The sequence below is a fragment of the Paramisgurnus dabryanus genome, chromosome 2, assembly GCF_030506205.2.
Source record: "Paramisgurnus dabryanus chromosome 2, PD_genome_1.1, whole genome shotgun sequence".
In the NCBI taxonomy this organism is placed as follows: domain Eukaryota; kingdom Metazoa; phylum Chordata; class Actinopteri; order Cypriniformes; family Cobitidae; genus Paramisgurnus; species Paramisgurnus dabryanus.
The window spans coordinates 15,036,180-15,100,945 of record NC_133338.1 but is presented as its reverse complement, the minus strand read 5'-3'; the positions used below and the strand labels follow the sequence as shown (position 1 = coordinate 15,100,945).

Sequence of the window (64,766 nt, the reverse complement as noted above, 5' to 3'; positions counted from 1 at the left end):
AAACCCGACTAAAACACACTGTAAACAGGCCTTAATGTGTAGCGGAAAAAACAACCAATCTGGCAACACCGCCACCACTCGGTGTTCACCAGTCACGCTGCATGCGTCATCACAACAACACAGGCGCTAGTGGAATTCCTGCCGTGCAACTCAAATAGTTTAACATTAAATAATATTTGTCCTAAATCGTTAACGATTAACATAGGCTGCTAACGCATATTCCGGATCTTGAAATAGACTTTGACTAAGCTCCCTATTTAACGTGCACGTGTGGTGTGCAATACCTGCGTGTCATACACGCAATGCCTCGCAGCGCTTCTCGCCCGGGGTGCGACCCCCACCCGGCTAGCCTTTCAAGGTATGTGTAAGCAAATACAAAAATTAAAAGACAGTCAACGCTAATGTAAACCCTGGTTGAATAAGGATTTAAAGTTAGACATGAAGATGAAATCTGACGCATTTAGCTTCAGTGTTAAAACTGATCAAATAATTGCTGTTTGGTGGTTCTATATGGGCTATAATGGCAATCATTTAAAAAAATAATAGGGGGAAAATAACTATAAATTAGTTCATTTTTGGAACTGTGACCTAGTTTAACATTTTCAAATATGAACTATGAACTGAACTAGTTCATTTTAAAATTTGTGATCTGTGAACTAAACTAGTTCATGTAGAAAGTGAACTTTCCCAACACTAAGAATATGTATATAAATAATTATGATATAAGGTTAAGAAACCTGTTGTACTGATGCGATGACCAGTTATAGTTTTAGTGCTAGTAAGACTATTTAGATGTGCAGATTAATTCAGGACTTTGTGTAGACATATTTTATAATAAGTATTATGAGGTGGTCCGCGAAAATTCTTGATTACAAATAGTGGTCCACACACACAAAAAGTTTGAAAACCCCTGAGCTATGCTGCAGTATTTACGACATTGGTAATGAACAATTACGCTTCTAACCTGTAGGGGGAGCAAAGAGCAATAACTCTTTAGTGTTGCTTTAACTGGAATGATGTTAGCCACATAGCATCACTCATCAGAAACTTTTAAATTTCATGTCAAAATATAGGTGATCCTATCTCTTATCAACTGAAATCATTACATTTTATATATCTCTATCTTTCATAGTTCTAAAATGTATTTAGTGTGGGGAACTGTTTTTTTGTTTTGACACTGTAAAATATAAAAGTTATCCTCACCTCAACAGTTAGTGACCACTCAATGATTTTAAATGGGTGTGTCCAGGTCAAGCGGGCAATCATTTTAATGTCAGATTTTTGTGGCAGCGCCCTTTAGTGTATTGGAATTGAACTGTGTGTCAACCAACCCTTGACCCAACAGCCCCGCTCTCCAATTTTTGTGCTAAAACTGCAGATTTGACCTACATGAGCTTTACAAAGAAATGAACTATTGAACATCATTTATTAAAAATAACCCGTCAAATTGGCTAGTGATATGACAATGTAACCAGCTGATTTTAAACCCGCATTTATTTGCGGTGGTGCGCATTATTTTTAATCCGTATTAATTTTTTAAACCCTGTTTGTAATAAGTCCCTTTAAATGAATGGATAAATGCCAAGTTCAGTTATGAAAGTCTTCTGTGCAGCTAAATGGTTTTCAAAAAGCTGGCAGCTCAGTCAATCAACCTTCCCTTACTATCAGTGTGACTTTTTAAATTTCATTCTGTCCTGGTTTATCTCAATGCAGCGTGCCACCTCCTCCCTCAGCACCACCTGCCTATATGTGTTACAGGTGATTCTCATGATTGAAATGTAAATATAAATTGTACAGTATATGCTGTAAAAGTGACAAACTGGCCATGTCAAAAAAGCAGTTTACCTAAAAAATGACAAACTCATACTGGTGGGACATGACCCCACCACTTTTTTTTAAGTATATTTAAGTAAACCTTTGCACCAGCCCAAGTGATATGCAGTCCGTATAAACTGAATGCTCTGCATATCCAAACTATTTGAAATATGAATTCGGGCATTAATATTAACATTAGTACATAAAAAGATGTTGAGAATGCATAGGCTATGTAACTATTCCCTATTATTTATGTTCCAAACAACAATCATTTTACGCTAATCTTTTTCTTTAAGAAAACAATTTTGTTCCATTGATTTTAATTTAATTATAAACATGATTATAACATTTCAAATCCCATAAAATTGGTTTCTGGATATTGTTTGACATTTAAGTTATTTTGAGCTGGCAAATCTGCCTTTTTGACCAAAAGTGTTGTTTTAGCAAAACTTAAAACATAACTTTAAAAAAAAAATCTAAAACAGAAGCCAGAAGATAGCAGCTCAAGAGCAGGTAAGTGGTTTGTTCAGATCTTGTGTTATTTTGTAGATGGAGGGTGGACAGGAAGATAGCTGTCATAGTTGTTTATGCTGTTGTTTGTCAATGTATAATTTCATTGATAACTGATAAAAGTACATGTTTGTACTGACGACGACTAAGGTCTCTTTTGGTAGTGGCATCTACAGATAACCTTGGTGCATGCCTAACTTTGTAAAATACAGTCGACCTGTAGAACTGAACTGTCAACTCAGCTGTGGAAGTGCAGGTCTACACAGACTCAGGTTCCTCCAGACTTTACCTGGCAATGATCAGGTTAGATATCCTGTGAGAAGCACTGACTGGCTCAATTACCCCCATGTCAACATCATTCGGAGCTCAGCAGAGACTTAATCCCACAGGGCTAGAGGAATCCTGTGCAGGGGCTGTACATTACCACAATCAGATGCCTGTGGGTGAAAGCTGTGAGGCAGCTTAGTCTGTTGAACTGGACTGGTTGTCCAACATCTCTGTTGTTAGGTGGAGGTGATATGGTGGATACTGCAGTGTGAAACCAAAGCCTGTTAAAAGGTTCTAGATTCCAGGAGGTTGGCTTCGTAATGTCAATGTCAAATTAATTTCAAGACCACCGTTTAAAGGAGCAGTGAATTAAGGAATCAATTTTAACTCGAGCTTTTGTTATGAGTTCATCATACTTGAACAAAGATCTTGTACGTTTCAGAACTGAAAACATTCTTGTTACTGAAATATATGTTATTGACACCAAGCCTACCTTATTATGAAGTAGTAGTCGAATTTTTTAAACAACACCTCAACTTAACGTCTACTTTGGTAGTCCCGCCCACTGGTTTATGCAAACTGGATAGCATCCAAACAACAAACATGTTGTTGAAGACTGAAAAATATTGTTTGTATCTTTGGCATATCGTTAACATGTACATACGCACACACACACATACACACACCAAAGGAAATGTGAAATTGTGAATCGGACCATAGTTGCTCTTTAACTGAAAGTGCATAATGTCTCTTTTGGTAAGGGACTGAGGAGCAGTAGCTCATTTGCATTTAAAGGGGACATTTCACAAGACTTTTTAAGGTGTCTCCAGAGTACATATGTGAAGTTCTAGCTCAAAATACCATGTAGATAATTTATAATAGCATGTTAAAATTGCCACTTTGTTGCTTTGAGCAAAAATGGCCCTTTTTGGGTGTGTCATTTTAAATGCAAATGAGCTGATCTCTGCACTGAATGGCAGTGTGGTTGGATAGGGCAGATTAAGGGGCGGTATTGTCCCCTTCTGACATCACAGGGGAGCCAAATTTCAATGACCTATTTTTTCCACATGCTCGCACAGAATGGTTTACCAAAACTAAGTAACTGGGTTGATCCTTTTTACATTTTCTAGGCTGATAGCAACACTGGGGACCCAATTATAGCACATTTTTGCTTCCAACATTAAGATGATCAAACTTTCTGTTGACCCTCACCTGTTGTTTATTTGTTAATTGTTACATTTTATTCACACTATAACCATATGATATAGGATACACAATTACTAAATTTAATGTATAATTTTATTTTAATTAATGATGTGTATACATAGATATTAAAGAGCTCTCAAAACATTCTAAGTACACATGTACAAATCATTGAGCTCAGTGCAGAACCTGTTCTGAAAGCTGGACCGCCTACACAAGACAAGATCAAGGTCAGGCTGAATAATGTGACAGCACATTCAGCTCAATACTTAGTAAAGCACTTTAAAGTAATTTCAGGATATTCAAGTGTGTTAAATGTATACCATTTGTAGGCCACAGAATGCCTAAACTTAAGTAAAATGTTTTACCTATATTTTGAACTGTCTCATCGTCTAGTCATCATACTTGAAGTTTAAAAGTCGTTGTTTGTGTTACAAAAATTTAATATATAGCTGTTTTGTGTGACATTGCAGTTTTTGCGATGAATGTTAAACACAAAACAACCCCAATTTTGAAAAAGCTAGATCCTGAATTGTTTAGCTGAAATAAATATGTCTGTTAAATCATTTATATTTCTCATTATTCAATGTGTTAGCATTTGTGGAATAGCCTCTTGATGTGCCTAAACATGATTAAAATGCTTTATGTGGAAAGCCTTTGAAGTTTATGATAGTATGTATATATTTATAGAGTATATCAACATATATTACAATACATTAACCCCTTAAGACCCTAGCTTTGGTTTGTCTTTTTTCTTCCTGCCATTTTGGGGTCATGAAGAACCAATAAATATACTAACCAAATATTTTTCTTTGAACATAAAGCATTGTTATTGTCCACGTTTGTGTACAACAGGTTCCAGTTACACAGAATTAAGTATTATGGTGCAAACAACAAAAAAAAGTCATGTCCACATACACCATGTCTTAGGAGGTTGAAACAAAGATCAAACTGTTTTTTTGTGAGAATCTCGTCTGTGAAATGCCTTTAAATACACAAACTATGTTCTACAAGGGATCACAGCTGTCTCACCACAGTTCCTGTTGTGTTGGTTTGAAGTCCACATCAATGCAATCACTTTAAAACAGAGTACCGTTTGGGACACAGTGAACTATTCAAATCCCAATCACCAAACATTATTCTTCCTTTCCTTCATCAAATAAAGGAAAGCACACAAAAAAAAAACATGGATACACAAGCCTTTTATTTCACTAAAAAAAACAGCATTCTGAAAAAGTACAATGGCCTTTATTCCTTACATTCCTGACCAGGACATATCTTAATCACTAGTTCTTAACCTGTTAGAATAAACTAGAATTACCAGTACAGTAAACTGATACTCTGGATTTAGACCCCAATCTTACAATCTACCTACAATGATGGATTATATCCTACAATGATAGATTAGATTTAATATTACTTTGTCATCTCTATTTTTTTTCTAAAACTAAAAGCTGTGCCTTGTTTAGAAGCAACTGGTTGAAATTACGCCCTAAACTATTACCAGAGATTAAACATTAATATAGGTCGTATTCCTGAAATCTGAAATTCCAGTTTCAACAAATACATACATACATACTCGCAGTAGCTTATTGTTACAAGCCAAGATGAAAGAAAGACTAAATCTTTGCCTTTGTAATTTACAGAAACACTTACTATAATCCTAGTTAAAATAATAATACTATTAATAATTACTGTAACAATAAATGACTCCAGTGGAAAAAATTCAAACTGAAACACAGCAATAAATTCAAAAAAAAAATGTTAGCAATGTTTATCCTGGCCATTGCGATGAACATGATAAACATAGCCGAAAACAGAATGAGGATCACACATTAGGATTTTTTTGCCTAATTACAGCATTGAAAACAACCAACATGCATTCTTTATTCCTTTTTGGAGAAGACATATTTAGGTTTTTATGCCTAACTTTGCACCTGACTTCTAAATTATTGAAAGAAAGATGTGGTTGAAATGCACCAAAACCTCAAACTGTTTAACTTTAACTTTTCAGCCAAAATGTAATCAGTCATTCATTATCATTCATTTATGAAATATGTAACTTGGAACTACATCCAAGAGCAAAACTGATTCTGTTTAACGTCTTTGTATCTTTCAATACCCCTAGTTATCACTTAATTACAGAGAAGAATTGAGAAAAATTTAATTTTCTTAATGATTAAAGCATCTTGCCCAAAATACATTCAGCACAAGTATTTGGATACATTTTGTAAAATAAAAAATAATGTCCGAGTCATATTTCACATACACACAAAAAACATTTTTTTTTTCTAATCGTTACTTTTCATGAGAATCAAGCACATTTAAATGCACACTCCGATTCTTAATTCAATACTACAGTAATGCACAAATAACTATGTCAAGTATCACAAGGTAAATGTACACCTACTTATTATGTTAAGTTAATAAGTAAGATTTTTTTCCAAACACGTTTAAGCAATACAAACCGCATCAATCTTAATAATCACCATTCATTTTGTATATAATCATTTGTAAGCGATATATTGTTGTTAACAAGTGGCTGGAAGTGTGAATTTGAAACACCTTATATTCAGGTGCGTATAATTATTAGTTAAGGTTTAACTTGCACTGAAAATTCATTATCAAATGTCCATGAGAAAGACGCAATGGTATAGTAATTGCAAAATTGAGGTGTGACCATCAGACAAGGAAGGCTGATTGGGGCTACATGCAGGGTCCCAAAAACAGGATGAAAAGGAAAGATATTATCTGCTAAATATTAAAATAAGATAAAGAATTAGTTGTAAAATCCTGTAGTCTCCAGTGCCACAGTTTTCCAAAACTGCAACCTACCTGGAGTTTCTAGATGTACAAGATGACCAATCAGCATAATAATTATGCACGCATAACGTGTGTTTCACTTCCAGCCATCATTACCAATAACATTTATATAATTTCTAAGTGCTTAAATCTACCACTTATTTTATATATATGTTGTTTGGAATTGGTCAAGCGTGCTTGGAAAATTGCATATTAATTATGCACACAGTGTAATTGATTAAAGTGAAATGAACGCTAAATGTTAATTTGAATGAAAAATATATTTTGTGTGTGAAATATGAAAAAGACACTTTAATGTGAGATCCACCTTTCCATTATAACTAATAACAGAATTCAACACAATTATGGTTTCTTGTTTTTCCTAAGCTGTCTAACAGAAGAAACTTTTCCATTTAGAGCAAAAAACCTTGACCTTTTTCCCCCCAATAAATGCATAGCGAGGTCATTATCGATTTGTTTTAAATATTACACATGGCTTTCATAGATGACTTGGGTTGTCTGTGTAGCACCACCCCCTTCAACTGACTCTTCCTTTTCTTTCTCATTCAACTCTGCTTCCAAAGGCACCTGAGCCAATAAGGGAGAGGTGGCCGTTTCAGGAGGCGGAGCTTCCACACTGCATCCTGTTGTAGTTAACTGTGGATGAATGGAGACCTGAATGGCTATGTGCTGAGGCTGCTCGTTAAGCGACGCGTCGTCCGAGTCCATAGCGGGCGATTCGCTCCTGTCCCTTGCTCTCTCCCTTTCTTCCAAAATGGTGAAAACGTCAGCCGAGTTTTCAGGTGCCGGCCCGGTTCCACAAGCACCTTGACTCTCGGGCGCTTGTCGGACAAAGGTGTGTCTCATTTCTTCAACCCCGACCACCTCAAGAATCTCCTCCATGAATGTGCGGCAGTTCATGATCAGCGGTGGAAGTGGAATGCTGCGTGCTAACTCCTCTATATAACGTGCAAACTCCATCGTCTTGAATTGTGTGACCTTGGCCAGTTCCAGTGTTTTTGTCGAGGTAATGATAGGAATACGCTTTGCAATTTCGAACGCCTTCTGAAGCTTTTCCGCACCTTCCGTACGGAAAAACTCATTGATGGCCTTCTCGGTTTTCTTAAGATGACTGCTCATCATGCAGAGGCGTGTGATGTTTAAAATCATTATGATAGTAAATGTCACCAGACACACCACCATGTAGTAGACACCCATATCCCCATTAGTGAAGACTACGCGGAGTGTCACGGTGCAATTCGCTTTGCCGTAATTATTGTAAGCAATACAAGTATATTTACCACGGTCTGCAAAAGTGATGCCAGTGATGTTAAGGATGCCATTGTCCAGAAGCCACCATTTACCATCTATAGAGATAAAAAAAGGACATGATTCATTTGATAGAAAAGACATAACACATTATTAAGGCACTGACAAGCTTATTCAATGCAAAACCTAGTGACTGCTTGTACTTACATTTTATTGAGGGCAGGGACTATGATTTCATTGCTGACTAGATAAGTGCATTACTGCACATAAAAAAGCTAATTTAAACAAATGTCAATAAATGCTTGTTTTAGGACAATAATAATAATAATTCTGTTAGGTGAGACGGTGGTACTTTAATCCTGCCTGGGACACATCAGCATTTACACTACAAACACAATGCCTTTTCAACAGTTTCTGTGTTCAGATTGCAAAATGCCCTCTTTTCATCTGTATTAAGTGTTGTCTACATGAATCCCCGAGATGAATGTTAAAGTAATCATTCAACCAAAAATGAAAATTCTCTTATATCCTCATACACCTGGGATGGCAAGAAAGTATGACCAAGTTTAATAATAATTTTTTTAAAGCAACACTTTGTAGTTTTCCATGTAACATTGGCTAACGGCTCCCCATGTGGTTGGTAACAGACACTTTTTTGCAGGCAGAGAATGGGCGGGGCTATGTGCGCCTACACGACCACAACATTTACAGAGTGTGGTTTTAGCTGCTAGACTGTTGCTCAGGTTGCAGCGGCAGTAAAATTTGTCCAGTTAAGAGTTGTTCTTGCACTGAAATCATTTTAGAGATATAATTTAAAGGTTTTACAGCCACTCACAGTGGCCACAGCACATGCTCCGGTCTTCCATAAAGGAAATTGGCTGGCTCTGCCTAGGTTATTTGCATAAGGCGATCTGATTAGCTGCAACACGCGTTGCTGCTTGAAAAGTTGAGAAATGATCAACTTCTGCCGCGAGCAACGGCACTGACGCGGCGCAGACGGATCCACAATTCAGTTCGGCAACGCATGACGTCGTCACCCATTAAAAGTGAATAGGAAGCATTAACGCTTACGCTCCGTGTGAATGTGCGGTTAAAAATTTGCACAAAACTTTATCGGTATTTTCTAAATGTCGAAAAAAAACAATTGAAATGACTGCGTTTCTATTAAAAGTTTTGCGACAAAAAATTTTTTTGTCGTGACAAGTCATGTCAAAAAACCACGGCGACAGGTGTGTTCAACTTCATGGTACCATGCAGACTGACATGCAGATGACATCAAAATACCACGAGAGCGCTTGTCGGACAGACCTCTTGTCCTCGAACCAAACATACCATGCCATTTTTAAAGTATGTTCATGTGACTTTAAAGCACATCAGGTGACCTGTATATGCAAATAAACTGTTTCAATTGTAGTTTTGCAATATTTTCCTTTTCGAATTGCCTGAAACATTGCCATTTTAACTCTTTCGCTGACAGTGTTTTTTTAAAACGTTTCCAGCCAGCGCTTTTTCATGATTATCACAAAAGTTTAATGCCTTCCAGAAAATGTTCTTCTTTAAATAAACTACCAAATGAAAGAGCAGACCCTCTGCTTTCAAACAAAAAAACCCGTTTCATCCTACCTTCAGTAGTTCTTTTTTAATCAGCTTTTGAATATGGGTAGGTTTCTGCAAAAACACCACATTTGGAGAAAAAGCAGAGATAATTCCATTTTTGTGACGAACTTTTCATAGAGATCACATTCAGAGCGATCTTTAAAACAGACACGGACATGCAGACGCTTGCCATAGGGCAATACTTCCGGGTTTAAAAAGTTGCGGAAAGCCATCTGGTGGATAATAGCGGTATTGCGGAAAGCCGGAAATACTCGTCATTGGCAGGGAAGCGTTTTCTCTTGATTGACGAGATATCTCGTCAATGGCGGCAAAAGAGTTAAATTGTAAAGCAATGGCAACACGGCTACTGTCTTCTGGGTAATTGTCACACACACGTTTAAGAGAGTACTGAGGTGTCACCCCTGAACCCTCGCATTTGGAAAAAGTAATGTAATAGTCATGCAAAGACTGACGCTTTGTTTGTCCGGCTGCACTTTTTCATTAATCTTCCGGGTCTATGGAGTCGAATATATTACTTATGCTGAATATATCTGCTTTTTGGAGCATCAAAAGAATGTTAAAAAAATATATTTGTGTTTAGGTGAAGAAAGTCAATCCTATACACAAGGACTGACATAAGGATGAGTAAATGATGAGAATTTTCATTTTAGGATGAACTATTCCGATTTTATACATGTATAACTTTTCCATTCAATTCGGTAGGTCAGGATTTCCAGCTTCATTTGGAACATTGTGATGGCCTTCCAACTTAAAAAACTATGAGAGAATCCACATCTCCATTTCATTAAAATGAAGGTGTATGATGTCGTACACTCCTAAACAGACTATGAATATATGAACCTGATTAATCAGCTGAGCAAACAACCCGCAGACTTTCATTATTTTAATAGCACCAATCCAAAGGTTCAGTTTTCACCCTAATCAATGTAAACTGATCCTTGATCATCAAATGCTCTGTACCTTGGCCAAAGGACACAACATACACCAAGCACAATCTGTCTGGGTAGTAAGTGCTTATGGAAATTTAAAACAAGTCTTTGAATCAATAACTCTATTTTTTTGCACCAGGCTGCCAAGGCATTACTTATTAAATGGATTGTTTGCTGCCAACATGACCTGTACAAAACAAGCTAAAGTACACAACACCACACCAATACATTATACATGTGAAGTAAAACATATTTGATCTTTGCCCTTTAGAAAGCTCATAGTCAGCAGCTAACCAGAAAACAACTTCAGGCCATCAGAATTGGTGATAGATTAAATGTAGTTTAGGCCTGAAAATGTAAAGTAATACATCCAAGAATACAGTATCTTTTTGCGGCCTCTACCGTAAAACATTTCTGAAAAATGTCACATACACATAACAGAACAGAAAGATCCACAGATGTTTACATGGATCCACAAAGAGGACCAGGCCAGTAGATCACTAAGTAAGAATTACTATGTAAAGTTACACCAAGTCTTCAGACATATGCATTCGTCTACAGAGCGATACATACAAACAATCAAGATAGCGAAAGCATCAAGTAGTTTTGTTCAGATGGACAAAGAGTTATGTTTATTACTACAACTTTGTTGGAGAAGTGTTAATAAACTTAGTATGTTGAGTAACACAGTGCTGTAGGCCACTCTGTTGTTTTGGTTATACTCACACAAGCAGTTTATAAACTAAACCTACATATAAGCATAACATCACTGTTATCACAGATTCGCCTTTACATAGTTTAACAAGAAACAACAAGGCGTTGTTTTTCAAAATCTGAACGGCAGTGTTTTTCATAAGTGCAAGATCAAGCATGTCTTTTATGTGAGATACCTGAATGATGTAACCCAACACACCAATATTAAACAAATACAAACCCAAATTCAAAACAAAAAGCACAGGATATTTCAATAGCTCAAAAAAAATTTCTATTCAACTAAATAACATTTATCCTTTTATTAAACCACATGCAATGCATTTCTTTCACACCCCATCTGTAATGTGTCACTCTCAACAGGGACTTTGAGTGTTATTACGTACAAGCTACAGCTGGGAACTACGGAGTCATGTTTTATGTCAATAGACTATTGTTCACAAATCAATGCGGATTAATGGACGAAACATCATCTTAAACATTCCTAGAGTTGTTGTCAAAAATAACAATGCAAAGTCAAAAACACTCCTTCCTAAAACAAGTAAAAGGCAGTTTAAAAATAAACTGTTCTTGAAAATTGTTTCTGTTAATTAGCTTTTTTATGCGTACCCGCCCAGTCGAACGCTTAACCTTGCAAGGCATACTTCAATTAACTCGAAGTCAGATAACAAATTTTCTAAATGTGACGCACTAAGAAGTGGATGACGGATGCTCATTACAACTGCAAACTGAAGACATGATCAATGACTTTATATGATGAAGGCATGATTTGTGTATGCATGTGCACTGGATAAGATTCAAGTCTGAGAAATCTAACTTGCACGCAAGCTATTAATAATTTTATCTGAGGGTGCTTTTTACATTTGTGTGGAGGTGTTAAGCCTTTCGGCAGAACCAGGCCAATAAGCAATAAGGTCACTAAAGTTGGGCTAATGAAGCCGTGACTATCTTTGTGTTTACAATAACAAATTAACTTTCAAATGTGTCAGTCTTATTATTGTAAACTTACCACTGTTCTCGGTGTCAAGCAGTTTTCCATGCGAGTTAAACCACTGGACCTTTGGAAAAGGCTCACCAGTGATATTACAGTCAATTAAAGCACAGTTTCCCTCCCGGACAATGATCTGGCTAACTTTTGTGTGAACCATGGGAACCAAACCACCACCATCTGAAATGGTCTCATTCAAGGTGCCGTCTTCATCCACCGCTGAGAGGTTTAAAGTGTCTGGGGCACACAACCCGATCGCGTACAATAAATAAATGATCACGTATCCGTTAACTTTGTTCATTTTCTCTGCCATCCTGTATCAACCCCCTAGATGAGATGTAATTCTCCACTGGTCCTCATGTTACATTCACAGCTTATCTGCATGCATACCAACACAGGGATGACAAGGCACTGACATGCACGGTTCTTGCTGTGGATGCATAACTGGAAGAAGGAAGAAAGAGGAAAAAATTAATCCAAAACACACACTTGATTTACCAGGGCTTGTAACTCAAGTTCAGCACACAATAACCTGTGACTCCTCCTCTTGTGTGATCTTATCAAACAAGAATAACAAGATTTGTAAACATACGAAATGACTCATGTTAAGCGAAAACATTATGGTATTACATCAAGGTTCAATATACAAATTATTAAAGCGAGATATAATATTATATATATATATGGCCTTTGTGTTGCATGCGATATATCGTGCACATCACTAACTCAATTTTAAAAACCGTGCGTTGCTAAAAATATAAGAGTATAAGTGCAATGAACGTAAGCTAAGCTACAATATACCAAACGGATCTATTTGAACGTTATTATTACTAAAAATCTGTGAAATTGTAAGTCAACCTATGAGTTATGTAGCCGACAAATTTAGCCGAGTGTTCATTTAACGTGTACATGCAAGCATATCCGCATATTTATTAACAATTAAATATATAACCAACTGTAACGAGGTGACATCTGTCTACGTTGTTTAAAGTTATAAGCATCTTTAATACATTAAATGTTTTATAAGACCTTTATATCCGTTAAAAAAAAACAATTCGAGCTAACTGCGGCTAGCCAGTCATATGACAGTCACTGTCCTTTCAGGAAGACGCTTAACGCACTTTTACACGTTTAAAATCTACCGTTTTACACTAGACGGTTAAATGGACCTTTTACCAGTTCTCATAAAATACATTTATGCAATCATACAGTAAATTCCCGGCTGTTTTCTTCGTCATTTTGCTGAACAGACAGCTAGCAAATTAGCCAAAACCAGCCACGCTTCCGTTTGTTAAACGTCAACAACAGATTCAGAATCTGCGATATTTACACGTTTAATAGCGTTAACTTACATCATGTTGCTCATTCGCTGTTACCTGTCGACGCTTGTCCTGAAATGTCAAGTATTTAACCGATCATATGTTTATGGCTTTCAGCTCGGGAGTCGCGACTCCACGGGCTCTTGAGAAATCTACTGACCACTAAATATACACGATAAAAAAACTGATGAACTGACTGAAGTGTCGCCGTGACAAAGTAAAGGCGATATTTTTGGCCTTTAACTTCTCCTACACCTACCCATCGTCGTCTTCCTCCTCCCTCTTTATTCTTTTTGACTCAAATGACCCAGTTTTCTTTGCCAGCTGGATGTGACGTAAATTGTGCTAACTTAATCCATTGTATAATGCTTTTTTTCATTGTATAATGCTTGTTTTATAGTTAGCTTGCATAAACGTTAAAGCTGTTCTAGTACTGTGGCGGTATCAGATGGCACTACAATAGTACATTCACAGAAATAATGCTATGGCACATAAAAATGCTATCATCAATGTAAACCCTTAAAAATTAACCATGCTTTTCTTTTGTTTTAACTGTAGTAAAATTTTGGTTAATTTTCGTAAGGGCCATGTCCCTTATCATAGTACTGGTTTTGTGGCATAACACATAATGCTTACACTGTACAAACACAAAGGCAAACATATCTATCTTTTTTGGAAAAATTAAAAACATTAACAAGAGGGAACCTTAAACCAAAATACTTGAGTAATATAAGTAACATGGTAAAAATGTACATTGTACATACATTTGAGAATGAGAATGGTACATTAATAATATAGTAGTCAGTAATTAAGCACAGTAACTTGTGTATATATTGTATAACCTGAAATAAAAAAAGTATGTTAATCTTCAACAGTCGGTCACGCATATTTGATTCTTACTTTAGAAAACCAGCTTAAAGATTATGTGCTTGTGTTGGTCAATGTCATAATCACTTTGCAGCACTTTGACCATTTTTTATGAGAAATATCTTTATAGCCAGTTTGCTTAACTGATATACTTACAAGAAACCTTCGTACGAGCTACTACGTATCCTGAAAAGTGGCATGAGTTTATCCATGCACAATACACCCGCTCCTTAGTTTATGCAAAAACAGATTTATCACAGCAGTCACAGTGTGTAAGTAGGCTACTCTACTTAATAAGCTCTCTGAATACTGGACACAAAGTCCTGCTGCGTGGCAGCAAGAACACACACAAGCTGGAGCACTTGTGTTCAGGTTAAGGACTTTTTGCATTGCTTAAATCTACAAAGGTTCTTCATTGCAAATTTGGGTTTTTCACAAAGAGTTTTAGATTATTTAATGTGACAAACTCTGGACAAACAACAACAGCATAACGAAATTGACAATAATATTTATTAAAATTTAAATATTTTGTCTAGTTTGCACAGGACGCACAATAATTTAAAGGTCTATCGGGCCACAACACCTAAAATGACTCAAAACACTTAAAATTCTTGCAATAATATGTCGGTCTTTATTTTACATTAAAGAGCACCTATATCATTTCTAAAAAAACAATGTTATTTTGTGTATTTGATATAATACAATGTGTTTGCATGGTTTATGGTTAAAAAATAAATTTTTCCACATACCATACATTTTTGTAGCTCCAGATTTAACTCTCTTCCTGAAACAGATTTGAAATGCTTTGGATCCTTGATTGGCCAGCTAATCTGGCCTACATACAACTGACGTCAGCCGGAAACATGACGCTCCTTGCCATGTTTGAAAGATTCGGTTGCTAACAGGAGTTAACTTACAGGCCATGAGTCCGAAACCGGAGGAATAATGATAATGTCGGTCTTGTCTACATCACCAAACCCAGGAAGTAAACTGTCACCTACAATCCGTTTGTTTGTTGTAGTCCAATAAAATAGAGTAACGTTGGAGATGTTAACTTGCGTCATCGTTTACTTTGGGGTATGTACCTTTTGCATATTGTTAACATGTAGTAATAAACACCAATGCATACCAAAGGACATTTGAAAACGTGAATCGAAAATAGGTGCTCTTTCATAAAGATGCTCTCTACAAGGGATATTTTATTTTTTAATGTAAACCAACTCCTAATGCTTAAAAACTATTTATTACTTTTAATGAAACTTATATAGTGAAGTTTTATTCATCTAATAGCTGACTGGAAACTGAAAATACGGTTTTAAAGCAGAATAAGGTAGAAAAGTATTTACTCTCATGATGTCATTATGGAGGTTTATGGAATTTCAGATTGTCCGTGTGGCATGTGGTAGCAGCATTTATTTATGTTTTTGACTGTACTTTATTAATCCTTAATTCTCCCCTTCTGTGAATGTTGCTCACATGGCATCCTTAATAAGATCAGCGAGTCTCCTAAAAGCCTGTGAAAAGAGGAATAAATTATGAAAATGGTCAAATCTGCTTCATCACAAGTGAAAGTAAATATAATAAAGTAGAGAGAAGAACAAAAATTCAAAGAGTGCTAGTGCTCTATGGGTAAGGGACAAGTCATCTCTTATACAAAAATGTTTTCAACCAAGGCACTAAATTGATGGCTTGTTAGCCACAAGGTGCCGTGTAAGTCGTTAAAACAGTTGTAACCTTGTTAGCCGGTGGTTTGGATAGTATGAGTACACCCTTAGATATGACCCCGTCTCCCATGGTTGAAGACATTTTTATATAAATAGAGAATTTTGCATTTGTGTGTAACATCGATCAGATGGATCGGTATATTAATCTGTCTTTCTGCCAACATAATCAGCTACTTTGAAAGGTAACCTAAATCTCTTAAGTGACTACAGTCAGCAACTCACACATACATCATACAAAGCAAGCTTTTCACATATGCATAAATGTGATGCTGCTTGGTGCCTAACAACAATTAATTATTTGATTTGGAGTAGCTTTCAATGTCAGGTGAGAATCCGTGATGTTAAATGGTGTTTAGTTTGTGTACCTCATCGATCTGTTGAGGTGTGGAGAGAGAAAAGGCCGCTCTAACATATGAAGATGGATCAGAGCTGTTGATGTTAAACACTCCTCCAGGTACTAGAAGAACCTATAGAGAGGGCATGAAAAAGTATATTACTGTTGCCTATAACAACAACGGGTTTAACAACATGGTTTAAAATAATTATTCAAGGCCTTCTAGAAGATATAACGTTGTAACGTTTAATCAGAACAGACTCAAGACGAGCACCTCATGTACTCATGAACCATACTAACATAGGCAACAACTAAATATATTTAGTTAAAATTTATATGAACTTCATTTCTTTTAAAAGTTTTGCATAGTTTTAAGATCAAGGGCCAGATTTACTAAGCGCTTGCCCCAGCGTAAACCATCATTTTGGCGGTAAATAGCGATGTCGGAATTTACTAAAGACGCGCAGTGGATCATTAGCGCTGAAAAGGTGTGGTCTAGTTCTTTTTGCGACTGACCTGATTGCATATGCATTTCTAGGAGTTTCCCTTTCAGACGCAAACATTTTGGGAGGAGACTATTTAAATGATTCACGCAACGCGATTTACTAATGTTTGCGCATGTGTTATGTATGGCATTTGCGCGACTATTTAACGCCGAAAAAAAGCATGTCTTAAATCATTTTGCGCTCGAAATGGCTGCAATTGTTGTTGCTAGGAGGAGACATCGCAGAAATCAGAGACTGCATGGTAGAAGGCAGAGGATTTCCAGGATCATTTTACCAGAAAAGTTCACGCGTCTCTCTGCCTTTATTTATCGGCCTGTATATCACATGCACCTGCAGGAGCATCATCTCTGCTTATTTGCAACCATGCGCTAATTTGCGCTGCTCTTAGTAGATTGGTTGGTCATTATGGAAATCAGCTGTTGCGCCTGTGTTATTTAATTAGCGCTTTTTTTAGTAAATAACCCGCAGATATCACCACTCCCATCAGCGCATTTTTGGAATTGCGCTCATGCGCTAATTTGCCCTGTTTAGTAAATCTGGCCCCAAGTATCTTAAAATAAAACTCACACATGCAATATTTAAACTCAAATATCACAAAAAAAGACATTCGAAGAAAATACTTGTAATATGTGATTCAATTGCATTTCTATATTAGATGTTTGTTATTTGAGGTGTGTATTTGTGCATTAAATAAGTCAGACCTCTTTCTCTAAAGCTCTCTCCATGATAAGCTGTTGTGTGTCTTTAATGCCCTTAAGTTTAATCCAGAGGAACATGCCAGCCATGGGAGGATGCCACTCAGCTACATCTACAAAAATACACATAACCAAAAGAAAGGGAGATTTTATATTTTTTGAAGAAACATTAAGTGGTGCTTGCATTTGCAGGCAAAAAAAGTATGGTTCCTGCAAAGTAAAGTAAATAATTTTGTAAAAAAAATGTCCTGCATTCAAATTCACTGGACGGATTCAAGCAAATACACCATGAACAATGCGATGGAGACATGGGGCAAACACACATTAGTGTGCACGGACCAAAAAGATATCATAAAATAAATTAAACAATATAAACAGTGTTAAATATACTTAAAACAGACTAAAATATTAGACAGAAAATTTCATTTAATATATTACATTTGGCAGACGCTTTAAATCCAAAGGGATGTACAGTGCATTACAAGGTAAAGATTTTATCAGTATGTGTGTTTCCTCGAACCCATGCATGACCTTTTGTGCTAGTAACACAATGCTCTACCACTGAACTATACAGAAACTGAACATGTGATGTGCAATTTAAACCTAGACACCTTTTGGCATTTGCAGATTTTCTTATAATACCAGAGGAAGAAGGACTCTTATCATGCTGCACTTAAACAGTATGAATTGTGAAAAGCACTACACAAAAAATTACAAACTCAATTGCAAAATGCAGTGCTTTGGATTGTAGGTCAGTAATACATCAGACACGGTACACTGTGTTTGCAGAAATAAACAATAAACAAAGTCGGATGAAACACGACATGGCCATTCAGACTGAAGTTGCATTGCAATACATTATATATGTATCCGATTTAGGACCACAAATGAAAGTGGCATGGGTCTGATTTCAAAACAAAAATTGGAATTATGTTGTTCAGACTGCCATAAGAAAATCAGATCACATTTGAGCAAAAGAGTTGGATTTGGGCCACTTTCGTCTGCAGTGTGAATGTAGCCTTAGATAACACATGTATAGCTCTGAAATCTGGATGTGTGAGACCACCAATTTTGCACAAATCAATGGTACCGAGTGTAATAACGGACATAGTACTTACCTTTGAGCCATTTGTCTGCCGAGGATAGCATTGCATTTCTCTGACATCTGTAAAACTCAATGACCCTGAGGAAGAGCAAAAACAAATGTTTAAATAACATCTGTTTACCTTTATCATTACCTCAGCTGTTGAGAGATTGCAAGTTATTAAAGTTTACAGCTTCCACAGTAAAAACTAATTTGTAAGATACGTTGACTTTTATTGCAATAAAGTAAACAATTTACTTAAACTATTATTTAATATTTGAAGATAAAACTCAAGACCCATTTCTGTTCGTGCATTTAAACTTTTGCTAGAGCGAAACAGATCCATGACAGACAATTTTATAGCAGATCTGTTTTTAAATAGCATTGTTATAACTGTCTATTACTATCAAATGATAGATAATTGGTACAGTTCAACCTCTTATCTACAACAACTGTGATAAAGTAGTTGTAGATAAGAAACTGTTTACATTTAACACAATCTTTTTTTTCTTACTCACCCATCAATGTGGTTAAGAAATCCATCTTTACCCCAGCTATGTAGCAGCTGAGAGATCATCAGCTGAAAACACAAAAGAAAAGACATAAAACTGTCAATTTGAAACCTCAGGAGCTTTCTTTGAGGCTGAACTGGGTGTGTATTACACTCTTTATTTCTGTGAAATGTTAAAGTAGCAAGGGTTCTCAAACGTTTTGCGGCTAGAAAAAAAAGTTGCTAATTTCTTACAGGGAAGAAAAATTTCCAGGGACCCCCTTAAAATTCCTGACAGGTTCTAAGCAAATTTTTAACTTGTTTCATAGTGATTCAACTTTTTTAAGGGGGTGTTTTGTTAGATTACATTCAATTACATTTGGACTCAACACTTCAAATTTTATTTCATGGACCCCCTGGCTATACACTGAGGACCACCAGGGGTCCCTGGACCCTACTTTGAGAACCCCTGATCTATACAATTATTTTGTGAGCCTCTCAAACCATTTAAATATCTGCTGTGTGGGATTAATTTCAGAGATTGATCTGACTGAAACATAGTTTGTATCATGGTATGTCACACTATTGACCATATGACAAAAATGTCTGTCAATCCACTCTCTCCATTGCTGCTCACTTTAGTGGTAATATATTACATTTAAATTATATTTTTATAAAAACAGTTACAAATTGTTACAAAATAAATGTTGCCCAAAAATAAAAATACAATCTTCATGCTGTTCCTTGTAAAGTGTAGTTTCTGTAGCTAAGTAAAAATTTGCTGAGCTGATAAAATGTATACCTTATATGCTCTGGCTTTATACAATGAGTTGGTGATTGTAAATTAATTGTAATTAGTATGATTTACGAACAGGTCCTACTCTAGTAGATAGTTAGATATGATTTGTTTATAACAAAAATCATTGTCATTTCCCTCATAAGCTCTAATAATGAACACATCAGGGAGTGCTTGGGTGGTTAAAGAGTAAAGAGAGACAGAAAACAATTTCTTTAAATAAAGATTAGCAATCCAAGCATCTCTAACAATAATCGTTATCACCGTGACAGAGGGAACAGAGTGACACCAAATCCTCATTAGTGTGTCATTTCACATCCTATGACAAAACGCTCTCATGCATGTTATTCTCTTTACAGTACATGTCTCTTCTACTGAGATTCATGCTGTGAGATTAATTAAAATTCAGATTCATCAGCATTGAATTGCTTACCACTGGGAGCTGATATACACTATAACACATTACAAACACATCACCAAGCTAACCTGTGTCCTTCTTTTTAATCACAAAATCCTCTTACAGTATTAAAGACTTGTGACAAGTTTGGACATTTTCTGTCAAATTGTTTCTAGTGGCAGACGTTTTGATCCAAAGCAACATACAGAGGGTTCCCACACCTTGGCTAACTTCAAATTCAAGGACCTTTCAAGGACTTTCCAGGTCCAATACCCTCAAATTCAAGGACTAAATGTTGGGACACACTTCAAGTGAGAGCAAGGTTACATTGTGTTACCTTTTAAGATACATTGTTACAGTTCCCTTTTGATGGAACTAACGCTGCGTCACAGCGGTGACACTTTGGGGACGCCTCCAGTGGTAAGTGCGCATAAATGTGTATATCAAATTTAACCAATGGTAAGGCTTAATGACAAAGACAGGGTGCAGGAAGTATATCGCTATCTGAAATATTGCCAAAGACAGCGTTACAGGGACGCAGGAAGTATGGCAAGGGAGACGTAGAGCCTTGTTCCCTTCTCAGGGAACAACAGTTACATACGTAACCCGAGACTTGTTAATGTGTCAAACACAACTATGCAAAAAAGCATTTTGGTATGAATCAACATTCGCATACAGAAGATAAAAGCAATAAAAAAATCTACAATAAAATAGATTCAAGCACTTTCAATGACCTGCATCTATGTATGTATATTTTTAAAAACTTACCAGGGCCTTGAATTTTTTCCCCCAGTTTCACAAACTTTTAAGGATTTCAAGGACCCTTGGGAACCCTGCATACAGTGCATTCAAGCTATACGTTTTATCAGTTTGTGTGTGGGAATCAAACCCTCTGTGCTGCTAACACAATGCTCCAGTAGTTACAGGAACTTATTACTTATGAATTGACAGAAATTAAAAGAGTTTTCTGTTTGTTTTTCATGCTTGTCTATAAATGTGGTAAATATTTCAAATAGACGTTTCATAAACACTTAAAGTCATGTTTGGTTGCTTTCTGATTAAATGCTTCAAAATACTTTTCCGTCTATGTTTGTTTACTGTCTGACCTGTGTGAAGGTGCTGGTGTGCATTGTGGAGGCCTGTATATGCAGTACCAATCTGTCCACCAATGGTTTAGGCCCAGTGACAAATCCTACCCTCAACCTACCGAAAGAGAAATACAAATATGTGTTACCTACTTCAGTATATGTACAATATGTTAGTAAAGTTACTACACCACTCAGAATATGTATTTCCTCAAAAAGCTTTGACAGAAAATACTTAACTCTTTCCCCGCCATTGACAAGTTAAATCGTCAATTAAGAGAAAACACTTCCCTGCCGATGAAGAGTATTTCCGGCTTTCCGCAATACCACTATTATCCACCAGGTCTTCTGCAAATTATAAAACCCGGAAATATCGCCCTGAGCCAAACAGATGCATGTCCATGTATGATTTGAGGATCACTCTGAATCTGATCTCTATCAAAAGTCCTTCACAAAAACAGAATGATCTCAGCTTAGGAAAGTAATAAAAATAAAAAGATAATAAAAAGAGAATTAATGAAGGTAGAATGAAAAAGGTTTTTGTTTGAAAGGAAAGGGTATGTTCTGTTTATTTGATACATTGTATGTTTATATATTTACCATTTTCTAGAAAGCATTAAACTTTTGTGAAAAATATAAAATAATGCTGGCATCTTTTTTTTAAAAAAAAGCACTGGAGGGAAAAGATTAAATAGACATTTCTGAGTGGTAAGTTTGTGTTTTTAAGTATGGACCTGCAAAACGTAACTGTAACATCAATAGTAGATTTTCAGCCTAAACGTTAGCATTAACTATATAGTGCTAACTCTGCAGTCACAACGTTTTAGCATCGTAACAACATTGTACTTAATTCAATGTGTAATTTAATGTTAGGGCATACATCACAACTGTAACATCACAGTCTGTTTTCCAGTGGTCTTTTGCATGCACAAAGTCTAATTAAGAAGGAGTAAACAATCGCATTTGAGGCTCACGATATGTCATTACCATGTATAGAACTCTTATTATTTATCTATGCCTATATAAATATACTTTTATTCACAGAAATTATTTTAACCTAATTGATCATTTTTGGTAAATTCATTTAAAGACACTGCCAAAGTTGACGCAAATCACAAGATTAAAAAAATAATAAAAAAATAATCAACTTTTAAGAAACTTAATGGCTTAAAAAAGGTGCATTCTAAGAGTCACAATATTTAAAACAATTTAATTAAAATTGTACAATTCCCCTTTTTGTAAGATGTGTATGATATACAGGAACCAGCATATGCTTTTCTTTTCTTTACACTTTCTTTGCGCAACCTTTTCTAACTTCCTAACCTCACCCAACTCCCTAAAGTAGATACACTAGTTTTTTCCAATAAATCAAGTCAGTAGATGCGTTTCCATTGCAGATTTGCGCAAACTTTAGCATTATTTTCTAAATGTTGACAAAAGACTATTGCGAGGATGGCGTTACTGAAATGTAGTTTTTCCTCTCGCGGTAAGTCATTTCAAACATCACATTGGCATTTTTCAAACATTAAAGGGCACATATTATGTCCATTTTAACAAGATGTGATATAAGGCTCAGATGTGTCCAGAATGTGTCTGCAAAATACCCCACTGATATGTCTATTTGGGTGGGAACAAAAACAAGCCTTTTTTTGTGTGTGTACCTTTAAATGCAAATTAGCTACTGCTCCTCGCTCTCTTACCAAAACAAACAGTAAGCACTTTTGGTTAAAATAGATCTGATTTCGCGGAGAAGCGCAGAAAAAATAGAGGTCAGCGTACAACTTGCTGAGGGCAGAAACTGTGGTAATACTGGTCTGTCAGTGAGCGGCCATGGGCGGACTTGACAACACCTTGCTAAGATAATCAAAACAGCAGTCTAATGAGACTTTGTTTGATGGGGATTAAAAAGAAGTAGTGGGTGTTTTTTTGTTTATTTCAACCAGCCGCAACCGAATAGCATCTAATAAACAACATTACTCACCATAGAACAAGGTTGTGCACTTCATCAATAGCCACACTAATGAGATGCTCTCGGTAAACATCTGTTTAAAGCATATCTCTCCACGACCTTGGGTCGGCCAGGCTTGAAAAATAATACTCTTTCCAAATCCCGTTGGCAAACAGGTCAAAATATCTCTTTTTGACTCCACTAACTGCCTCACGCAAAACTCCTGGACGTCTTTTATAGTCTATGACGTGAACATCGCATACTTTTGAGAATGCAATGTTTAGCTGATCATGATAACTGCTCATTATTACACACGTAAACACGACTGCTTGTCTTCCTCGATCAAACGTTTTGAAAGATTTGTTTCTCGGGGGACCGAAAATAATCGCGACACTTGACGTGTTTCCATTGGTATTTTAAATACGCAACGTCAATTTGTGGAATTTAAAGGGTAATGGAAACGCAGGTAGCCTACTGACATTAAAGCACAAACATGCTTTTAATAACACTCACCCTGATGACAGTATTTTAGAGAAAGAGTCAGTTCGAAGGACACGTCCATCAACGTCCATGGAGAGAAATGTTGGTGCCCATGGCTGGAAAACAAACAGAGGAAAGGACCAAATTTAAAAGCATATATTCTTTGCATGTGTTAGAGTGTTTATCTTATAACAACATCAATAGAGAGGCTATCACAAAGGTTGGCTTGATGACAACTATAACCTACACTGTAGTAATAAATCACTCAATTACAAACAGTTTTTTAGGGCAATAAATCAGGAATGCTTACTTTTTGGAACTGAAGGAAATAATATGGGTCGTCTTCAATGATAAGCAAATCATATTTTCTTGCAAGCTGTAAGTAAAAAAAAAAAACATGTGAATCATTAAGGCAATCCGAGATACATATTTCCATCTTTCAGATGAGCACGTATGGTGTTATTTAAGTAAATGTCCTTGCTCTTCCAAGCTTTATAATGGTAGAAAACAGGGATAAGGGAACAACTTCTGACTTCAAACCGCAAAAAGTGCATTCATCCTTTACAGAGGTATTCCACACGGCTTCAATGGTTAATGAACGTCTTCTGCGGCTAATCTATGCAATATTGTAAGACAAATATTTATATTTCCAACATTATAAACTGTAAAAACCAGCTTCCGGTAACAACGCCATCTTGGACTCATGCGATTCACATGAGAGTTTTAGCATAGTAAGCGCTCGTTGCCATGGGTACATTGCACACTGACTCTTGTGAATCCAAAACTTTGTTGTTACCGGAAGTTAAAAACATGAATATTTTTCTTACAATATCGCATCGATTACCTGCAAAAGATCTTTATTAAAGGCTGGGTGCATGAAAGCCAATGTTGATATTTGAATTCACCTAAACAAACGCGCCCCTACCCCAATAGAATCTGGACCTTTTTTGATAGACCCGCCCCACACAAACACAACCCAGGCAATGATGTCGGTTAGTAGACATGCCCCTTACTGCTGATTGGCTACAAGTGTGTTTTGGTACTTTGCCAGACTTCTTTTTCCAAAGCGCTTCTCAAAAATCATGTACCCCGCCATTAACCCTTTAAGGCTCTGTGAATTACTCCTGTAGGATGGATGCACTTTTTTGTCTGAAAGATGATGGAGACTGCAAAAAACGACTGTCCTTCTTAGTATTTATGTCTTGATTTCAGTACAAAAACAAGCACAAATATCTGCCAATAGGGTGAGAAAAAAAATCTTGAAATAAGTTTACTTTTTTCTTAAACAGTTACGGTAATTTAAGAAAGATTTTCCTCACCCCATTGGCAGATTTTTTTGCTTGCTTTAAGCACAAATTCACTGAAATTGTATATTTTTGTCTAAACACTAGATTTTTTTTCGTAGGTCATTTTGCTCATCAAGAAAATACATCTTAATTTAAGAAATTTTAGATATTTGTATTTAAAACAAGACAAAAAATACTAGGTAAGAAAAAAATTTTTGCAGTGTATCTCAAATTGCTTTATGGTGAGTAAATTTTTGGGTAATTTTCATATTTGGCTGGAGTATCGCTTTAAGTGATGAAATGTCCTAATGAATTTATTGTTTACACATGAAAAGTAGAGAATGTGTAGAATCAGTTTGATCCATTTCTTCTGCCGTCTGAGACTTACATTTGGTGACACCACACATAAGTCAGTATGAAAGGTTGTTAGTAAAGCATGAATGTGTTGAAACATAATCAAATGTTAATACAATGTGACATTATGTACAATCTAAAACATGCTGGATTATTTTCCTCCGAAGTGTTGGGTCAAAAAGGGACTAACCTAGCAGTTGGGTTGAAATAACCCAGAAAATGTTTATATTTGACCCAACAATGGGTTAAAACAACAGCATTTTGGGTCGAAACAACCTAGCATGGGTTAAATTACAACCCAGCAGGCTGGGCTCATCCCTTTTTGACCCAATGCTGGGTTGAATATAACTCAGCAATTTTTGAGTGTACTTTTGCCTCATATTCATCTTACAGATTTTTTGTCTCCACAGCAAAAATGATTTTTTTTTCTTTACTGTCAATACTTATGGAGGACACTGTATGTCACCAAGCTGTCTGTTAAAAAGTGCAAGTGAAATCATCCGGAAATCACTGAGCTGTAATTGACCAAATTTGTTTATCAGATTTTTGTTTACACTGTAAACATTAATATAGCGAACAATAATGGAAAGCACTGTGTTCTGATATCCAACAGAGAACGCTTTAGGCCAGAAACTTTTACATTTATGCATTTAGCAGACGCTTTTATCCAAAGCGACTTTCAAAAGCGAGGAAAACAGCAAAGCGATTTATCAAAAGAAAAGCAATAACATCAAAAGGTCCGTACAAAGTCACTTTACCAATCTTTAGTGACACAACCTGTTTAGGGAGAGACAGAAAATTAGAGGTTTTTTTTAAAGTGTTCACAGAAAAGATGATTCACACATGCACAAAGACCAAAAAGTTTGATAAATGCATGGCACACATACAATCCTGTATACTTTGTAGGTAGAAACAGACCTCAGTATTTAAGGGGGCAATCGAATACCCTTCCATTGTATATGTGGCACATACATTTCAAAGTTAGTAACTCTATCGCCCCCTTGAAAGCAGAGGTCTGTAACTACCTATTAGTGTATAACAGGACTGCATCATCATCATTCAGCTAACTATTACCATGTGGGCAATTTGACTAAAAGTAGTTGAGCTGAATGAGAAAACTGGCCTTTGAAGGTGACAGTGTACACTGTTGCCTGCTATAGTGCCCATTTGTGTCAATGCTGAAAATGCAACAAGTGTTCATTCTGATAAGTTAGCTTGAAGCATTGTACATTCTTGCACAATTTACACAGAAACATGGCAAATTAGGGAACCCTAAAAATGACATCTACAAATAAAAAAACAAACATACAAAATGTTGGCAGTCCTTACTTTATAGACTTCCTGTTTCCGATCTAAAGTCATAGATGCTCCAGTTGGATTGCCTCCATTGGGAATAGTGTATAGAACTCTTGGTACATTACTACTCGTCTTTTGTACATCTGCTGGGTCCCACTGTGCCAGAACTGCCTTGAGGTCTTTGGGGATTATTCCATATTGATCACTCGACACATTAATGATGTTGCAGCCCAGCGGTTGAAGCTGTTAATAAAACAGCTGTTATTTTGAGCATTTCAACACATATAATGGTAATAATGCATGTGATTTATCCGTATACTTACAGCTGCTAATGTTCCTGGATATGTGGGTGCATCAAGAAGGACGTTGTCACCAGGATTAACAAGCATCTCGAATATCTAAAGAACAGAATGGCAGGAGTAAAAAGAAAGTTTATTTTTAAATTGCATGTTATATGAGCATACTGAAGAAACTATTGTGACAATTATATCAGTTCAAAATATATAGTTTAGTGCAAAATATATAGGAATGAATCTGGGTGAATCTCATGTCTGGTCCATATTTTATCTCAAAGTGAAACATTAAAAGAAAATGTTTTTGCTTAGGCAAAATTTTCTTATTGTACCTTTACAAGAGTTCAGCCTGAAACTGGAAGCAGAAATTTGAAGCAGATCACATAAATTTTCTAAATCAGCATCATGCATTTGTACACTATATAGACAAAAGTATTGGGATGCATGTCTTTGAATTCAGGTATTTCAAATCACACCCATTGCCACAGATGTATAAAAACAAGCACCTAGTCATGCAGATTTAATTTACAATTTAATTTACGCGTCATGCTGAAGAGCTCAATGACATCCACGGTGCCCCCATCATTTCAACATTAAGATTCCAAAATCTTGTGAAAGCTTATAGCTGTAATAGTTGGAAAGGGGGAACAACTTCTTATTAAAGGTCACGTTCTTTCTGATCCCATTTTTTAAACCCTAGCTAGTGTGTTATGTTGCTATAATAGCATAAATAATACCTGCAAAATGATAAAGCTCAAAGTTCACTGCCAGGCGATATATTTTCTTTAACAGAATTCGCATTTCAAAACCTACAGCTAACGCTGTGTTTGAACTACAGCCCTCTACTTCCTGCGTTAATGACGTCAGTAGAACAGTTTTTTGACTACAGGAATACGTCAGTCGCCAGCTAAGCTAACAGCAAGCTAAGCTGCTATCGAATCACAACACACTAAACTTCATAGAACAAGGAAGACATCAGCCTGTTTTGAGGACAGTTAAAACATCGGTATACAGATAAGTAAATTTTTTTACATGTGAAATATGAACACATGTTATACTGCGCACTGTAAACACAATCAAAGCTTCAACGGGACCTTTAAAGTCTAATGTACCTGTATGCACTGTCATAAAAGTCCTTGTGGGTTTAATTGTCAGGTGCACCAATAACTTTGTCCATATATTTATATCGGGTTGCTAAAGTTATCCACCTTTTCCGCTATATATCAGGAGACATGCATAATGTAAATGGTGTAAACACTGTACTTTGCAAAGCCCCTCCTGGCTGCCTGTGGTTACACACAAATCCATTTGTCCTCTCTCTGGGCTGTAGCTGGCTGTAGGAGGATTGTGGAGATGCTTCTGAAGGTCCTTCATCCATGAAATCAGCTCTGGAATACTATGAATACACACAACGATAAATGAATTTTAGGTTAATAGAAAGGCAATAATCTTTATTTTGTTTAATATGATGACTTAAACTTTTAAATCTATTAACTTCAATTTCTGGTGACCTAGGGGGTGTAGCACAAGTCACAGTTCTGTGAATTATGACTCAAATGTTTTTGATATTCATATGCGACAGTTTATGGATTCCATACCCGCTGGAGCCAGAGTACTGAAGCGCTCTCTTCATCACAGTCTCATCGAACACAACAGCATCTCCACCCTTCACTTTGATGGTGGCTGACTGAAAGGGGAAGGTGTTGGGGTTTGGTGCCCCTCCAGCCAGGGATATTAGAGTTGGAGGAGATCTTTGCTGAAGCTCAGCTGGTTTATAGTTAGAAATAGTGGTAAGTCATAGTTTATTTCCAAAAGACATACAAGTGAAATGCTTGGGATTTCACTCACTCAATATCCGGATAGGTGATGGTTTCCGTGCTTTGCTCACAGCTGTCAAAAATCTAGCATAGTTCATGTTTCTACAAAGTGAAAGTGTGAAGACAATGTAAATGTGCTGTTTTAAAACAGTATTTCTTGTGCAACAGTTTACAATGAAATCTGTATTGTTTCCTTGTAAAACAGGGACAAGGGAAAGCTAATGGAATTTATGAAATAATATCACACAGGCTAAACTTAAATGCTATAAAAAGTAACAATAGACCCCTTTACCGTTTGTACACAATGATGTCGTGGCAACGTATGCACGCGCAGTTTGGCAACGGAAGTTTGGCAAGAATCAGCAGTGAAGCAACACAGATAGAGAAAGTTATTTTAAAAAGTTGACTAATCAACTGTGTACTATAGTGGAGTGGATAGAAGACGTTAGCAGATGGCCAAATATAAAGTGGCCAGATACATATATACGTATATTAGCATATTATATTAGTTCAAACAAACGCAACAACCAGACATTTTGATTCTGTGAAACCGTTTTGATCAACTTTATGAATTGCTAACACGTTAAAAACACCGGGGAATAACACCACTTCTGTTGCCAAAATGCGCGCGCAGGCTGTTTGATCACGTGGGCTCTAAAGGGTCTATTAAAAAAACATAACGTGAAACATGACAACAATAACAGGAGTGACACGGGAATGGCACTTTTAGCTCCAAAATTATGATTCTTAAAAGGTTTGTAGAAAAGAAAACAAAAGAAAATAAATGGCAGAAGCTGAGAATACACCAAGATGTTTACAATTTAAAATAACAATCAACAAAACATTATTTTTATAATTCGTTTCTAGCAGAAATTATTAAACACTAAAAATATAAATAACATTTTAGTACTGTGTTAAACATAAAAACAGCTTTTATAACGCAGAATATAACACCATGAAACATCTTCCTCGATCATGTCTGACTGACTGGGTGGGAACTAGGCTAAGCTAAGCTAAGCTAAGCTAAACCAAACCAAACCAGCAAAGCAAAACATGGGGTGTCACAGGGTGTTATGAATATTTTAATGATATAAACAATAACATGAGGTGGCAATAGTGGAGAGGAATTTAAACCATTTAAACCAAATTTACGTAAAAAGCCTAAACGAGCATGATTACTGACCTTTCGGACTGGGACCCTCCCCCTGCACGGCACTCTGGAATTTGTAGTTTTCCTTTAACTGGGCAAACGTTAGCCGTAATCTAGTTCGATATTCAACAAGCTCTTTTTAGTAGACCGGTAATTCTAGCTTTCCTTAAGTCATTTACCTAAGAGCTGTTGCTGTGTTTAAAAGAAAAAGGTTGGACTGATCTTGCTTTATAGGATGGCTTAAATATATACGCCTAAAAAGGCTCTTCCTGATTCGTCTCTCCTGTCTCAATTAAATGTGTGCTTCTTAAGTTCCAGACATCTCCATGCTATTCTTTCTTTCATTTTCTTCTTGTGTTTTGCTGTTCTCTCTCTCTGTGTTTGTCATCTCTATTCTTTACTCAGTTGCGTTGTGTGCACAACAGTGTTTTTGATTTGTTTGTCTTATTTTTAGGAAGAACGTGATTAAAGTACACTGCATATCAGTGTCCAGTCTCAAATTTGTAAGAAACACAAACGCCGCACGCAGATGACAGCTGCTGGACAAATCAATAGGCTTGTTCAACTTTATGTAGCGCCAAAAGAAGAAACGACAGGCGGATGACGTCAAAGTACCGCGAGTGCGATTCGAAAAATCATATGGAAAAGTGTAATTTCGCCTTGCTCTCGCGGAACCTTGAGGTCATCCGCCTGTCAGTTGTAGCGGCGCCGCATGAAGTCGAACAGCCTGCTCTACTGGTTGTGGCTGGGCTACAGCAACGGCCAAAATCTCGTGAAATCTCGCCAGATGAGCGCTGTTTTCCCTCCTGAAAACTCAACATAACCCTAAATACAACATCTCGCGAGATTTAGGCAGTAGCTGTATCCCAGCGAGCCAAATAATTAATAATCCATAATTTTTGTTTAAATGCAGTACAATGTTTTACTGCGTTACACTCATATATATGTACGCCATATACTGACTTTTCACTGAATATTTTATTTTTTTATTTTTGGAGATATCTGTATCACTGTATGATAAACTATGACCATTTAGTTTTAAAATATACATTCTGAAACACTTCCTTTACGAGACAATTAAACACGCGTACATCAAAGAGTTTAAACATTATTTAGACACACCCCAGATAGCAAAATCTGCTTGGCCCACCACTGGGCCACATATTTGCTTGAGTTCTGGCCCAGTTCTGGCTGGGTCCCCGGCCCAGAACTGGTCCACACACTAAAAATTGGATCAAACTATTAAATCTGGGCCAGTTGTGGCCCACACCCAGTAAAATAGATCTTACATACTGACTTGGCCCAGATTTGGCCAGCACACTGTAAAGTGACCTAAATTGTTTATTTGGCCCAGGTCTGGCTAGCACACTGTAAAGTGACTTAAATTGCTTATTTGGCCCAGGTCTGGCTAGCACACTGTAAAGTGACTTAAATTGCTTATTTGGCCCAGGTCTGGCCCAGACCCTTTGTTTTATATGGCCGACAACATCTGCATGGTCCCTGGGCCAGATGTGGCCCAGAAACTGGTAAATATTGTATATTTTTTTATTTTTCAAGAAAAATACACCCATTTAAGAAGATTAAGAGCCTTTTATTAAAAAAATACACACATCACATTAATGTGAATTAACAGTTAACAAATACATAAATATGAACATGTTTTAACATGTACCAACAATTAACCAAATACATTGTAATTTTGAACATATTAATTCTTAACAAATTCAGTATAAAAACCCAACAAATACAAACAGACATATATCTCTTACACAACACATTTTACAAGCACATAACCCACTTTATAAACAATTTTAAGGGATAGTTCACCCTTAAAATTATAATTTTCTCATAAACTACTTACCCCTGTGTCGTTCTAAACAACCAAGTGCTCCGATTGTCTTCAGAATACATTTTTAGAATTTTTTTATGAAAACCGGGAGGCTTTTGTCTGTCCCATTAACTTAAGTTAGTCTCACAATCCGTTTCCCAGAAAAGAATGAAAGACATCGCCAAAAAGGTCCATGTTCCATTAGTAGTTTAATAATAATATTATGAAGTGACAAGAACACTTTGTGCACAAAGAAAATAAAACGAACGATTTCAACAATTTGTTCTCCTCCTTAGTTGTTGAAAGTGTATTCAAGACCAGACTACGGCGATGCTGCTGACATCACCTGCAGCTCACGTCACTTGCTGATGTGGTTACCAATGTTTTTTTTTCTACGCTCTTTTTTTAAAGCATAATGCAAACATTGTAATAACACTTAAACAGCCCAAAAAAATGTCCAAATTACTTGGCAGCCTATTCTGTCTGTACGCTGGCAACTACGTCAGCAGCAGGTGACGTCAGCATGATGCGCCGTAGTCTGGTCGTTAACATGCTTTGAAAAATTTCATTGAAATACTGATGGAACACTGAACTTTTTGGCAATGTCTTTCATTCTTTTCTGTGAAACGGATTGTAAAACTAACTGAAATCAATGGGACGGACAGAAGCCTCCCAGTTTTCATTAAAAATATCTTAAAACGTGTTCTAAAGACAATCTAAGCACTTGTTGGTTTAGAACGACAGAGGGGAAGTGATTTATGATAAAATTACAATTTTGGGGTGAACTATCCCCTTAAGCAATTACAGCGAGACAACATGTAAAACAAATTAATTAACATTTAAAGAAAAATATATATTCTATTGCCTTAACTAACCCCAGTCCCTAAGCCCAACCATAACAAAAATCTGTTGGAAGTCTTTAATCTATGAAAAAGTGTCAATTAGTATTGTGTCCCTGTAAAGCATGTTTATAGCATATTAAACATGTCATTATACACTATTCCCCATAAACCACATATACCAACCCACCCACACACACACCTCTCACACACAAACCAAGTAATTAAAACAAGTTGAACACATTTAACCAAAACACCACCACTCTTTTTAAAGAACAAAACATTCTCCATTGCAGACACAAACACACACTAACTGCTTTTCTTTTGCTAAAGTTGTCTCTTGCACCCACCCTCTCGATCGAGCCACCTCTTCATTGTCCCCTCCACAACTGTAAGGGACCTTCTCCGAACTGCATCTTTAAAATAATTAATCCATATTGTCATTGTGAAATCTTTAACATTTAATGAGCATATTAAAAAGAAATGTCAAATTTTTATTAACAAATAATTAACAGATATATTTACCAATCACTACCTCTCTGAGTTGGAGGTCTTTTCCATCCAGTTGAGGTTTTAAGCCAGGGAGTTGTCAGTCAATGCAATGCCAGCTTCAATGCCATGTGCAGTCTCGTACATCTGTCCCGCCAATAAGCCCCAACCAGTTAACCTAAAACAGATTTATAGTCTTAATAGTTGGTCATAGTTTCATACGAGACACAGGTCATACAGTAGTTGATTGCTTATATCAAAGAGGTGATGCATGCTATTTTTTGTGTGCTAATTTAAGAAAAGTTGTGTGCAATCCATAGAAGTAAACTGTTGTGTGTTTGTTGAAGTCCAAGAAAAGAGATTTAAGTTGAAGAAGATAACTGGCGTCATTGTTTACTTACACTGTAAAAAATTTCTGTAGAAATTACAGTATTACTGGGTATTACTGGCAACAAGCTGCCAGTAACTTACTGTAGATTTTACATTTATGTTATTTACTGGCAACAGTTTGTTCAAGTTAAATGAACATGAAACATTTTCAGTCTTTAACTTCTACAGTAAGTTACTGGCAACCACCTGCATAATTACAGATAATTTTTTACAGTGTAGGGCTTTGTACATTTGCACATCGTTCACATGTAGGGTTTTGTACATTTGCACATCGTTCACATGTCTCTAACACTTACACATCAAAGGGTGTGTAAATTCTTGAATCTGAAAATATGTGCCCTGCTGAAAAAAACAGCATACCAGCAAGAGCAGCATATGTTGTGTTTTGGTGCTGGTTTGCTAGTGAACACCAGCTAAAACAGCCTCAAACCAGCACCATCACCAAACCAGCATTAGCACCAGCATCCCATGCTGGTCATACCAGCAAGCCACAGCATATGTTGTGTTTTGGTGCTGTTATGCTGGTGACCACCAGTAAAGACCAGCATAATTCCCATGCTGGTTTGATGCTGGATTTTTCAGCAGGGTGATCTTTAACTTCTTAACTACTTTAGCTCAAATAAGGTTGTGTGTACTGCTCCTTTTTATGAAGACATGAACGTGTGTCTGAATTCTCTGCTTGATTATTAAAAACCTGTTAACCTGCACGAGGACGACAACTGGTTATTTACATCTTTCTAAATGGATTCAGCTTACTAACAACAATATTTAAGCTAACGTGATAGCTGGCTAAATGTGCAGGAAAATTCACGGTTTTGAATATGTAGCAAACAATTCCTTTTCATTGTTATCATGCATTTTTAACATATAAAAACTAAATCAGTGACTTACCAGTTATTGATGATGGTGTCTGTGTCGAACGGGAGCTCAGCTTTGTGCTCTGCTTGATTCAAATCATAACAGCAGTCGTGATGTTGCCGTTCAACAGCTAGAGGGCTGATTGCCACATCACGGAATCGGGCCGTGTACTGTATACTGTCCGTCTGAAGCATAAACATTTTTAAATTGCCGCCAAACAGCGTTACAACCGGCATGAGTCAGTTGCACTGGCATCGGGCCACATACTGAATTTCTGACATCATACACATCTTGGCAGTATCATATCAAACCATAATCGGTCCAGGCACAATGCAATGTAGTCGGTCCGACTACACAATGCCAGATTCGGCCCGATTACACTGAGACACTACTTTAGTAGACCCGGACTTCAGCTGAGTATGCTTACACTCGGGCCAACAGCTATAAATAGTGTTTACTACTGGTACACTATTTCCTCATCTGGGCCAGTTCTGGCGCATACACTAAAAATCTGTCCGGCTTTCAGCCGACACTGGCGGAAAAAAGCCAGAATCGGGCCAGAACTGACTGCTATCTGGGACTGGCCCTCATTTATCATACTTGCGTAGAAACGGGCGTATATGTTGGCGTAAGATTATGCTTACACTCCTCTCACCGCCTGATTTATGAAACTGTGCGTACCGATGATATTCAGGTGTACGCAATATCTGCCCTTCATAAATGCCGCGGCTGAAAACGATCGTCATTAGAATAACACGCCCATATAAATTCAAGTCTCCGCCTCCCCCACGCCCTCATTTTACGACATTGACACATGGAAGACGGCAAAGACGAGAAACCAGGGAAGTGGAAAGAAACAAAATTTTTTATTTGGGAGTTTAAAGAGCGGGATTAAAGACACATTAATAATTGCATGACGTTTTGTAATATTTGTATTATTATTTTTTATTATTACACGGCTCTCTGGAATGCTTGATTCTGATTGGTCAGTTGAGACATTTGCAGGTTCGTTCTTTTTAAATAATAACCGCTCCAAAATAATAACGCATAGCCGGACTACTTTCAAGAGTAAAATCGCTCCACGCCAATAAAGATCAATAAAGATTACTGTCTGTTTGGCGCCATCTTGTGACAAACACTCGACAACCACGACAAGACACAGACAGCTTACTGAGACTGAACTTGACAAAATAGAGCATGACAGCTACGAAGCCAACACACAAAAAAATACAGAATGGGCATTAAAACTTCTCAAAGACTGGCTAAAAGAGAAAAAATGGAGACAAGTATGAAGCAGAGGATCTTAATAAGGTATTACGATCATTTTATGCATCTGTGCAAAGTTTCGCGGAAGGATACAAATTTTAATGTAAAACAAATATGCCAATAAAATGTTTCAAATTCATATTCATGTCCAGTTTTTTTTCTTATGTGGCAAGTAGCCGTGTAATAAGCGGGATAATGTAGAGGCAGCCGGTAGTTATTGGGAAATAAGCCCCTTCAGTGTGATACAAGACCCTCCGCTTCGCGTCGGGTCCTGATCACACTGTCGGGGCTTATTTCCCAATAACTACCGGCTGCCTCTACATTATCCCTTACTTATTAAAGACGCTTCATTGATATTTAGAAGAATAATTATTTATTATTATTATTATTATTTACTGTTGCCTACATCTAAATTATATGTCTGCTTAATGGTTCGGTTAAGTTTTTTTTTTAATAATATTTTAAAATGATGTAGTACCTTTTGTAGTGTGTTTTTCTGTATTTACATACAGTTGTTTGTTAGCTAAGATCCAGTTTGATACGGAGCTCCGGATTTAATTCAAATTAACAATTTGTTTCCACGACATCCACATGTTTAACTGGGCTAATTCATAATTTGAAGTAATAATAATTGTAATAGTAATTACGAAATATTATAATAATTAATTCCAAGGAACAAACTGTTGAATATTGGGAACGAATTTTATATTTATGGCCATACTTTAGACTAAATAAGAAAAAGAAGTGTCCATAATGTAGCATAAAAGATAATTCGTGGCCATGATTTTGTCCGCTTGTCATCATGATCGGATTTATGTCTCCATTCACAAGCATTTTTACCTTACCTATTCATGTGTAGTTATTTTTTTATCATCAAATGGTATGTAACTAGCTTACCTTTTGATGCATTATTACCATGTTTTCGTAGCACATCCTTGTGCTTTCTTGCAATGTGCCGCTTCAGATTCCAGGATGAATATTTGCTAACTTTTACAGTCTCTCCGCACTTCCTTTCAATGTTTTCTTCCAGTCTAATCTTAACTTTGATTTTTACTTTACATTTATGTATAAGGCTTGAATTCCATAACTTATTGTAGACGTTTTTACAGATTCTCGTACTAGCAAATTATTAAAGGGCGTTCTGGGTTCAACGAGCGGTGCTGAGCGAGCGGACTTTTTAGAGAGGCGCTTTGATGGTAATATTACCGCACCGCTCAAGGCTCCGCTCCGCTCACATGCTTTGCCCTGAAACGTCAGGTAAAGCGCCCATGCTCTCAACTGAAGGAATACATATGCCTTCAAATCAAATGCTTTGGTAAAGTCTCACAAATTAAACATTGAAGTACATGATGTTGCATAAAAATAAACACTGACGTTTATAATTACTATGTTTTTGTTTTTTTACAGTGGGTCATCATAATATATCATATTTTAGTTTGTCAGTGCGTTTTGTGGTGTTAGGAATTGTTTGCGCATTTCTGCACTAACTCAAAATGTGCGTACACCACCTCCTGAGCTGGCGTAGGATTTGAGCGTGCCGTACGCCAACGTCCATATTGATAAATCTCAAAGTCACCGTGGTTTTGGGTGTACGCCAGGTGTACGCTGGAAATTTGGTGTACGCACTTTTGATAAATGAGGGCCATTAACACTAACTAATCCAAACGTGCGCCTATTTCGAGACACTTTTTTTTTTTTTTTTTTTTATTGCATATGAACATATATATATATATATATACATACATATATAACAACAAGAGAGTTATGACAATGTATTGTACATAAATGTTGTCAGTGTACATATGTAAATGATTAATGTAATCCAAAATAAAACAATAACAAAGTTAGCCAGAGAGAACAAACAACCCCCCCCCCCCATAAGTGGTGCATATTACTTGTCTACATCAAATTTGCAGATAATATTAGAAGCCCTTAAAGCTTTTTTATTTTTACATTTGTTTACAACATTACAATATTGCTTAAATTCGTTGATAAAATGGAAGAAATTAGGTTTACCACCAGACCATTTCATTTTGTGTACATGAAACTTCCCCATTAAGATTAGTAATTGAATAACATATGCTTTGTCCTTTTCTATTTCACAGTCATTAAAATAAATCATTATATCCGGCCCATCCAATTTAACAGTTGTATTAAGTTTTCTTGTAATAAAATTTTCAATATCAACCCAAAATATCTTGGTATAAATACAATGATAAAATAAATGAAAAATTGTTTCTTTTTCATTATTACAGAATTCACAGGAATAGTCAATATTTAATTTAAACCTCTCTAATACATGTTTTACTGGGTAAATTCTGTGCATTATTTTAAATGAAACTTCCTTTACTTTGTTATTAACAAAAAATTTATCAACCATTCTCCAAGCCTTGCGCCAATTTAAATCACCGAATATTGATGACCAAAAAAATCTAGCTGGAGGATATGTAACATCATGTATTAGGTTCCTAATAGAGTTATTTGAAATGTTGTCTTTTAAGATATTACTATTTCCAACAAACAGTGTATTCATTAGATTTTCAAAGTTAGGGTTTTCATTTTCATTTTTAAGAAGAAATAATACTTTCCTGGGTACAGCATCCATTACAATTGCATATTCTCTGGGTTTAATTGGAATTTTAAATTTGTCAAGAAACTCTGTGTATGACAATAAAGCTCCATCACCATTCATCAACTGGCTAACCAATATTATGTTATTCTCAAACCATACATTAAAAAAAAGGGATTTATGTTTATATAAAATATCTCTGTTATTCCAAATATAATATCTTCTAGGGGAAAAATTATGTTTATATGCCAATGTCCATGCCATGAGAGCTTGTTGATGAAATCTTGCAAGTTTTAGTGGAATTTTATCAATAGATTAATTACATTTTAACAAGAATTCCAGACCACCAACTGACTTAAACAAGAATTTGGGGAAAGCGTTCCACATATTATCTTTCTTTTTTAAGTATTGTATTATCCAATTAATTTTAAATACATTATTTAGTGTATCATAATTCAATACCTCTAAGCCGCCATTATCTTTAGAATTGCACAATATTTCTTTCCTCAAGTAGTGTGCTTTCCTCTTCCAAATAAAATCAAAAAGTAATTTGACCAATTCTTTAGTTATTTTAGAGGGCATATCAAGTGACAAGGAAACATAAACTGATCTGGAGATTCCTTCAGCCTTGGACAAAAGGATTCTTCCCTGTAATGATAAATCCCTTTGTAACCACATGTTGAATCTATTGTTAGTTTTCCTAATTATTGGGTCAAAGTTTAATTTACTACGAGTATTTTCATCTTTACATATAATTACCCCAAGATAAGTCACCGTATTCTTGATTGGAATCCCACAAATATCTGATAAATTACAGTTTTTTAAAGGAAAAATAACAGATTTACTCAGATTCATTCGCAATCCTGATACAGCTGAGAACTTATTTATACAGTTAACAGCTTTATGGACTTCATGTGTATCTTTTAAAAACACTGTTGTGTCATCCGCAAATTGACACAACTTAAATTCCCTCCCCATAGTTGTAATACCTTGAAAATATCCTTTCTTAAGATGAGTAGCCATTACTTGGGTTGCTAATACAAACAAAAAAGGAGAAAATGGACACCCCTGTCTTATTCCTCTGCTAATATCAAATCTATTAGATGTTCCTTGTGCCAATTTCACAGAACTGTTGCATCCTTTATATAACGTTTTAACAGCCTTTAAAAAATAATCGCCGAATCCAAAAAACTCAATTGTTTTAAACAAAAATGTATGTTCTATCGTATCAAATGCCTTATGAAAATCAATAAATAACATAAGACTATTATCCAAAATGTACTCATTATAATCTACCATATCTAGTACAAGTCTAATATTATCACTAATATGTCGTCCTGGAATAAATCCATTTTGTTCTTCATCAATAATTTCATCTAACCCATGCTTCAGTCTTTTAGCAAATATATGTGCAAATACTTTGGCATCATTATTTAAAAGACTAATAGGCCTCCAGTTGTCTAAGTGAAGGATATCTTTATTTGGTTTTGGAATAAGAGTAATAACACCTTGTCTTAGCGAGTCTGGCAGTTCTCCTTTATTTATAGATTCTTTATATACTTCAAGCAAAAACGGTGCTAATTTATCTCTAAAAACCTTATAGAATTCACTAAGAAGTCCATCATTACCTGGAGACCGATTATCTTTAAAATTTCCAATACTTTCTTTAATTTCGTCCAATTGTATTTCTTCATCACAGAATAATTTGAAATCCTTACTAATAGTTTTTATTTGACCCACATTGGCCAGAAATGTATCCATATCATTAGTGACTAAATTAGAGGTGTAGAGATGTTTATAAAACTGAGTAACATGTTGGGATATTTCTTTATAATCCTCTGACACAGTATTATTTATTAATAGTTTATTAATTGAAGACATTTCTCCATTTCTCTTTTCTAGGTTAAAAAAATACTTTGTATTCTTTTCTCCCTGTTCGAGCCACATTTGCCTTGATCTTGTAAATGCTCCTCTTGCTTTCTCTTCATAAATAGTATCCAAATCAACTTGTAATGATGATAATTTTAGTAATTCTTTGGCATTCAAGGTTCCTTTACAAGAGAGTTCCATAATTTCTTTTATAATTTTACATTCTTTCTGTCTTTTAGCAGAAGCAAGTGTTTTCCCTATTGAAATGGCTAAATTCCTTATTTCATATTTAGTGAGTTCCCAATATTTACCAAATGTATTCATAACTTTAGCCTGAGCCCAATACCGGTCAATAATTTCTATTACTTTCAAATTAAATGTTTCATGTTCTAAAAGTGTCTTATTGAGCTTCCAATAACCTCTGTTTGTTTTAAATTTGCTTGAACCATGTTCATTTATGTCAATTGTTATTCCTTTATGATCTGTCAAAACTGAAGGCTCTATGGAAACAGATTGAACAGAATCTTCCAGTGTGTCTGAAATTAAGAAATAGTCAATACGTGACTGTTTGGACTGATCTTTGTTACTCCATGTATACATAATTTGGTTTGGATTTTTACGGCGCCAAATATCTATTAACCCTAAACGAAAGCACACATTGCTTATTTCAGCATTAACATCATGTTTTGATGGCCATCTATCCATTATTCCATTATGTACAGAGTTAAAGTCCCCACCCCATATTATTTTAGTATCAGTGAATTTATTCCTTATTTGTAATAATTTTAATTCAATGTTTTTAAAAAACACAGCATTTTGTTGTTTGTTGTTAGTGGCATAAGAGTTCACCAAGACATACCGTGACTGATCAATGCTTATTTGCAATATCACAAATCTTCCAGAATTATCTCTCTCATGGCTAAGAACATGACCTTTAAATTTCCCTTTGAGTATTGCGACCCCTGCTGCTCTGTTGCTGCCATGAGTAAACCAAATATCATTTCCCCATTGACTTCTCCAAAACTTTTCATCTTCTTTGCATGAATGAGTTTCCTGCACAAAATAAAAATCTGCACCCTTCCCTTTACAGTATAAAAATAAAGATTTCCTTTTCAAAAGATTACGTAAACCCCTGGCATTGATTGAAAAAATTGAAACAGACATAACATAAACTTTAAACAATCGCTTATCTTAGTAAGTACTAGAGACTTAAACTAGTATGGTCACTCATTTCTGCTTTTCTTTGCAAAAATACCTTTTCATTTTTTAACAGTATATAAACAGTAATTACAACAACAGTATCAACTAACTTATATTGTCTATAAGACAGATAACCTTATTACTTCAACTAAATTGCAACAGCAACATAAGACAATAGTCTATCTCACATGTTAGGTTACATTTGGTAACCAAATTATGTTACGGTCTATCATTAGGTTGCACGGACCTCTTTGTTATCAATGTATGCCTTGTTACCAACATAATGCGCTCGTTTTCCTTCTTTTCTCGCCTTCTCCACAAGTGGCCATAATTTTCTGCGTGCCTCTTTATCAGCCACAGTCAGGTCTTCCTTGAAACGAAGATGCTTCTTGAACAGGAGATCATTTGCTTTTGAGAGCTTCCACACCATATCCCTGGCAGACCGGGAGAGAAATCTGATGATCACGGGTCTTGGGGCATTGCTGTTCTTTAAATCTTGAAGTCGGCCGATCCTGTGCACTACATCTATGGCTTCGATTACAGAACTGTGTTGTGCCACTGGGAACACCTCTCTGCATGTATCTTTCACAACCTCTTTGATGTTTTCGTCTGGTTTCTCACGTAACCAGGGCCGCCTTAACCCAATGTGAGGCCCTGGGGCTGAGATGTTTTGGAGGCCCCCCATACCCTCAATTTATAGTCTCATTTAAAAAAAAAATAAGTGTAATATCTAGGTAATCTACATCACAAAATGCATTAGTTTCTTTCAATACATACAACAGTGAGTTTTCCCTCTTTGACCCAGAAAACACCATAATATCATTATTAACATATCACTGAGCCCACTTGAGCATAATCACAAGACACTTTATTTAACAACCACACACAGCAACTTGTGGTGAAAATAAAACAAAAATGTGTGAGAGTATATATGTTTATAAGCTTTATGTTTATATAGTTTTTGGAATATACAAATTTGCAGAAAATTGCCACTCACTAACTAAATGCTCACCACAGTTTTAAAAATATAAGAAGTTAAAGTTAGTTTTAAAGCAGTAATTCTCAAAGTGTGGTCCGCGGACCACTAGTGGTCCGCCAAACCCCCCTAGTGGTCCGCCAAAAGATTACCTAAATTAGGCAAGTGTTTATACCAGGGCTATTCAATTGGAGGCCCGCGGGTCAGACCCGGCCCCCAAGGTAATTTGATCCGTCCCTTTATGTAGTCTGTAAAAAAGACATCTCTAGAATAAATTTAGTAAGTTAGACAACGGGCCCTACAGTTACGAGTTGATGCGCGTGCGTCTGTTTCATACAGCATGAGCTGCAGAGCGCGAGTCACGTGACTGGTGCGAGCAGCTGTGTCACGTGTTTATATTCGCGCTTTGGTCCACAAGTTCATGGCGATCGCCTCCCCCGCTCGCGCCCGCGTCTCAAGACGCGATAGCTGACTGTGGTGAGTTAAGAGACCGGACTCTATGGCTGTTTTAACTTTATTTGTTGTATTTCCAGCTTTAAAACACTGCCTTTTCCGACAATTGTTGTCTGATAAGTCTGCTCAATTATGACTTGCTTATCAACAATGACATTTACGTCAAATGTCTTAATAAATGAAACTGCCGTTTTTCCCAAATTCAAAGCATCGTTCTCACACAATAATGCAATTTAAACGAGTAATAGTTCATTTGCACCACTGTATGCGTATCGTGCTGACAAACATACACCTGATTTCACTGCTCTTGCGAAATCTAAAAACATATTCTGTCTTATTAGAAGCTAGCCTAATGTTTGCGGCCAGTTATTAAGATGGCTGTTGTTGTTGAAATAGGGCTACTGTAATAATTAGCTTTGACAAAAAACTGCATAAAACAATGTTATGTTCCATGTTATAAACTTTTTTGATATGTGCACTGAAGTGCTCTTTGGAATGACATTAAGTGGGACCTAGGCTGTTACAGTATGTTTAATTGCAGTTTTTTTTCACATGTGCAGTTTGTTGTTCATATTAAGCTGCAACTCATTTTACATTTACTTTTTCAAATGAAATAAAATTCATATAATAATTTCTGAACATAGCATTGCATTTGTGTTTAAAAAATTTGTTTTTGACTCAAAACAGTTGCATATTAAACTTAAATTTAGCTTATCCTTCCTATTTTGTTGTTTTTTGGGGGGCGTGTTAGAGTGGGATTCTGTTAGGTGGTCCTCAGAAAAATATTGGAAGATGAAGTGGTCCTTGGGCTGAAAAAGTTTGAGAAACACTGTTTTAAAGTGAAAATGCATTAATGTTAACAAAAGATACGTCTTTATAGACAGAATCTTGTTTTTTAATCAGTTATTTATTTTGTAGGCTATTGAAGATATAGTATGCATTGTATTTAGTATTTATGCATACTACGCATGTAAAACGAACACGTATGAATATGCACAAAACAGACAGGGAACATACCTATCTTTAGATAAGGAGATTATAAATATGAATGGTGCGATCAGGGGATGATTATTTGAGATGGTCTTGTCACGCTTTGAGTTGCACATTTACCGTTGCGTCGTCTTTCTAAACCAACAGATGTGTGTACTGTGAGCTAACATCGCGTCAAACTACATCGCTCCAGCTGCGCACGCGTCACTGATATAAACGCGAGTAAACTTAAACTTTATAACAACGAACAGCATTAATATGTTCGGGTACTCTTTTCTTTATTTGGCAGCACAGAATCTTGCGCACAGTTGGAGAGACTTCTGCATGCCAGAGACTCAGCTGCACGAGCACAGAGAGAGCGAGCTCGCGCGCGAAAGAGAGAGAGAGAGACCTGCAGTGCTTATTATGAAATTTCAGAAATTACTCTCTCATTTGTTGGTGGATTATTTCCTGTTTCTCTGTCACACTCAGTCTAACATGCAGGAATGCCAAGTTGACAACGCGCACTTAATTACATTACGCGGAATAGAAAAATCTGTTACGTCTGATATTTTATTTATTATACCACGGACCAATCAGCAGCCATGTAACGTGCAGTTAGAGTGATTGACACATAACCTGACAAGTTACAAAACAATATAAACGTGAACTTGGGAGGCCCCTGAACTTGGGAGGCCCCTGGGCTTCAGCCCAGGTAAGCTCGTGCATTAAGGCGGCCTTGCACGTAACCCGTACAGGCGCAGATTCCATCGTCTATTGTACCGTTCAGCATCATTTATTTTTTGCTCAAATTCTGAAATCTTTTTCTGAAATTCTGTGCACTGTGCTTTGAGGCATGCATTTTCATTTTTTAAGTCGGCTACATCTTGATGGCAGCTATCAAGTGACTTCTTAATACCTTCAATTTGGAGAGTATTTTGTTGCACTGCCTTGTCTGTTTGATCAGCTCTCTCGTCAATTTTCGCAGTCAAGATTCGGATGATGTTTTCCTGTAGTTCACTGAGAGACGGTTCATTTCCTTCATTGGTCCTGGACTTCTTTTTTGACTGTTTAATTGGCGTGTTTGGGTCAGATGTGCAGTTACCTCCATCTTTCACTTTGCATGCATATGAGTGAGCGTCTTGTAATTGCCTCTTTTCCTTTGCAGCAGACTCCATCTCAATTTCAAGAAAGTCCTGCATTGTAACGTTATCGTCTTTCCAAAGTTAGCACGCGACCGTATCCCAATATTACCTTTTATCAATTTTCAATGACCATCCCTGCTGAAAAAACCAGCTAAAACCAGCTTAAGCTGGTCAAGCTGGTTTTAGCTGGTCTCCCAGCCTGGATGTTTCATGCTGGTTTAAGAGGGGTTTTGGTGACTTTTTTTAGCTGGTCAGGCTGGTTTTAGCTGGTCAGGCTGGTCTTAGCTGGTCAGGATGGCTGGTCTTAGTTGGTCAGGCTGGTTTTAGTTGGTCAGGCTGGTTTTAGCTGGTCAGGCTGGTTTAAGCTGGTCTTAGCTGGTTTTAGCTGGTTGGGTGGCTGGTCTTAGCTGGTCAGGCTGGTTTTAGCTGGTCAGGCTGGTTTTAGCTGGTTTAAGATGGCCAGGCTGCTTTAAGCTGGTCTTAGCTGGTTTTAGCTGGTCGGGTGGCTGGTCTTAGCTGGTCAGGCTGGTTTTAGATGGTCAAGCTGGTTTAAGATGGACAGGCTGGTTTAAGCTGGTCAAGCTGGTTTAAGATGGACAGACTGGTTTAAGCTGGTCAGGCTGGTCTTAACTGGCCAGGCTGGTTTTAGCTGGTCTTAGTTGGCCAGGCTGGTTTTAGCTGGTTTAAGCTGGTCTTAGCTGGCCAGGCTGGTTTTAGCTGGTTTAGGCTGGTCTTAGATTCTCGGCCGGCATTTCAACGTTGAATCAACGTCAGGGACCAACGTTGCATCAATGTTGGATTACCTTTTGGTTTTGCAAAAGTGGATCAAAGTTGACTTCACAACGTTGTTTCAATGTTGATTTCACAACATTTCAATGTTGTTTCAACATCACACTTTCAACAAAGGTGAATCAAGGTTGATATCGCGACGCAGTTTTAACACACTTTTTAACACTAAATATAGATTTTTACTTTACATTTTAATACTCACCAAATGATTTGCTGTACATATCATGTTTTAGTGTAATTATTACAAGAATGCAATTTGCTGCTCATTACCTACAGTACAACCCCATCCATAAAACTAAACACCTAAAGTAGGTAAAGTTTGTGAATGATGGCATGTGCCTACCCTTTCTAAATAAACATAAAAGCAGCTGTTAAAATTGATCTTTTATAGATAAAAACAAATTCTTTCAAACAGTTAGGTTTCCAGTTAGTAGTGCAGAAGTGGAATATTCCAAATACAGAATAAAAACATAAAATATGAAAACAAAATAATATTTTAAAGTAATTTTATTCATCTGAATAGAAAAAAATATTCTAGGAAAACTGCAAATATGAATTTTGTTGTAGGTTTAGCTCACAGTCTTCTTATGGCCACCAACACCCTTCCATTCTGGCTCATACTGTACTTAAAACCTGATGACAGCATCTAAAGAGGAAACAAAAGTCATTTTCAAAAAATGATGCAAAACTGCAATATTATATTTACATTATACATATTCAGATCATTTGCATCAATATCTGCAATTTAGCTCAGCTGCCTCCAATTTCTCTTGATGGTTGCTGATGGGTTCGCATAAAGACATGAAGATATTTTAAGGAATGTCTGTAACCAAACTGACCGGAAAGCACCATTGACTTCCATAATAGGCTAAAAGAATACTATAGAAGTGAATGGTGCTTCTGATCGCTTTGGTTACAAATGAATCCAGGAGTTGCAAAGATTGCTACTTCAAAAGGTGCTTCAACTAAGTACTGAGTAAAGGGTCGGAATACTTGGGTCATATCAATATTAACCCCCCCCCCCCCCCCAAGAGATGCTGAACAGAGCAAACATTGACTGGTTGCTTTACGTGTGGGTCAAACAGCCTTTTGTGCAGTCACTTACCAATAAAAGCTAAGATGGACTCCAGACCTTCTGGACTGTCTGTGAGAGACTTCAAACTCGCCCAGACCAACAAGGCATCTTGTTAGCAGACATCCCGACCTGATAAAAAAAAATTGATTAGGAGATGTTCTGGTCCTATTTTTAATATATGTTTTACAAACTTACCACAGGTGATCTGGCAAAGCAAAGACTTCCCAAATCTCCTCTTCAGGCTCATCTTAGCTATCATTGCATTTGATAAAGTTCAGAAAAAGAAAAACATATTTCATTAGTATACAATCATAAATGTAATGTTTTGGTTAGAAATACAAAAAAACTGTGGCCCAAGTACAACTTTGAAAGAAATAAAGAATGTTTAAATTTTTTTTTATATATATATATATGTATATGTTTTGTTGCAAAACGAGATAACTACGTTTTGAAAAATTTTCAGAAATCTCGTTTTTTGATTGTGCATTCCAATTAATATATCACTTCAACTGCAGTTGGTTTGTTTTGATTTAAACCTTCATAACTTAAAAAATACAGCTAAGTAGCACCATAAAACAAAAATAATAACATGATAACATAATAATAAACATGTGTTAAAAACGGAGTTATCTCGTATATATTTATTTATATATTTATTTTTATATATATCACACACACGCAGTCACACACACTCTCACGTGCACACACACACTTATGCACGCCTACCTTGAGCTTAAGTTTTTTTTTATCTCATCCTTCATGTCCTTAACAACTCTGGAGTCTTCTGGAAGACTGGTCATCTCTTTCAGCAGCAGAGCATGCAGAGAGCATGCTGAACAGAGCAAACATTGACTGGTTGCTTTACGTGTGGGTCAAACAGCCTTTTGTGCAGTCACTTACCAATAAAAGCTAAGATGGACTCCAGACCTTCTGGACTGTCTGTGAGAGACTTCAAACTCGCCCAGACCAACAAGGCATCTTGTTAGCAGACATCCCGACCTGATAAAAAAAAATTGATTAGGAGATGTTCTGGTCCTATTTTTAATATATGTTTTACAAACTTACCACAGGTGATCTGGCAAAGCAAAGACTTCCCAAATCTCCTCTTCAGGCTCATCTTAGCTATCATTGCATTTGATAAAGTTCAGAAAAAGAAAAACATATTTCATTAGTATACAATCATAAATGTAATGTTTTGGTTAGAAATACAAAAAACTGTGGCCCAAGTACAACTTTGAAAGAAATAAAGAATGTTTAAATTTTTTGTCATGGTACACTGTCACTTCATTACTTTTTGAGTGGTACAGATTTGGGCATCTGGAAAGACACATGACTTCACCTCTGTGTATTTTATCACACTTCTTCAAATTGCATGGTAATCTGCCTCCAATATAAAACACATAATAAAATAAAAAACAAGTCATGGCCCCTTTTCAAAAGAAAATATAAATTGTGAAATACAAAACACTGCATCTTAGTTATTATGATTAGTAGAATTTGATCTGAATACAAAACAAATACTAAATGCATTGTAATGTTGTAGGGGAGATGCTTCAAAAATAAATAGTAAATTATTGATTTCTATTACAAAATGCTAGCTTGGTGGTGCGTTACAATGGTGGGTGGTAGCTCATGGACATAGCCATCATTTAAAAAATTATGATTGAAACCATAATACATAAAGATGCTGTTATGTACACCACCACAAAGACCAATTTTATATGTCAATTTGAAGCCTCTCTTAAACTTGTGTCAACATCCACTCTGAACTATGAATTCACTTTTGTCTCTGTCTATTGAAAACAAAGGGTTTGAAATATGTAAGCCTACATACTGTAGAAGGAATAGTGACATACAAAAGAAATGAATTGCTGTGCTGAACAATAATTGTTGTATCCTAAATTATTTTCTTATATTTTCCTAATGACAATGATAAACCAGATATGCACTTTTTGAGCACTTATGTTTTGGATGCAAATATAAACACAAAGTAATACTTACTCTTCAGCCAATGGAAAACATCAAAACACAACAAGAAAATGACCTGTAAAGAAAAGTGAACATAAATATACAATAGTTATTAACTTAATCCAGAATTGATGGCTTCTGTTTAAATTCTTAACCATTTTAACAGGCTACTGTAAACTGTGTGCCCGTACTGTAAGTTAAATAACCTTACATTTACGCGTCAAACCCTACATTGAAATAACTTGCGTTATAATTATCTAAACAATGTCAAATAAATTTGAAGAACGAGGATAACACTTTTTATAGAAGGTAAAGACAAATAAAAGATCTGCATACATTAGCTCAGATGCGTCACGAGCTCAGTCAAACCACTGCATCAACAGTCAACATTAAAGCGTAACTAAACCCCTGGTCAGAGCCTGACTCCACCCACTGCAATATTTGAAAAATGCAGAAAAAGTGGGCAGATCCCAACGGAGATAGGGGGGACGAACTAAGTGTGTGGTGAGATCGTAACAAGGGCGTGGTGAGCTTGAACCTGCTTACGTCACGAGTCATTTCTTGGACCCAACATCCAATAGGAAAATTCAACTGCAGTAGCCACCGTTCAACCTCAAGAGGGCAGCACTCAGACGTTTTTACACCATATATTGTAGTATTGAAACACTTTATATCCAAATGTCAAAAAACTTACTAAAATCAATGAACAGCACTAATAAAGCATCATTCTTACAGATCATTAACTAAAAAAAGTTGGTTTGGGGTTTAGTTACTCTTTAAAGTTCAGAATATTTTAGTCATATCGAATTAACTGTTACTAAAAACAAAATAAACATAACTGTGAACTGATTTTAATGACTTAACCAGGAATTAATAAAAACTTACCTTAGAATTTGCCATAGAAATGAAAACTGTCGTCGGAGGTAAACGGTTAAAATCCACTTTGAACTCACGAGGACGTAGGCGCGCGCCCGCAAATACGTGTGCTCGACTTCTTGCTGCGCTGACAGGTTGATAACGTCAATGTACCGCAAGAGTGTAATTTCTTGACTCGCTCTCGCGATACATTGACGTCATCAACGTATGATGTCTGTTCTCGCAGCGCTGCATGAAGTCGAACATGACTAATAACCATAGCTAATAACACATAACAAAAGACAACATGTTAAAAAAACAATAAAGATGGTAAAAAAAGATGTCCCACGTCCAGACTGAACTGAAAATTAGAACTTGTTTAAGAATAAATATTTCTTGTATTAAAATAAACAGAAATATTGTGCTTTTAAAACATAGCTTTTTAGATCTTCACCCGGGGGTGGGTTCAATTATTTCATAAGCATGCCTGCACATTTTGTTCTAAATGGACAGAGCTTTATAAAAAAATAAAAATAAAAATATGGTTTTATTATAATAAAAGTGTAGTAACTAGTTTTTGATTTAACAACAAACATCAAAAGAAAATTATCTGCTAAGATAATAACAACCAATGATAATTTGGGGGCCCATTTGGGATGTGGTGTGAGTTTGCCCTGCCCACACTGTCCCACAGTATACCCCACAGTGGGCCCGCATGGGCATGTTTTGCTTACAAAAGGCTGAGGGACCTGTCTGTGGCACCGTAAAGAAAGCCGATAAAAGGTTGGATGTTATTATATTATTAATGGTATTCTTAAAATGTATATTTGAAACGTTATATTTTAGACATTGTGATGAAAATTTAATAAAAATAAAACAACCATAATAATACTTACAAAAAAATTATCCAGCCTAATCCATCTCCTGAATTCATATGGAAATCACATGCCCCACCAGTGTTAAAATCAATCAAATAGTATACATAAAATATAAGTATTTTCATTAAATGAGTTTTTAAATTTTTATCTAAAGGATTCACAAATTAAAATGTCATAATACAATCGTTTACCATTCACCGTACTGGCATCATTTTAACCAAATTTCAAAGTTGATTTTTAAGCATTGTATTAACCTTTTGCAATCGTTTACCATTCACTGTTGTTTCAACATTGTCTCAATGTTGAAAAAACAACTGAGGTTATTTCAACCAAATTTCAACGTTGAAGATTGGTCATGCCTGCTTGGTGGTCCGGCTGGCTTGTCTTAGCTGGTTTAAGCTGGCCAGGCTAGGAGACCAGCTTGACCAGCCAGGCTGGGAGACCAGCTTGACCAGCCTGCCCAGATGGGAGACCAGCTTGACCAGCCTGGCCAGCCTGGGAGACCAGCTTGAACAGCCATAATACCAGCCTGGCCAGGCTGGGAGACCAGCCTGGCCAGCCTGGGGAACCACCTTGACCAGGCTGGGAGACCAGCTTGACCAGCCATAATACCAGCCTGGCCAGGCTGGGAGACCTGCTTGACCAGCCTGGCCAGCCTGGGGGACCACCTTGACCAGGCTGGGAGACCAGCTTGACCAGCCATAATACCAGCCTGGCCAGGCTGGGAGACCTTCTTGACCAGCCTGGGAGACCAGCTTGACCATCCTGGCCAGCCTGGGAGACCAGCTTGACCAGCCTGGCCAGCCTGGGAGACCACCTTGACCAGGCTGGGAGACCAGCTAAAACCAGCTATTTCCATCTTAAACCAGCTAAAACCAGCCAACCAGCTTAGGCTGGTTTAAGCTGGTTTTTTCAGCAGGGATGTCTTCCAACAAACGCCTTGTACCTTGGTTGTTGCTTTAATCAGTTGATTTTTGCCAGCTTACAACATTTTATGTTTTTAGAACTGAGTAAACCTTACTTTTGTTTCTCAGCTCCAAAACACACAACTGCTCACGCCGCCATCTTGAGCCCCCCGATTTCGAGACACCCCTCGCTGCAGCCTGCAGCGCGATGACGTGGTGGATTAATCCAATACGTAGTGGATGTTCAAACACGCATGCGCCGTGAATATAATGTTACGCGCATGCGCGGTGGTGTGTTGTTATTGGTGAACAATCGCACGTGCTTTGGTATTTCAAGAAGAATCTGCCGAAAAACGATGGATTATTTAACAACAGTGATTGTATAAAGGTAGGTAATTAATCTTTATTTACTGATTTGTTGTTTCAACATGTATAGTCTTGTGTAACGTTAGTGTTAGGTGTCCGAAGCGGTATAAAGGTGGCTTAATATGTTCACAGCGATTCTCATTTAAATCTTATAACATTACTTCAGAACATATATATATGCATATATGCCAACCGTGGACAGACTGCAGGTCTAATGTAAAACTAACCTGATTTTGCTAGGCTAACTAATGTTTTTTTTTTGCTATTGCATTGTTCTAGATGAATGTCTTTTAAAAGGACATTTGCCCAGCAATTTCAAGGTGCATATACTGTAACCATCACTTAATCTTAAATTAATACATCTGGATTGTATTTTTTATGAAAGAGGCTAAGTACTTGTATGTTAACAATCCTTTGCATTTTTATTTGAAAAGGTCAACTTAATGAGATTTTTTTTTGTAGATTTGACTGGATTTGGCAAGATGCCCTTGCTCATTAAAGAAGATGGAGATGTGGCTTTCCTCAGACTGTCTCTGACATGCCAGCTTTTTCACCATGTTGTTAGTGAAGCATCTTTCAGAGAAAAGGCTCATGTTGTCTGGCTTGACAGTGAGTTATTAATTTAAACATTTTCCCATAGCTCAATTGGTAGAGCATTACATTACTAGCAAATATCATCAGGGAACACACATACTAAATAAAGCATGTTACTGTAATTCACTTTGGATAAAAGCATCTGCCAAACGTGTAAATGTAAATGGATGCTTATACTGTAGTAACAGTGTTTTTTTTCTTCATATAAAGTATCCCTAGATTTAGACTATACATTTAAGTTAATTTTTAATATTTATTTTTCTTTCTTAAAATAGGTGTTGTCAACTGGAACACATTCTCCATGGTGTAGAGATTTATTTACAGACTGTCCACCTGGTCGAGTTGGAGGAAGGGTGTCCCAGGGACGAATTGTTCATCTATTCTGCATCAGTAAAGCAGTGGTGGCGTGGCACTGACCTTAAACTATTTAAGATCAAACTGTGACAAAAGCTTTACCTGACCTTACTGCAGTCAGTTATATGTGACCCTGCCTGTGAAAAAACAGGATAAGTCTTGAAATGTAATTATGATATATTGAGCATCAAAGTGTTATTTTCATTAATCTCACATTGATTTTGATATTTGACATGATTTTACTCAGTCAACCCCACACACCCAGACAACACTTTCTTTGAACTTTTGCCATTTGGCGCTACAGGGCACTGAATACTAGACACAACAACAGTTTGTTCCTCAGGCTAAAACCTTAACAATTAAAGCACCCATAACTTCCACACCTGTAACTGTATATTGTTTATAATCACCACATACTGTACATCTGTAAATACTATTCTAAACTGTAAATATCACCTATTATCTATCTGTACAATAACAGCATCTGAACATCCATACATGCATCACTACACACAATTGTAAAAAAGGAGAAAATATATACATATACTTACTGTACCATACTGCTTATTTAAATTATTTTTGTTTTTATGTGACTAGTGTGTTATTGTCTTCAATTTTACTTAGTTATTCTATGTATGTCCGTCACCAAGAGAAATTCCTTGTATGTGACAAAAACATACTTGGCAATAAAGCAGATTCTGATTCAATATTAAAGATATCAAGGTTATATTTTTACAGAATGTTGTTTACATTATGTAGGATGAGTTAATGTAGAAACTAGTAAATCACAGAAAGATGACTATAGCTGGGTTTTCACTAAGTTCATGTTTAGGCCTAATGTTTATTGTTAAAATTTTTTATATTTGCAGTCACCGATCATCAGTGAATTGAATAAGCTGTGGGGTAAAAGTTAAATAAATAAACAACTTAAATTAATGACAAGTTATTTTTGTTTCGATTTAACAGTAAATAACTTGAATATGAATATATATTATATAAATTTTAATAACTCCAATACAACACTCAAATAAATTATTAATTAAAACGTTGCATATCATTGCTAATATACCTTATCTTGTTTAAAGATGATTGTTTAATACCGGCTGTGTACGCCACATGTTAAGATAATACATTACACAATGCTAAAAATGTAATATGAGTTTACAGTAGCCTACTCATCCAATACGATCAGCTTTTAGGGATGAATTATGTGATAATAACTGCACTGGACACGCGAAAACATGGTATTATTTTGCACGTGGGTATCCACGTAAACTTATGACTTCTTAACTAAGCTAGGATCACAGCAAATATGTTTATCGGCATTATCACGGCGAATGTGTTAATGTTTGTGTTCAAATACACACAACCGAGCATGTGTATTACAGCATCCACTACGTAGTACGTACTGGATTTGGATTTATATTTATTGCGCATGCGTGTTTGAACATCCACTACGTACTGGATTAATCCACTACGTCATCGCGCTGCAAGCTGCAGCGAGCATAGATGGCAGCGAGCATAGATATGTATAAAGGCTAGATGGCTTACCGCTGAGTCCCTAATGGCATCACCTGGCGGCCATCTTACGACAGGACGCTCGCTTACTCGTAGCATTGAGTTTAATGGTGAAGGTACTTTTAAATGACCATAACTTGCTCAATTTTCTACCGATTTTCAAACGGTTTGGTTTTTTACAAACGTTATTAACGTGGCTATAATACTGGATGCTTTGACATGTTTCATGATTTTTTTTATATATTTTTAGTATAGGTATGCAGTGTCATAGTTACATCTTTGACGTTTATAATAAACCAAACCGTTTGAAAATCGGTAAAAAATTAAGCAAGTTATGGTCATTTAAAAGTACCTGCATCATTAAAACTCAATGCTAGGAGTGAGCGAGCGCCCTGTTGTAAGATGGCCGCCAAAATGCAGACGTTCCACTCAATTGGCCAGCAGCGCGGGCGAGCCATCTAGCCTTTATACATATCTATGGCAGCGAGGACTTCTTGCCTATTTCCGGGTAGTTTATTGAACTGCATTACCCACAATCCTTTGACCCAGTAAACATTGTAGACATGCAACACGGCTAAAAGCAATGTTTCAGATAATGACAACAAAAAAAGATGTGTATTAGTCGATGTATCATCTCATAATTGATACATTGTTTTAAAATTGTGCATTTTTATTCTTTAACGCATATAACATCGAACAACGCATTAGTTTAAAGCGTTTTGCGAATCATTTAGCACGTTGGTCCTAGCTAAGTTCAGGCATGTTGTGAAATATATTGCGTGAAATATTTATTGGATATGATTGGTTTGGTTAATTATTGAGGCCAGCATAGTTCACGTGTCCATGGGGAAAAGGAAAGACATGATACATCCCAGGTTTCTCGCCGGTAAGTGTTTTTAAAGTCTTGTACTACTGTGTTATTACGAGAGGATGTAGGCCTTATAGTGAATCTTGCTTTACCAACCTATCTTTAAAAAAATAAAATAAAATCAAACTTTTATAATTCTTTAACATCCAAAATCCAAGAAAGTCTAATACGTGTTTTGTTAATTTGTAGCCTATGTCTTTTAAACGTGCTTTTTACTTGTCAGTAGCCAATTCTTTTTTCTGCCATGTTAAGAAAAGTCATACTTTTGAATGTAACGATAGGCTGTAACATTTTTTATTTATTTTTTTGACATTTTTGAAAATACCGTCCATGCTTAAAAACAGCATAGACCAGCATAATTCCCATGCTGGTCTGGTGCTGGTTTAGTTGGTGGTCACAGCATACCAGGACGAAAACACAACATCTTGATGGTATGACCAGCATGGGATGCTGGTGCTGATGCTGGTATGAAAAGAAATTACTTTGAGTGGTCCTGTGACTTTAATATAGATCCTTGGATCAACTGGAAATCTGTTTGTTCATTATTATGTGTTTTCCTTATCAACTAAAAGAAAACCCCAAATGTGTTTTTTAGGAAATGTGGATGATTATAATATCCACAAGAAGAAACACAAAAAGCACAAGAAACACAAAAAGAAGCATCATCGGGATGATGGACATAGTTTCTCCTCTGAGGCTTTGGAGTCGGACTCCGGCATGGTGCTCAAGCCCCCTCAACTTAAACTCAAAATCAAACTAGGAGGACAAACTCTAGGCACCAAGAGGTCTGTGCTTTTAAAGTTTGTGTTGTGCTTGTTTAGCAGTAAATTATTAAAGGTCCTGTTCTTTCTGTTTTTTGAAGCTTTGATTGTGTTTACAGTGAGCAATATTATAACGTGTTCATGTTTCACATGTAAATAAACACATTATTTATTTGGCTCCCTAAACATCCGTTTGTCTCCGTTTAAATGCAACCATGCAACCGAAGATTTTCAAAATCTCCACTCTGGCTGGAGTTTTTAGAAAGAATCGGTTTCAGAGAGGGTCATAGAAACCTCTGCGCTGATTGGTTGGATTACATGACCATGCTCCTCCCAAACTTGGTTAAATAAATTTCAATTAAAAACCTATATCTTTCGACCACTACTTTTTAGAGCTTGAGAGTATTTAGGGCTGCAGCAACTAATTGATAACATCGATTTCTATTACTGTAACAATGAATATATCACTTTCATATCATAATGGCTTATTTTTTGTTAATAACGACCAATGTTCATTCTCATCAAAGTCTAAAGTTAAAGATGAAAATTATTTTTTAATCTGTGGCAAAATTTCCACACCAGCACATCCCTGAAGAAGTTCGTTTTGTTTGTTTATGTTTTGACATCTAAGGATGTTTTACTATTTAAAAGCTGCACAAACGTTTTTTATTTAAGGCTTAAAGGGACACAAGGCAGCATTTTTATGTTAATAAATCATCTTCGTAAGTCGGTATATGGTTAAATGACTCATTACATGACGAATGAAGACTCTCTCGCCCACCCCTACCATCTGTAGGAAGAATACCCCACTTGCAAGTTCGCTGTATCCGACCCGGTGTCCTTCAGTCTCGTATAGTCTTAGATATAGAACGCATTTACTCCCAGACACTAAGGGGAGCTAGTAGAGAAATAATACTCAGACTTGCCTTGTGTGCCTTTAACATTCAAAATCAAAAAGTCATATTAGTAAATCTCTGCAATAAAACGTGAAAAATGTAATTGAGTAATATTTATGTTTTCATCCGAATATAGTTGATTAACTGAAAAATAATCACCCCGATTAATTGTTATGAAAATAATCATTAGTTGTGTTTGAAGTGACTTGATTCTGATTTTTTTCTCGTGGCACAGATCGGATATGACCCATGAACGTGAAATCAAAAAAGGGCATAGATGTTCACCGATCCGTTTCAGCCCTCATTCATATGTGGAAATAAATCTGATATGAATCGGATACATGCCTTTGCGTCCACAATGTAAGCAGACAGATCGGATATTCCCATGTCAATACGTGTGGTGCGTCATTGAAAATGCGACGCTGGCAAATTACATCATCTCAGGTGGTTTAGCACCACAATGTTGAAGTTTTATGTTTTGTTACAGAAATAAAGCTCTATAATCTTATATAATAATTTTCTGTGTCCATTGCATATATCACGACATTTTACTAGGGCTGTGCAGAAAATCGACTGCGATTATCATGCGCGTGTCATCAGTAAAGCCGGTTCCGTGATTAGAAGTAAATCGCCATCAGCTGATTTCAAGCGGCATTTATTACACAGACCCGTAGTTCACCGAGAAGCTAGGCAAAATCGCATAGATAATCGGAATCGATTTTCCTATATTATGAACCCGATTTTGCCTAGCTTCTTCTTGAACTACTGGTCTGTGCAATAAATGCCGCTCCATCTGAAAGCAGCTGATTCTTGAGTTCACCAAGCAAACAAGCTCACCAAGAGAATGTATGAACTCAGGTTAAACCACATAGGAATTAAAATGTTGTGATATATGCAATGGACACAGATTTGTTGTATGCAAATTTGATAATGTATGAAGTTGAACTCTGGTTCTGTTGTTGATCTGTAGCTGCTGTTTGTACGTTTAAATTAAATAAAATGTTTTCATTGTTTTTACCGGGTCACAGACAACCGTCAACTATATTTTTACTCAATGACAATTTAATATTAAAATCTTATTATTAAGTTAACGATTAATGTTCAGTAAAGAAGCTGCGGTTCGGTCAAGAAAATGAACTTGCAACTCTAGAACCTGTTTAGCATCAGTGACATTTGAATGAATGCAAATAAGGTCTAAAAGAAGCGACAGAGGTTAAGATCATTAATGATGATGATCTAACAGTACTTTATTCAATGCGTGTTCATAAAACTTTGTATGTAACCCACTGTTATATAGAATACTTTTATGGTCCTTTTAACATTAAAATGAACAGCTAAATAAATAGTAAGATTTTTTCTTTCTCTCTTCTTTAAGTGTGCCCACATTTACAGTGATCCCCGACTCTCTGCGTGTGGTGTCACCTCTAAATGTAGACAGTGATGAGGATGATGAGGACTCTGATGACGACTTACCATCTGAGGGTGTTCCTATTGAACAATACAGAGCCTGGCTGGGTGAGTGATTGGAAAATGCAGCAAGAAAATTAGCATATGCAGAACCTGTGACTGGAGATACATGTTGTGAATTAACCGCTGTCATTACTTTTTCATTTGATAAATTAATGCAGGCTTGTATCTTATGGATGATTATCATAGCAGTATACAATAGCACTTATGTTGAGGGTATATCCAATGGCCCAATAAGTATTTGAAGACATGTTCCCCCAAAATATTTGAATATGCATAAACTACTTATCACATTGATTTGTCTTTTTTGTGCTTCAAATCTAAGCTTATTCTTTTTGTGGAGACCGATTCATTCATTTAGTGTACAGTACATGATGTTCTCTATTTTTTATTGTTTGTTTTCTAATCCCTAGATGAAGACAGTAACCTGGACCCGTCTCCACTGCCAGACATAGACTCAGACTCGCTTTTGGGAGTCCCCATGGATGAGGAGGAGAGGTGGCTGGATGCTCTGGAGAAAGGAGAGCTGGATGATAATGGAGAATTAAAGAAAGAAATTGATGAGTCTTTGCTCACAGCCAGACAGGTGGGTTGAAAAAACATTACTAGGTTAATAATATAAACACATAAGATCACTGATGAGATCTTTAATTTGAAGCTTTGTGGAGTAAAATTTTAAACTAGTACATTGATAAAAAATAGAAAGCAATGGTGCCTTTTGTGTGGTACAACTAGACTCGGCACGGCATAATGCAGCTCGGTTTGCTTGACTTTGGTCAAGTTTGCTTTCCACATTGATTTCACAACATGCTAAAATTGCTAATTTGTAGGGATGAGCAACTATGTGCTGTTTTTGGGTGTGTCCTTTTAAATGCAAATGAGCTGATCTTTGCACTAAATGGCAGTGCAGTGGTTGGATAATGCAGATTATGACATCACAAGGGGATCCAAATTTCAATGACCCATTTTTTTACATGCTTGCAGTGAATGGTAGTTACTGGGTTGATCTTTTTCACATTTTCTAGGTTGATAGAAGCACTGGGGACCCAACTATGTCACTTAAACATTGGAAAGAGTCAGATTTTCATGATATTATGTTACCTTTAAAAGGATTTCTTTCTCTCAACAGAAAGCGCTCCTACATAAGCAGCAAATTCAGCCCTTACTAGAGCTCCCCATGGGATACAAGGAAAAGGAGCTCACAGCAGAGATGCTGCAGAAGCGTGAAGAGCGTGCCCGTAAACGTCGTCTTCAGGCAGCCAAGAAAGCAGAGGAGAACAAAAATCAGACCATCGAGAGGCTCACCAAGACAAGCAAAGCCAAAATCAAGAGTATGAGAGAACGCAAGTCAAAACTGGCCCAGCTACCTATGGTACGCTATAGCAGTTCTGCTCAGGGTGTAGCTATTTCTTACCCTGTCGGTGTACCTCCACCAACCCCTGCACCACCCCAAGCACCTCCTCCTATGCCTGTAAACTGTGGAGTGTCTGGATGTTCCAATCTGAAGAAATATTCCTGCTCGAAGACTGGGACTCCACTGTGTAGTCTGGAATGTTACAAGAGAAACCTTCTATTGGTGGGGGGTGTTGCCTAAAACCCAACACTTACAGCTTAGTGTTTTTGTAGCGTCTGTGATGTTTTTTAAAATTATGCAGGCATCCCATTTCTGGTTGATATAATTATGTTTAATACAAGGAAATGAGTTGAAATTAATCAGTGTCAAATCATGGTGAAGTTGTATTTATTTTTTGAATATCAAGCCACAGTGGGCTTTATTTGGAAGCATAAACAGAACCACTTTCTGAAAGTTCAATTCAACAGATTGTGAGAATGGTTTTAAAAATGATTTCTGTGTAAATTATTAGCAAAATCAATATTGCATAAATGTTACTTTAACTTTCATTTTGATGTATTAGGTCTACAGACGTTCATTCTGCTCGTGATAAATGAATGGAAGGACTGTATAAGAGCATATTGTGTGTAAGCTAAAGGCATTAGCAATTTTATTTTTGTAAAAACACTGAAATAAAGAACACTGAAGTGAATCATCTTTGCATTTATTTCGCATTTGTTTGTTTGAATAATTCATGTATTACAAAGTATAAACGTAAAGTTCCACACGTTAAATAAAACTGATAAACGTTAAGGCTATCGGAAGCAGAACTCATACGGTTGTTGTCGTTAATTCTGCATGGCATTTACCAAGAAAACATTGTTCCACTTGATCCAGCAAGGAAGGTTCATATGACAAAAACACAACTCTAGTGGAATTTCAATGGCTGGTGAGTTTCTAAGCATGTTGTGCCATCCAGCATGAGGTATTAAAGTTGAGTGGTTTTTTTAACCACTTTCAGGTGCTTTTATTGGCTGTGAATAATAAGAGCATCCATTCAATTTATCTCTTTCAATTCCTGCTGATATGCATAGACCACATTTTACTGACCAATCGCTAGTCACATTCTGTCTTAAACAGTAACTTTGTCTAGCTTCTATTAGAAAACGAGTTGATTATATCCCAATGTAAGTTCATTTCCCCATAAAGCTTTTAACAACATCCTGAAGACCAGACCTAGCATGGTATTGTTATCGATGTCCAGTGGAACTGATTCTGGAACATTACACAGCCAAGCCAAAAGACAATCTGAATGCCATCTCCACTGGAACCTCTGCAACAGAATCATGGAAGCATACATAGAACTCCTGAGGCACGGGTTCTAGAAGCATCCGTCTGGAACACAATCGACAAAAAAAGGTTATGTGTGAAAAATGTTCTTGGCATCTTACAACAAAGCCAAAAATGCTTATGATTTTATTCAAGCTTATTGGAACTAGGAACTACAGTATGCTGAGTTTCATGAGTTTTCATGAAATTAGGAAATTTGGGATTTTCACCAATTATGGGATCAATGCTTGCTGGATTCTACTGAAGTGCAACTATAGGAGAGCCTAGCAAAGCTAAAACGAAGCACATTTACTTACCCATAAACTGTCACCAGACTTACATTAACTGTTTGATGTGGTGTTGTCGGTAACCATAAGGAATATGGTTATTTTAGTTATATTAAATTAACAATAAATACTTTACAAAACAATATTGATGGGTCTCAAGCACTGATCTATATAAGGCTCAGTGACAAACGGTTTGGCAAGATGAGAAATTCAAAAATATATATATAAAAAAACTTGTTTTAAAAGCATGCATCAGGTATATGTCAATGCACATAGTGTATGTATGTTTGATTTTATGCAATAAAAATTACATTTGCACATTTTTTATTAAAGTTGCGCAAAAGGAGGAGAAATATTATATTTGAAATATTTTATCCACCTAGATGGCATATAACCGTACACCAATTGACATTTTGCAATTATCCCCCTAATATTCTTTCAAAATGAAATTAAACCAGAAATTTTAGACTTAAAAAATCCAGTCATGAAATGACGTCATTGACCAATGACTGGATTGCGCATGGAACACTTAACAGCGAGAAGTGAATCCACCAGAAAAGTTTGAGAAGCCATCTTGGTATTCCCAACCGGCAGAGTTGATGTTATTTGCAATGTTTATGTTTTAATTGGGCAGAATAAAGGATTTATAGAAAACGTTAAGGTGTCTGCTGCATTGTGTTGTAATGACACAAGTATAAAAACTTTTATGACATTAAGAGCATACACAGTCAGCGTTATTTTTCTGAATAAATTGTAAAGTAAAGAAGACTTATATTCTATGGCTTTTTATAAGCATAGGGGCATCAAAATTGGGTGTTGTTTTTATATTGCTGAATCAAATGTTAGTTTAACCACGGTTTAAAACGTTATTTTAACGGTTTCAAAATACATTCCATTAACATTGTTAACGCATTTTACTTTACGAACAAAAACAATATTGTAAAACATAACATAATTGCAAAACCAGCAAATTATTGGATGCACATGCAGTATTTAAAACATAAATATTTATTTAAATTTCAGAATGAGCATGTTTGCCATTAATACATGTGCTTGGGTCTGTCTGTTAGCTGATCTAATATGTTCGCTACTGAAGATGAATATATAGTAACTTATTGTTTAAAATATAACAACTTATTTTTAAATAAATAACTATGTACATGGTTAAAACGTTTGCGTTGTAATAATGTACAGGGAGACTGATAAAGTACTGTTCTATCATTGAAATCTGATAACGTCCTATTCATTTAATAGAATGTTTGGGCATACCAATATGACGGCGAGGTGGCTTCATGCGCAATCCAGTCATTTCTATAGATAAGTGGTCTTAAGTATGAAATGCCAAGTCACTGATTCACATTTATATAAGCTAAATACTGTATATTTTTTAAGTGTAAATACTGCTGCCTAACACTTACACGTCACGATTAGTAGTAGTTTTTTAAAAGCTGTAGATTACATACCCTATAACCCAGTATGTCATTGTAGGCGCCGGTTTCTTCTGATCCGTCCAGTTTTCAGGTTTGCATTGAAAAAGAATGCCATGTTCTTTGACTGGACCCAAACCTCGAGTACTCTGTGGTCGCTCCGACCCTCTTCGATCCTGCAACATACACATTTACACAACTTTTTGAACACAAATATGATCTGCAGTATTTACTTAAAGAGCCCTTATTTCTTTTGGTGTTTTAAGTGTGTGTTAGTACATGTTAACAATCTGCAAAGTTGGAAATCCCCAAATATATGATGATGCGAGATATCGTATCCACCTGAAATCTCTTTTCTGAGACTACAATAAACGCAATTAGTATCCTTACCAATCTGTTATTTTCTGCTCAAGCCGTGCTGGCAAAATTTATCGATCAGCTTGGTCATTTGCATTTCTAGATCAGATTCAGGCTCGTATTGACAAGGTAGTAAAGACGGTATTATCCCCTGTTGGGAGCTGATCTTCCAAATATGGTAAAGAACGTCACATTTCCGTCACACACTTGAGGCATTGGCAAATCACAATGCAATAGATAGCTGGCCAATTAGAGCACACCGAACCTTTCAGAACGACGATCTTTGTAAATAAGAGTTTTCACAGGCAAGGTCTCAATTTATTATTTTTCTGGAATTACTGTGAATTGTTACCCGTGTCGGAAGGCTCTGTTGAAAGACATCCCGTATGGACAGACAGCAGTGATAGAAGTTCTGGATGAGTTGAGGGTGGATGGATCCACTGAGCTGTTGTACTTCTCTGTGTGTGGGTGCGATGAAAATGCCCTGCACAGTCTCCATTAGGACATAATGGAATAGTGTGTTCTCAGCACCTGTTGTTAGTCTGACAAACATCCACAGAATTATGGCATTTTCAAATACAGATAAACATACTACAGCATTATTGCTACCGTTTTCTCGCCCCACTGCTAGTGGAGATGTGCGTCACTCACTTGAGAACTTTGTGTATCTCCTCTGTTTCCCTGTCTGTCAGACATTTCTTCAAGGAGCCCAGATAAAAGGGGTTAGGATGCTTCAACCTCGGGATCTGACAAAATACAGACACCAAAATGAAAGAACAGCAAGTAAGGATAGGATATTTTAGGAGTGAACTAAATATCGTAAGGACATTTCAATTCACAATCAAGGAATTGTATAGTTACATTTTTTAAAAAGGTTCCTTTAAGGCAAGTCAGTTCACTAGCTACCTGCCATATTGATAAAATGTCCATTTATGCAATATTCGGTCATGACCTAGATAGCACTAGACTCTGGGGCAGATCTTCAATCTTTGAAGACATTTGTTTGTACTTTTCTTGAAAAGACCCAAATCTCAAAAACCACTGGAAAAGATTAGGATCTAATAACGTCTCGGTTACGGATGTAACCCTCGTTCCCTGAAGGAGGGAACGGAGACGTCACGTCGTGACCGACGAATTGGGAACTCGCTTAGAGAGACCAATCTGCTTCGAATACTACTAAAACGCCAATGAACTTGGCATTGAGATATTTGCATAATGCTGGCGCCGCCCCGCCAGGTGCGTATATAAGCAGCAGGTGCAAATAGGGAAATTAGCTTCTTATTCGCTGAGAAAGCCGGAAAGTGTGACCGGCCGTAACAGCAGGTGGCAGCACCTGTGGCGACGGGACGTGACGTCTCCGTTCCCTCCTTCAGGGAACGAGGGTTACATCCGTAACCGAGACGTTCCCTTTCAGTCGGTCACTACGACGTCACGTCGTGACCGACGAATTGGGAATCCCTATCAAAACGCCACTAGGGGCTGACCTCTTCCAGTGTCTGCGTAAAGCCCTCCGGTTCCACTTAAGGATAAGGAGAATTAGGTTTTAAGGCAGAAGGCCGGGCACTAGATGTTCCTTAACCCCACAGTAGTGCCAGCGACTGGGAAGCGCCCTATCTGAGCGGTATAGGGACGCTGCGGAAGCCACCGCCCCGTTAAGGGCTATTGGTGGGCGAAAGTCAACCGTAGTTGAGGTATAATGACAGCCGTGGCTGTGTAAGCAAAGCAGTGCTCTGCTAAGGGAAACGTGGGCTAGTAGGATTAACCCCACGGAAAAATACTCACAATGGAACCCGGTGGGACACAATGTGGAGCCCGAGCCAACACGTAGGTTCGCGAGGATGCAGCTAGTGAAGGCT

The 64,766-nt window shown here is 36.7% G+C and overlaps 4 protein-coding genes and 2 long non-coding RNA genes across 10 annotated transcripts in view; 2 read left to right on the top strand and 4 right to left on the bottom strand.

The window, feature by feature from the left end:
- Positions 1-4,980: 4,980 nt before the first annotated feature.
- mfap3l (microfibril associated protein 3 like) lies at positions 4,981-13,681 on the bottom strand. Of its 2 annotated transcripts, none has more exons than XM_065294354.2 (3): positions 13,464-13,681; positions 12,133-12,555; positions 4,981-7,964 (listed from the first exon to the last, which is right to left on the bottom strand). In XM_065294354.2, exons 2-3 carry the CDS (start codon positions 12,422-12,424, stop codon positions 7,084-7,086), a joined length of 1,173 nt encoding a protein of 390 aa, XP_065150426.1. In that variant the 5' UTR covers positions 12,425-12,555; positions 13,464-13,681; the 3' UTR covers positions 4,981-7,083. The 2 variants fall into 2 exon arrangements, with proteins under 2 accessions (XP_065150426.1, XP_065150427.1); XM_065294355.2 differs by lacking the exon at positions 13,464-13,681 and adding an exon at positions 13,321-13,409.
- Positions 13,682-14,789: 1,108 nt separating this feature from the next.
- On the bottom strand, positions 14,790-30,260 carry aadat (aminoadipate aminotransferase). 3 transcript variants are annotated; one of them, XM_065294352.2, is made up of 14 exons: positions 30,066-30,260; positions 28,914-28,984; positions 28,664-28,832; positions 28,329-28,461; positions 27,096-27,170; positions 26,806-27,015; positions 24,147-24,212; positions 23,870-23,952; positions 21,430-21,526; positions 19,159-19,220; positions 18,675-18,739; positions 17,563-17,669; positions 16,387-16,488; positions 14,790-15,811 (listed from the first exon to the last, which is right to left on the bottom strand). In XM_065294352.2, exons 2-14 carry the CDS (start codon positions 28,978-28,980, stop codon positions 15,770-15,772), a joined length of 1,278 nt encoding a protein of 425 aa, XP_065150424.1. In that variant the 5' UTR covers positions 28,981-28,984; positions 30,066-30,260; the 3' UTR covers positions 14,790-15,769. The 3 variants fall into 3 exon arrangements, with proteins under 3 accessions (XP_065150424.1, XP_073668026.1, XP_065150425.1); XM_073811925.1 differs by lacking the exon at positions 30,066-30,260 and adding an exon at positions 29,463-29,718; XM_065294353.2 differs by lacking the exon at positions 30,066-30,260 and adding an exon at positions 29,175-29,404.
- A 2,310-nt stretch (positions 30,261-32,570) lies between these two features.
- Positions 32,571-34,895, bottom strand: LOC135783781 (uncharacterized). The gene is made up of 3 exons (XR_010545786.2): positions 34,470-34,895; positions 33,225-33,366; positions 32,571-33,115 (listed from the first exon to the last, which is right to left on the bottom strand). It is a non-coding gene; the product is annotated as an uncharacterized lncRNA (long non-coding RNA).
- A 16,688-nt stretch (positions 34,896-51,583) lies between these two features.
- On the top strand, positions 51,584-53,374 carry LOC135783780 (uncharacterized). The gene is made up of 3 exons (XR_010545785.1): positions 51,584-51,741; positions 52,182-52,328; positions 52,589-53,374. It is a non-coding gene; the product is annotated as an uncharacterized lncRNA (long non-coding RNA).
- Positions 53,375-54,709: 1,335 nt separating this feature from the next.
- On the top strand, positions 54,710-60,222 carry ino80b (INO80 complex subunit B). The gene is made up of 5 exons (XM_065294349.2): positions 54,710-55,071; positions 55,649-55,838; positions 58,086-58,225; positions 58,591-58,763; positions 59,307-60,222. The coding sequence occupies exons 1-5, from the start codon at positions 55,029-55,031 to the stop codon at positions 59,769-59,771; spliced, it is 1,011 nt and encodes a 336-aa protein (XP_065150421.1). The 5' UTR covers positions 54,710-55,028; the 3' UTR covers positions 59,772-60,222.
- A 130-nt stretch (positions 60,223-60,352) lies between these two features.
- intu (inturned planar cell polarity protein) overlaps positions 60,353-64,766 on the bottom strand; it is a 44,193-nt gene continuing 39,779 nt past the window's right edge. For both annotated transcript variants that reach the window (XM_065294348.2, XM_065294347.2), the window contains exons 13-16: positions 63,562-63,656; positions 63,263-63,452; positions 62,590-62,729; positions 60,353-60,905 (exon numbers count right to left, since the gene is read on the bottom strand). In XM_065294348.2, coding sequence (XP_065150420.1) covers positions 60,794-60,905; positions 62,590-62,729; positions 63,263-63,452; positions 63,562-63,656 — 537 coding nt within the window. In that variant the 3' untranslated portion in view covers positions 60,353-60,793. The remainder of the gene's footprint in view (positions 60,906-62,589; positions 62,730-63,262; positions 63,453-63,561; positions 63,657-64,766) is intronic.

Coding starts and splice junctions, on each gene's coding strand:
- mfap3l (XM_065294354.2), bottom strand. CDS start 12,424: ATGGCAGAGAAAATGAACAAAGTTAACGGATACGTGATCATTTATTTA. Junction 7,965..12,132: donor GCTTGACACCGAGAACAGTG/GTAAGTTTACAA, acceptor TTATCTCTATAG/ATGGTAAATGGTGGCTTCTG.
- aadat (XM_065294352.2), bottom strand. CDS start 28,980: ATGAACTATGCTAGATTTTTGACAGCTGTGAGCAAAGCACGGAAACCA. Junction 24,213..26,805: donor GGAAACAGGAAGTCTATAAA/GTAAGGACTGCC, acceptor TTTTACTTACAG/CTTGCAAGAAAATATGATTT. Junction 23,953..24,146: donor ATTTCCTTCAGTTCCAAAAA/GTAAGCATTCCT, acceptor TTTGTTTTCCAG/CCATGGGCACCAACATTTCT.
- ino80b (XM_065294349.2), top strand. CDS start 55,029: ATGGGGAAAAGGAAAGACATGATACATCCCAGGTTTCTCGCCG. Junction 55,839..58,085: donor CAAACTCTAGGCACCAAGAG/GTCTGTGCTTTT, acceptor CTCTTCTTTAAG/TGTGCCCACATTTACAGTGA. Junction 58,226..58,590: donor ACAATACAGAGCCTGGCTGG/GTGAGTGATTGG, acceptor TCTAATCCCTAG/ATGAAGACAGTAACCTGGAC.